General features: G+C 39.5%; 2 protein-coding genes and 1 pseudogene across 14 annotated transcripts; 1 reads left to right on the top strand and 2 right to left on the bottom strand.

The window, feature by feature from the left end:
* The first annotated feature begins 2,053 nt into the window (after nt 1-2,053).
* Nucleotides 2,054-3,796, top strand: LOC148131277 (uncharacterized; annotated as a pseudogene). The gene is made up of 3 exons (XR_015748553.1): nt 2,054-2,060; nt 2,803-2,973; nt 3,189-3,796. The product of XR_015748553.1 is annotated as an uncharacterized LOC148131277 (transcript).
* A 10,328-nt stretch (nt 3,797-14,124) lies between these two features.
* SLC35A3 (solute carrier family 35 member A3) lies at nt 14,125-39,266 on the bottom strand. Of its 9 annotated transcripts, XM_087960725.1 has the most exons (9): nt 39,229-39,266; nt 38,405-38,538; nt 26,516-26,720; nt 25,052-25,206; nt 24,841-24,963; nt 22,935-23,106; nt 19,668-19,786; nt 17,532-17,665; nt 14,125-15,998 (listed from the first exon to the last, which is right to left on the bottom strand). In XM_087960725.1, the coding sequence occupies exons 3-9, from the start codon at nt 26,700-26,702 to the stop codon at nt 15,908-15,910; spliced, it is 981 nt and encodes a 326-aa protein (XP_087816851.1). In that variant the 5' UTR covers nt 26,703-26,720; nt 38,405-38,538; nt 39,229-39,266; the 3' UTR covers nt 14,125-15,907. The 9 variants fall into 9 exon arrangements, with proteins under 9 accessions (XP_087816851.1, XP_026527596.1, XP_026527598.1 ...); XM_026671811.2 differs by having other exon boundaries at nt 38,405-39,266; XM_026671813.2 differs by lacking the exon at nt 38,405-38,538.
* A 5,132-nt stretch (nt 39,267-44,398) lies between these two features.
* LOC148131276 (uncharacterized) lies at nt 44,399-71,259 on the bottom strand. Of its 4 annotated transcripts, XM_087960715.1 has the most exons (18): nt 71,218-71,259; nt 70,089-70,130; nt 68,387-68,422; nt 66,016-66,045; nt 61,838-61,909; nt 60,372-60,407; nt 60,119-60,175; nt 59,308-59,361; nt 57,143-57,184; nt 55,855-55,890; nt 54,688-54,726; nt 54,519-54,557; nt 52,880-52,909; nt 52,072-52,116; nt 51,315-51,974; nt 49,675-49,737; nt 48,260-48,289; nt 44,399-45,280 (listed from the first exon to the last, which is right to left on the bottom strand). In XM_087960715.1, the coding sequence occupies exons 1-18, from the start codon at nt 71,241-71,243 to the stop codon at nt 45,253-45,255; spliced, it is 1,365 nt and encodes a 454-aa protein (XP_087816841.1). In that variant the 5' UTR covers nt 71,244-71,259; the 3' UTR covers nt 44,399-45,252. The 4 variants fall into 4 exon arrangements, with proteins under 4 accessions (XP_087816841.1, XP_087816842.1, XP_087816843.1 ...); XM_087960716.1 differs by lacking the exon at nt 54,519-54,557; XM_087960717.1 differs by lacking the exons at nt 60,372-60,407; nt 61,838-61,909.
* Between the last annotated feature and the right edge of the window lie 830 nt (nt 71,260-72,089).

Raw genomic sequence — 72,089 nt, 5'->3', positions numbered from 1 at the left:
TCCTGAAATCACTAATCAGAGTATGATGCCTTTCTATCCTCCCCTAAGTTAGTAAAATTAACATTCAACATAACAAATACCCAATTTGGTTCTGCTTGGTACATTCTATCCACCAAAAATGTTTAAATACATTGTATCCTCCTTTCCTTCGATATTTTATTACATTTTAAAAATCAATCATTAATAAAAACTTCAACATTTTAATTTCTTATTAAATCTTAAAGCATTCTAATTTACTATTTCAAATATAAATATTACAATACCATCTTCTGTACCTTAGCAGAATCTTTCTTACAGAAAATTATATTTCATCCTTTATCTCTAAAAAAAATCCCTCTTCTCCCATCCAATTTTAAAGCTTTGAGGCTTTTCTCCGCCTTTCCCTTTCTTTCTTCCCCCACCAAATCTTCCTACCCCCCTTCTTCTTCTAACCTCTGCCTTGCTGGGATCCCTTCTCTGTTGCATTCCCTTTTTCTCTTGTTTGTTATCATTATATTTACTTTGCATCATATTTTTCTCTTTCTCAAATGTTTTTTTAGATCTTAAGTCCTTCATTTTCCTTGCTCTCTTCCTTCCTTCTTCCTTAGATAAGTTTTGGGATTCAATGAAGATGGCGTCTTCGTCTCTTCCTTGTTGTTCTTCTTCCGTTTCCATCTGTTCCATTGTCTGTTGGTAATTGACCAGCGCCATTTCTAGAAATAGAAAAGCTTTTTCCATGCCATCTTTGCAGATTACTTTTGTTTGCTCATATTCATCCCTCAGGTCTTCAAAAAGGAAAGCCATTATAAATAAGTCTTTTCTTTTCTTTATTCCTCTTTCTTCTTACACCAACCAAATATTCCGAGAGAAAGGCAAAACAATCCCAAAATCCACAATCCTCAATAAATCCAAGCAAGCCAAAATTCCCCCTTCCTCTTCCAGGGTGGTATCAAACAAATAAAAAAAAAGAATCCAAGTCTATATTTTAAAGCCTTATTAAGATTGTATTTCTGTCCTCAAGTCTTCAAGGCATCTCCTCCAACAAGATCCAAATTTATAAATTTTCTTTATCCTCTCCCTTCCGGCTTAATTCCGTCGGGAGGGAGAGTAAACTTTCCCTTCAGCACCTCAAAACAGCCGCTTTTTTTCTCTTGTGGAAGAAATCATCAGAAAACCATCTTTTCCAGGAATTAAATTAGATAAATCTCAAAGCCCTGGGTCGACCAAGAAGAACTTTTACTTTCAATAACTTTCTCTTCTTCCTCCTGCGCATACTTGCCCGGCTGTCAACTTCTTTGTGGCGGCCATTACGGACCGCCGCTGCACCGTCCTGGTAACAGGGGGTTCTGCCGGCCAGGGAGGGGTCTGCAACACCCCCAAACCCTTCCTCCGGATCCCCTTACCTTCAGCTACCCCTGCAGGGCAGCCTTGCTCCGCACCCGTCCGGGTCGGAGCCCCAAAACGGCGCGCGGCGGGGATCGCGCAGCTTCGCGAATCCCTACCGCTCGCGAAGCCGACAAACCGGAAACTCCACCTCTTGGTGATTCTTAAAGGAGCAACGAACGAGCTGAGCGGCAAAACCCCTGCTGGGGATGGGTTTCTTTTGGAAGAGAGGATATTGTAGGTTTTCCCGATTGCCTCTCTGGAGATCGCCTGACATTATTCACTCGCTTCGTTTTTAAAACAAACCGCCAAGGGTGATATTACAGGTGGTTCTCGACTTACAACTTCGCTTAGTTACAACGGCACTGAGAATAAGTGGCTTACCACCGTTTTTCCCGCTTAATGACTTGCAGCATTTTCCCCATGGTCATGTGATCAAATTCAGAGGCTTGGCATCTGACATATTTACCACCCTTGCTATGTCCTGGGGTCATGTAATCTCCTTTTGCGACCAAGCAATGGCTGGAAGCCAGGTTGGCTTAACAAGCGTGTTGCTAACTTAACCACAGTGATTCACTTAACAACCGTGGCAAGAAAGGTCACAAAATGGGGCAAAACTCATTTAACAACTGTCTCGCTTAGCAACAGGAATTTGGGGCTCAATTGTAAGTTGAGGACTGCTTGTATAAATATGTTCGGTAATTAAGCTAATCCTGTGAAATTACTACCCGTGGACTACATTATCCAACAGAATACAGATTAACATTTTTGTGACACTACAATTGTCAAGGCCTGAGTAACTCATAGGTGTTCATGTTTTTTGAATAGAGAGAACGACCTATAACAAATTTCAATTTCATTTTTGTTCCTTGGTATAAAGCAGGGGTCCCCAAACTTGGCAACTTTAAGATTTGTGGGCGTCCACAAGTCTTTAAAGTTGCCAAGTTTGGAGACCTCTAGCATAAAGTATGTTTTCCTAATCCCTTATGCCTAAAATAAAGAGAAAATAGCTATTGTTCCAGAAAAAACTTTGATTCTCTGATCAGGATGACGATATTTTGAAGCTTATCTGTTTTCAAGAACATTCTTTATTAACATTCAATGCTGAGTACACTTCCAGAATATTCTGGAACTCTCCAGAAGTTTCTAGAATTGGTCGGAATTTTCTAGAATTTCCTGGGACTATCCAATAAATATCCAGTCCGCAACCCCTAGTCCATGGACCAGCCCCAGCCACAGAATGCCAGAAACTTGGTCGCACAAACAAGCAAAGCCCCATCCAGGTAGCAGATGAAATCACGCCCCCTCTGGTCCACAGAAAAACCTTTCCATGGAACAGGTCCCTGGTGTACGCCACTGCCTTAAACCAACATTTTAGTTTGTCTAATTGCTGAATAAGAGAATAACAAATAATAAATAGAAGTTGCTTGCATCCAGCAGGTGTATTTTGCTGTGTGTGGAAAATTGTCAAGTCAAGAGCGAAAAGTACTCTGAAAGTATCAGTTAAGATGTGCGAGGCCTAAAAAACATACTTTGGCATACCTGTCAGTGATCAAGACAAGCCCTGGGTAGTTCATTTCACATGCAAACACTGCACGAAAACTCTTGAAGGTAAGGTTAACAATTGCTGCTCTCTAGATTTATGTTTATTCAGTGATTTATTACAATTTAAAAGAGTGGCAATTAAGAACATTTTCACTATTTTCAATGTTCTAGGAAAAGAGTGCAATATATATTTTATGCCCTATGGTAATATCTTGCACAATATTAGGTAATGCGTGAAATATCTTTTTGTTTTAATTTATATAATTCTACTATTTTTACAGACTGGTGCAGGGAAAAAAGAGCCATGAAGTTTGTTATCCCAAGAATTTGGCAGGAACCAACTGACCACTCGAGCAACTGCTACTTCAGCGTGGTAGACCCTTCCAAACATTGAACTGGGAAGAGCGCCCCTCCTATCATGTATCCAGACATTTCTTCATTCATTGCCCCAGTACCACACTGCCCTGAGCTTCCCATTCCCACCCCTCCAGAAATGGATCAGCCATGTTCAGGAGTGAGAAGCAAGTCAAACCAGCAAGGAAGGTATTGCAGATACAGATTACAATTCCACAGATGTGGCTGAGGAGAAAAAGCCATACTTCTCCAATCAGAAAGACCTCAGCAATCTGATCAGAGACCTTTATCTTACAAAGTCCAAAGCTGAGCTTCTGACATCCAAGCTTAAGGAGTGGAACTTGTTGGATGGAAGTGTGCAAGTCACAGATCAGAGAAAGCATATAATTTAATAATGGATCACACAAGGATCATGTGTATATGGTTCGTTCCTTGTTATCACATCCATAGCATGACATCAATCATCTAAGATTTTTACACTGCTCCTCTTAAGATAAAATCTAATACAGCAATAGGTAATCTGATGCCTGCCCTCCAGGTGCTTAGAGTTCAGTTTACCTTTCCTCCAACTAGTCGTGTTCTCTTGATTAATGACACACCAATACATCACAAAAATGTAAATTGAACTGTGATTCCACATGTTCATATGCACCACCAATCCCTTTCCTTTTTTATTTGACAAAGACCAAAATTAATGCAAGATAAATTAATAATTTGGATAATGAAGTACAGCATGAGCCATGATCAAAAATAAAAGGATTATTTTTCAAAAAAGTTTAAAATATCTCTAAAATATACAGCTACTTTCCACATTACTGGAACTATTAAATTATCAAATACTGGAATGTTTATATTTTAATTCAATGGAGACTAACATTTTAAGTCACTGAAGTGTAATAAGTAGCCATAAATGAATAACTATAATACAAATATCAATTATTGTAACTTAATCTTATGACAGTTGTTTTCAAATTCTCTCCTGAAACTCTAGAATCTAGATAAAACAAAACTACTCTTGACAAATAGCAACAAATTCTGTGATTGAACAGAATTTGACCACTCCCTCAAATTCATTACTGAATTGTCTCAAAAGGGTAGTGGAATATAAGATTGGCAGCTGCTTTGCTATGATTGGTTATTAAGTGTTTATGCAAATTTGAATAAAAGGAGCAGTTAAGAAGGTTGTGTATTACTTTCTTGCAAAGCAGGGGTCCCCAACCACCGGGCCCCAGACCGGGACCGGTCCGTGAAACATTTTCTACCGGGCCACCGGTTTCTGGGCGCCGCCATCTTGTTTTGATGAGAAAATGCTTCCGGTGAGCTTTTCAGGTTGGAAAGCGGCGTTTGGGTCCTGAAGGAATCCTCATGCCTTAGTTTCATCGAAGGGGGGGGGGCGGCTTCGAACAAAACTAAGGCGCGAGAATTCTTTCAGCACAAGGCAAGGCGAGCCGAGCGGCCGTCCCGAAGCCGTCCCGAAGCCCATCGACAAAGGAGGAGTTGAAGGTGGCGGGGAGAAGCGGGGGACGGCTGGCTGGCCGGTCGCTCGGCTCACCTTGCCATGCGTGCTGATGCTGGTACCGGGCCGCGGATCATTTTGTGATGCCGGTACCAGGCCGTGGCACAAAAAAGGTTGGGGGCCACTGTTGCAAAGGATATGGAGTTAGGTGATGTGCTATTGAATCTCCCTCATTAAAGAGTTGAAAGTAAGACCCTGAATCTCACTAATGTAAAGATTCTTTTGTGTGTTGGCTGTAAAACAGTAAGGCATTTAATCACAGGAAACAATCCCCCTGGCATGTCTGAATTACAGGGTTTTTTTTGTACTAAAGCCTTTTGTAAGTCTGGATCAAAAAAAAAAAATGATTTTTTTTCATAGCCAACTGAAACCAGATATTTCATGCAAAGTCTGCAGTCTTAAATTTAAATTAGCCAAGAGGAAACCAGGTTGCTTTGCTGCGTCATAGCAGCAGCTAGACATTAATTGAAAATGAATTTGAACCATTATTTCAGACAGCATAGCTATAATTTCACTCTGACAAGGTTTTGCTTAATTCAACTCTTCATAAAATTCTAGGCATACAAAGTATAAGCCATGGAAAATTGACTGAATCCACATTGAGATAATTGCTGATGTATGCACCATATATACAGGTTACTATCTTAAATTGGAAGATTTTGGTAATGGCCACTATTGCAGGTAGAAAATCAAAGTAAGGCATTTTTCACAAAATCTAATTTGGTGAGTGAAGTCCATAAGCATATTTTGGTTTCTTTATGGGAACCAAACTAAATTTATGGCACTTTACAGAATCTTGTGGTCACATGATTGTGTTCTACAACAGTTCTGCTGAAAACTGACATTTACTTCCAGTTTTCAGCAAAACCAGCCCATTGGTTGACTTAGCAACTACAACATTTTCTTAATGAAAGCTGCAAAAAAGGTAAGATCAAGCTGATCACATGGGTAACCAATTTATGATTGTCGTTAGCATAGTGGATGCTAGCCTTGCTGGTAACTTATGGAACTTTGATTCTCCTGAGAGCCGTTCGGATCATCCAGAGAGTGGGAGGTGCTTCAGTCTACGTCGTTGATGGCTGAGCTCAATCACTGAGGAACGCTCCGCCCTCCATCACGTGGCTCTCTTGCGTTCCCCAGTTTGCGCTCAGCCGTCGTCAAGTTAGGCTGTGCATTTCTCACTCCTTGGCCGATCCAAGAGTTGCTCTCAGGTTTGAATATATTTACAAGAAAAACAATTTATTTTCCTTAGCCTTCTGGCGCAGGACTGGGGATTTAAGGGGCGCGTTTCTTTCGCCCCCAGGGGTTGTAGAACGGGCGGCTTTCGCGCTCGGCGCTAATCCCCCAATTCGATCTCTTGCCTGCCGTTTCTCTCGCCGCGCTACGCAGCGGCTTTACTGATCGCTGATATAGCGCTGCTGGTATTCCCCACCACCGCAACGCCGCTCGCCCTAAGAAGGGGCGAAAACTTACTGCCTGGCTTCCTTGGCCTCTTTTAGGGCCGGAGAAGTAACCTTCGTTGCCCTGAGCAGCCCGGGACTTTAGGAACGTGGGCGATCGCCTCTAGGGCGCCTCCACGTGGCGGGCGCCATCTTGATTGAGGCCTCATAGCGCTGCGAGTAACCGGCCCTAGCACAGGCCTCTCAGCCTGTAGGGCCTTTGGTAATGGTACACTTTAGTAATTGTTGGCTTCCGCAGCAGGCTCAGGGCAAGTGATAGCAGCCTATCCCTCCCGGTTGTTGCCTGGGAGCTCCAGCTGCCAGAGGCCTCTTACCAGCCTCAGGCGTTTAATTCGGAAAATTGGCAATTTTTCATTACTAGAGTAATAATAATAATATTAATACTTACAATAATAATAATAATTAGAATAATATTAATAATAACAATATATTAATAATAATAATCATAATAATATTAGAACAAGAATATTAACAATAGTTCTAATACTAATAGACATTGAATATCTGCCTGTATGCAGGTCTAGATATTTCCTCACATATATGTTTATATTTATACTCACATATAGATAGACCTGGGTGAGTTTATTCCAGTAATTTTTTCTCTTATTGATATTGAACCTTAGCATTCCAAGTCTCATTGGATTGTTATCCTGCTTGTGCAGATAAGTATTAAGAATTATTTCAACATCTATATTACAGAATTTATACATCTAAATTCCAAAAGGGGTGTGGGCCAGCTGAAAGGACACCCGACCTTTGTTGTAGGTCGAACCCTGGCGAGCCAACCGCCTTTAACTGTATTACTGTCCTTTCTTGTACAATGGCAGATGACATTCCCACCAAAGGCCCTTCTTTGAAGGCCAAATCCAAATCCTACCACCTGCGCAAACAGGCTAAGGAAACTCCTACGGAAACTCCTAAGGAAACACCTAAAGAGACTTCTAAGGCTTCTCAGAGAGACGCCCCTACGACGTCATAGGGCTCTCGAGAGGGAATTTGACAGGCGGTCCAGAGAGGCACAACCGGTACTTCCAGCACCCTCCGCTCCTTCTACCTCCAGACCCCTCCCTCCTCCAGATTGTTTTTCCGTCTCCAGGCGCAGCCCTTCCCAGGGACACCAGGTTCCCGCCCATCAACCAGACGGCCTCCTGAAGCTACATTCACGCCCACGGCCGCTGGTCTTCGCCAGGAGGAGGCCCCACATCTGAGATCCCTGTGCACATACAGGCATTGATGGAACGGGCCATTCGCCAGGGGATAGCAGAGGGCCTTCAACAGATGTCCAGGTCTACTCCCCCTCACTGGCGCCCGAACACGACCCACCATCAGTGAGGTCCTCGCCTAGATCGGACCCTACTGTGGTCAGGTACCTTCTCAAGGGGCAGTCCTCTCCCAGAAAGGGACCCGGAGGAGGATATAGAGTATCTAGACCAATTTGGGGGGAAGAGGAAATGGAATGGGGGTCTATGCAACAAGAGGAGCCCCTATCGGAGGTAGATCCCATGGAGGGGGACATGTCCGAGGATGAGGGTCTCACCCGGACCAACCCACTGTTGCGGGCCTGTTCAAGCCCCACATGTTTAAATCCCTGTTATTTAAAGCCAGGAACATCTCTGGGCTGTCTGTGCAAACCTCCTCAGCTCTCCCCTCCCTGGCAGAAGGTCAGGAGGACGCCATCTTTAGTCAACCCGTGGTGGAGGCGGAGGTAATCCCGGCTCCACCCCTATTTCATGACCTGGTCTCAAATCAACTGAATTCTACTAGGGCCCCTCCCGCCCCATCCAGCCTGGACAGGAGGTTCTTTAACCTCGAGTCAAGTTTCTGTGACTTACTCAACACCCCGAGGTGGATGAGCCCATTGTTGGGTTGGCCTCCTCGTCCTCCCCAGTGACCCCCTAGAGGCTCTGAAACCCGAGGACAAGAGGTCCGAGCTCGCCTTACGTAGAGCTCATCAAGCGGACTCCTGGGCCATTAGGTCAGCCACTGCGGCTTCTTTCTTCACCAGATCTTCGATCCGGTGGCTTCGGCAACTGAAGCAACATGTTCCCTCCTCCAACACAAGGGCTCACCAAGACATAGCAAAACTGACGGCCGCGGCGGAATTCTCCGCTGACGCCACCTTCCATGCGGTCAAGTTCTCTGCCCGGGCAATAACGTCCCATGTCACTGCTCGCCGCCTGCTATGGCTTAAACACTGGCAGGCGGACGTTAAAAACAAAGTTAAGCTGGCTACTGCCCCCATAAAAGGGGACAAACTATTTGGCACGGCTCTGGACCCCTTGCTATCTGAAACCCGGAGCAAGAGAAAATTTCTCCCTCCTCTGTTTCGGGAGGTCAGAGTCTAGAGCCCCCAGCCATTTCGGAGAGGCTCCTCCCGCCCTTTCTACCAGTCTCCCTTCCTGCCAAGGTACTCGAGACCCCCTCCTCCCGACCGTTCCAGCCCCAGGATCGACCCGATCCAGCCGATAGGAACAGGAGGGGCAGCGGCCAGGCGCCCTTCAGGGGTTCAGGAGGGAGGCCCTTCCGGCGAGATAGATCCCGTCCCTCCCCACATCGGCGGACGCCTCAAGCACTTTGCCGACCGATGGGACTCTTCCACCTCTGATACCTGGGTCCGTGATACCATCAGACTCGGCCTCACGCTCGAATTCAAGAGCGCCCCCAACTTCTTTCTGGCGTCCCCCTCAAGGGACCCCATCAAACGCAACCTAATGGATTCAGCAATCCATCATCTTCTCCACATACAGGCCATTCAACCCGTCCCACCCTCCCAGCGGGGCAGGGGTTCTACTCCCATCTTTTCGTAGTTCCCAAATCCTCCGGAGGATGGAGGGCCATCTTGGAACTTAAACGCCTTAACCGTTATCTGGTCTATCGCAGGTTCAAGATGCACACCCTGCAGTCCATCCTCCTCAGCATCCGGCAGGGGGACTGGTTATCCTCCATAGACCTCTCCGAGGCCTACCTCCACATTCCAATCCGACCCTCCCATTTCAAATTCCTCAGGTTCTGCTACAACCACCACTTCCAATACGTCGCCCTTCCCTTTGGGTTGGCCTCTGCCCCGAGGACCTTCACTAAGGTCCTCGCGCCCTGGCGGCCCATCTCAGGAATCTCCCGGTCCGCCTCCATTGCTACCTGGATGACATCCTCATCCTCTCTCCCTCCAGACCCCAAGCAGAGAGGGACATCAGGGTTACTATCTCGGCCCTCCAAGACCATGGTTTCTTAGTTAATTGGCAAAAGAGCCAACTATCCCCATCTACTAGTATCTCCCACTTGGGGCTGTCATTGACTCAGTGCAGGGTAAGGTGTTCCTCTCCCCGAGAGATTCCTTAGTATCCAGGAAGCCGTCAAGCATATCAGACGATCCAGGAAGGTTACAATTTTAGAATTGTCCAAATTACTGGGTAAAATGGTTTCTTGTATCTCCATTGTTCCATGGGCCCGTTTACACGCTAGACCCCTACAATGGTTCCTGCTCCCGCTCCAGCGGACCGGCAGAAGCAACTCAAAGGCCACAGTCAAGGTACCTCCAAGAGTCCTTACATCTCTCCTCTGGTGGACCAGTCCCACCATCAACAAGGGTCACTTCATCAAGGAGCCCCACCGCCTCACCCTCACCACAGATGCCAGCCTGTCCGGATGGGGCGCCACATCCTCTCGCTCTCAACTCAGGGCACATGGTCTCAGGTAGAACGGGGTGCAGTATAAACTGGCTGGAGCTCCACGCCATCTTCCTGGCCCTGCGCAGTTTCCTCCCCCAAGTACGCTGGGCGACATGTCCTCATACTCACGGACAACGCCACCGCCAAGGCTCACGTCAACCGTCAGGGGGCACACAGTCCATCCGTTTGATGAGGGAGGCCGAACGCCTCTGCCGTTGGGCAGAGCGCAATCTCCTCTCCTCAGAGCCGAACACATCTCAGGGGACTCAAATACCCAAGCGGATTGGCTAAGCAGGACCACGGTGGACCAGTCCGAATGGCGCATCCACCCGTCACTATTCAGGGAGGCGACCAGAATGTTCGGTCTCCGTTAGTAGACCTCTTCGCCTCCCCACTCAACACGCAATTCCCCAGGTTTTTCTCCAGGTACCCCTCCCACGGGCCGAGAATCACGACGCCCTCCGTTGCCCCTGGCCCACAGGGCTCCTCTATGCCTTCCCCGCCTCTAGCCCTGGTTCCCAGAGTTCTCCAGAAGCTCATCTCCGAGAGGGCAGAGCTGATTCTAGTGGCACCCTTCTGGCCCAGGCGCCCTGGTTTGTGGACCTCCGCAACTTATCGGTGGCCCCTCCCTGGAGAATCCCCGGCCAGGATATCCTCTCTCCCAGGGCCCCTCCAACACCCAGACCCTCAGTGGCTCCAGTTAGCCGCTTGGAGGTTGAGCGGGAACGCTTAAGGAAAGAACGGTTTTCTGACCAAGTTATTGAGACCATTTTAGCCGCCAGGCGGCCTTCAACAACCCGCATATACAACGCCACTTGGAAGGGATTCTGCAAGTGGTGTCATAGTCTCCAGATCAACCCGCTGTCACCTTCCATAGCTCAGGTCTTGGAGTTCCTCCAGGAGGGCCTGAGGAAAGGGCTTTCCCCAACACCCTGAGGCGTTAGGTCGCAGCGCTATCCACAGTCATTGACTGTGATAACCTGGGTTCCTTTCCCACCACCCCGTATTCGGGATTCTCAGGGGGCCACTAACCTGTGTCCCCAACCATACACCGATACCCTACCTGGGACCTTAACAAGGTCCTGGTGTCTCTGACTAAGCAACCCTTTGAGCCTCTCAGGGAAGCCTCTCCAATTCCTAACATTCAAAGTGGTATTCCTGGTAGCTATTACTTTGGCCCGCCGCATATCGGAGTTAGCAGCCTTGTCGGTAAGGAAGGACCTTTGCATATTCCATGCCGATAGGGTGGTCCTCCGACCGGACCCTACCTTCCTGCCCAAGGTTAACTCGACCTTTCACAGGGCTCAGGAACTCATACTCCCGAACTTCTGTCCCAATCCCTCGCAGGAAAGGGAAGCTTTGGCACTCACTGGACGTAAGACGGCCCTACGCATTACATTAAGCGCACCCAACCCTTCCGGAGGTCAGAATCTCTGTTCCTTTCCTTCCAGCCTAAATCCTTAGGCCACAAAGTGTCCCCGTCAACCATCGGTCGCTGGATTAGGGCTACCATTTCCAAGGCTTATTTGTCCCAGGCACTGCCGGTACCCAGGGGGATCACAGCACACTCCACCAGAAGTGCAGCCACCTCGGCGGCTTGGGCCACCCAGGCTCCAATTTCTGATATTTGTCGGGCAGCCACTTGGGCATCCCCTCTCCTTTCATTAGACACTATAAGATTGACACCTTTGCCTCGGCGGAGGCTTCGCTTGGTAGGCGAGTCCTCCAGCGAGTCTTCAGGGAACCTCGGAGATTGCAGGACCAGACGGGGTCCCTCCCGTAGGACAGCCAAGCTTTGGTATGTCCCACTCTCTGATGATCCGAACGGCTCTCAGGAGAATGGGCGTTGGTTCTTACCTGACTCGCCATTTCTCTGGAGCCGTGAGGATCATCCAGCCCCACCCTTTAATTTACCGTCTGGTGGGGCCTTGTTTCGCCAATGACCTCTTTAGCATAGGAAGAGCAGAGCAACGCCCTTCTCTTCACGCAAACTGGGGAACGCAAGAGAGCCACGTGATGGAGGGCGGAGCGTTCCTCAGTGATTGAGCTCAGCCATCAACGACGAGACTGAAGCACCTCCCACTCTCTGGATGATCCTCACGGCTCCAGAGAAATGGCGTGTCAGGTAAGAACCAACGCCCAATTTATAGTAGGCAATGCCCCCATTATAACAAGTGACAAGGCATAATGACTGGTACCTTCAAAAATGAATTCAATAACTTGTTCAGTAAGGAACCATTTCAATTATTAGCCTCAAACTATACATCTCAAGATTTGATATTGATATACATGACAGAACAATAAAATAATTGGCTATTATTTAGTCTTGTTCTCCATATTGACATAATGACCTCATGTTAATTAGAAACCATACCTATATTCATATTGTTAAAAAACTGAATGCACTCTTGATTAATCAGTTGTATACTATAGTTTGCATATCTATTTCCAAGACTGATTTCAGATACAATAACAGTGTTTTATAAATATATGAATTAGCACATTTTATGTGAACCCAAGAAAGGCAACGCCATTTGTTACTAGTGGCTTGTTTTGATCAGTTTTCAAATAATGCCTTGACTGATGGTAGATTTATTGTAGAATTTACAGGATGGATTGAGATTGATCTAATACGGCAGCGATTGTATACTGAGGACATGTGAAATTGGCTGCTATGGGACAGCATCAGACTTTTACATATGAAGGGCATGTATTTAATTATCAGTTATACTCCATACTACCAATATGATGAGTCTGATATTTCTTGGTACCAGGCATCTATACACAAAAAAGTAAAACAACTTAATGATGAAGTTACTTCTTACATAAAGGCTGCATCAATACTGGTATGGAATGCCAAAGGAAATAGCGGTGATGCTCCTATAGAAATGTAATTTTTTAAAATTTATGTTTCTCGTCTTTGTTAATATACAAGGTGATCATACCTAATACTGCTCCCTCTTCCTCCCATTTCCCCAATCCCCCCCCCCAGAGGAGTTGGACTGAGAGTGACTGACCCAAAGTCACCCAGGCTTTCATGCCTGTGGTGGGAGCAGAACTCACTCTCCAGATTTCTTGTCTGGTGTCTATAATTATTGTGGAGACAGAACACAAATAATTTAAACAGCTTACTGATACAAAGTCTACATTATTCTTTAAGACCATTGTCTTCCCACAGCTCATTAGGCATTGATATTTGGAATTTGTTCTTAACTAAGATTTTTTCTTGCAGTTTGAGAAACTCTATTTTTTCAGTTTTCAGGTAACATTAAAAAAAACCCACTAATCATAGATTTAGTTAATCCTAAGAAAAACTGACTTATACATCCCTCAAAATTGCATAATATTTTTCTAGTGTATTATATATAATTGGAGTTTTATCTGCCATTGGAATACATTTTACAATTCTTTGCCATTATAAACATTTCTTTTTTAACAGCTCTGTTTAAATAATAAATTACTTCTACTACTAACAATTACTAGTGGAGCTGTTATAAGAGTATCTCATTTGTAAATTTGTTCATTTGCTTTCAATAGCAATTGTGCTATAAAGTAAACTTTTTCTACATTGAATTAAAAAAATATGCTAGCAGAATGGTACTTTTTACTATCAATCTTTTAGTTGACCTCTGACCTTTGGCTGACCTCAAAATCCACTTTGGAACTTAGAATTTTTTAAGTTCCAAAGGCTTTTAAAAGATGCAACTGGGCCTATGGATAAAGGAAGTGAATCCACCTTCCATTCCATTAGCAGAAATTGCTTCTATTGACACAAGTATAGTGCAGAAGTATAGTGCAGAGTCTACACACACACACACATCAATTAAACTCTCAGAGACAGCATATAGTTCGTATGAGTATCTATACATGTATAAAAATTTATCTTGCTACATACCAGGCTCCTTGCCTCATTTTTTTAAAATTTAAAATACTGGAATCATTTTGTGAAGGAGTAAACCTTTCAGTCTTTCTTCCATTATTGTTACATAAAACAATCATAACATATTGTGAATGCATAATCCCAAATGTAACTAATGCAAAAGGGTTATGAGCCTCTACTTTAATTCATTGTCATTCATTAACTACCCGTCTAGTATAATTAAATTCCAAGAAAAAAATCTAAAATTCCTAGTCTTATATCATGCAACTATGTTTTCTATGAGTTTTATGTTTCAGAAGAACCGTAGTTATTAAAAGATGCATATGGGCCAGAGGGAGATGCAGGGTAGACGTTATTTTATTGTGGTATATTTTATAAGCATTTAGGTCAGACTGGCCTACAATGTGTTAAAAATAAAGAGTTCCACCTAACAATGCAGCTCAGCTGTTCCAGGCGTCTGCATGGAGGATCAGAAAGTGCCAGTATGACTTCCACGATTACAATCATAATTTCTGAGCAGCAATTTCCATGAGGATTTCAATGATGTACTACCATTATTCAAGCAAATGTACACAAACTACTTTCACAGAGCCTATTGCTGTCTTATGTTCTCTGAACATATTTAAATATTTCAACGTTCCAAAATAATCTGGGTATGATCTCTACTGGTGTGACTACAGCCCTTTGAGTTCATAAAGATTTGCCATACAGCCAACAAAGCTCTTCTGCATCAAAAGCAATTACCTGGACCCAAGCATAAAAGTAATTTCAAGTTTTATATTCAATGAAGAGCAGAAAGGGTTCCATTGGGCTTTATGGCCATTTTCGTTTACACACCTGAACAATTCATGCCTAATATTTATTGCACAGTAACGTTCTTCATTTCTTGGTTAATACAATTAGCATGTATTCTAACAATGGAATTTCAAGACTGGACAGAGCCACTTATTTAAATAAGTTTTCCAGATTTTTTTCAAAGCTCTATATTATAGTACATTATATACACATGAATATACTACTGTGGCTCCAAAAGGAAGTATAATACTTTTATAGAGTTTATATGGCTACTTTTAAAAATACATTTTAAAAATATTTTCAAATTAAGATAGTAAGCAATGAAATGTACTGTCCATAAATTGTAAGAATGTTCTTATCAAGTAAAGAAATTGTTCTCTGAAGACACATATTATCGGTTATGGCAATGTACAATGACATTCATCTAGCGTAGAACAAGTACCAGATACTGTAGTTATGCTGCTTCTAGTTGGTGAGGCTCTCTTTTTAAAAACTCAGAATGGTGCAGCAATCTAGTTTGTGGCATTCATACACACAAAGCTTCCAAATGAAAATATTAAATTGTTCCTCTTGGAGAATTCACCATGAAATTGTAAGACATTTACATCAGTACATTTTATAACATCAATTTCAGTGAATTAATTATTTACTATATAAAATATTATAAATCTACAAATGATTCAGTGATACTTCATTGGTTTTGAACAGGAATACTTATCAGAAACATCATCATCAAACCTTCTTCCCAAAACAAAACATATCTTCCCACCAGATATTATACTTTGATTCCATAGTTTTCCAGCCAGCCTGGTGAATTTATTGTTTGGTAGGTTATCGAATCCAAACTCCAACACCCGGAGGACATCAATATGGAAAAGACTACTGTAGGACAAAATGTTGTATCTCTTTGATTTGGTGTGTGTATGTGTGTGTGTGTGTGTGTGTGTGTGTACAGATCTCTGCATTCATATAAAATTAGAAAAGATTAAATAACTTGCAAAAACAGGTATGATTTAACAAATGCTGTCATGTGCTGTTGCAAGAAGAATGCATAGGACATTTCTGCAGCTGTCGAAAATGGTAAATCATTCCGATTTAACCCCAGAGTTCAAGTTGGAAGCACTTCTAGTTCCAGGTTCTAGAAGCAACCCATTCAAGTTTTGCTCTGGGCTTCCCTTCTTTTACAGAAGTTTGTTTTGCAAATTTAACTATTCAACATCATCCTTTTGACACAGTATAAACTCTTTCAGTGCCTGATAATCCTCCAACAGTATTTGGAAGTCCTTTTTCCACAATATTGGCAAAATATTGTGACATGGAAACTCTGTTATGCTTTAGTAGGATTTCCTGTTGGCTTTGGATCGTAACTATATAAGAAAGTAGCAACTATTACCAGAACAGCTCCAAGAAAAAATACACTAAAAAGAAAGAGAATAAATGTTTAGAATATGTATTTTGTACATTCATAACATGGGTATTTTATATAATGACTCTTACATAATGATTCGGGATGACATACACAATAAAAAATGAATGGAATGGAATGAATTAAATGAATGAATTATAAAGATAATAGTCAACCATCATGTAACCATCTAGCTAACACATTCAGCGTAGAATGGGACGTTTAGGCATGGACCCTTGGTCGCGCCTCCTTCACCCCAGCCACCCGCTTCACCCATTTACAACCAGCTTTCCTCCTCCACTGGCATTCCCTTGGCCATTCTCCGCCGCCAATGGGTCCCTGGCCCCTTTGCCTCTGGCCCTTCATCCCTGCCCATTTGCCCAGACACCAGGCCACTGGCAGCACAGGACAAATAATCCCCAGCCCAGGGGCATCAAACTCACGTCGTCACTGCAGCATTATGTGATGTATCGGGACATTTTTCCCCTTCGCTAAATCAGGTGTGGGCATGGCCAACATGTGATGAATCGGGCCAGGAGTTGGCAATGGGCCAATCCCAGAGGCTATGGGGGGCAGTGTTTAATGCAAGATTTTTTTAAAAAAAACAAAAACAGGCGAGTGTGTTGGGTGGCACCAGGAAGGGTAGAATGGCCGTCTCTAGGGAGCTTCACAAAGGTGGCTTGCCTCGCAACTCAGTCAGCTCCAACAAAAGTGGGGAGGAGAGGAGCAAGGCCGACACAGCTTCTAGCATTGTGGGGAGCGGGGGTGAGATGGCAAACAGATTCTGGCGTTGGCGGGGTTAGGGGGTGCGGCACGCAAATGGAAGTGGCACGTGGTGGAGGGGAAACAGAATTGCCTATTAGGCGTCACACCCGAGTGGCAACGGCAGGGTGTGCTGTAACTTACTTTGAACAGTCATTAAGTGGTTGGTCGTAAGTTGAAAACTATAGTCTTATAGTCTTGGAGGAAAACATTATATTTTTCCGTTTGAGTGCAAATCCACCTAGATGTTTTACTTACTTGTTTGCTTGTTTATATATTATTTTAGGCAGTGATAGAAATATAACACTAATAGAATCAAAATATCCAGATTAATTTATATTCAGCCACGCTTATCTAAAAAAAGTTGCCTTATTCTGAAACAATTGATTTAGGCTAATATTTTGTAGACAAAAATAGGACAACCCATACATTGCATTTTTTTCTTTCAAGACGTTTTCCAGATAACTATCTTGGCCCCATGCTATACCATCAAAATCTGGCAGCAAAATGCAGCTACTAAAGTTTGTGGATGAAAGAAAAACATGCATATTAAAAGCTCCTTCCTTACCATTGAATAAATCCACCCCATGGAGCTGAACTGGTTTATGTTTGAGTTGACATGTGCAATATTGCTCCACAAAAGATAGTTCCTTTATTATAGTGCAAAATATTTAGTTTATAAACTCACATATAAACATTTAAATTCAGTTTAAATTATACTTTATTTATATTTGTCCAAGGCATTTGCTGTGTTTTTAAAGGCAAAGTTAAAAATACAACTTACCTTGTAGGGACAAAATCTTGAAGCCAGAAGTATGAAATTAATGTTGACAATATAATAGATAATGATGTTGCAAATCCTTTTAAAATATTGTCTGCATATTTTATAACAGCTGCTATAACAAGGCCGCCAAGTGCCTGACAAAACATTGAAAATGTAATAGTCATTTTATTAACCTTAATGGTTAATCAGATAAAGCTTACTATTCATATTTAGCAAAGAAATCCTAAAAGAAAAGTTATTACTTTATTTTTATGTTACATTATTCTACCGCCTTAATCCTGAAAGCCATGATTTTTATATGTACTTTATTGAAGTTAGTCCTCGCTTAATGACCCTAATTGAGATTGGAATCTCCATCATTCAGTAAAGCAGTTACTCATTGGGGAAATCAAGTCACTACAGCTGTGTTCTTCAGCTGGGACAAGATTACCTTTTGTTTGCCTTGTAACACTGCCTCATCCTTTGCATAGGATCCTTTGCATGATAGAGTGCCTGATTACTGTCTTGTACACTCTGACAGCAATACAATCATGCCATAACTTGGGGGTGGGAGCCCAGAGTGTACTATGCAAACAACTTACTCTCTGGAAATCCTTTTATCTCCAATCTCTCTACAGGGGGGCAGAAGCAAGCAATTTCTGCAGACAGTCTCCTTTGCTTGACCCTTTCCAATTGCCAGCACAATCACACCACTCTCAAAATGTGTGATTAGCAAATAGCATACTTTCTTGAAACCCTTTGTGGGGTTGGGGAAGGCAAAGGACAGAAATAGATTGCTTTTTTTTTTTTTTTTGCCTTCCACACCCCCCAGAGCAGAGAGATTTCAAAAGAGTAAGCTCTTTTACACATCAGAAGCAATGCAATTGTGCTGGCAGTCTGAAAATACAGTCTTAAATGAGTCTTAAATACAATTGTAAATGGGCCACGAGCTTATTATTTTAGCACTATCATAACTTTAAATGGTTGCTGAACAAATAGTACATTAAATGCAGACCCCTTAAAATGTTTAATCTGAAAAAGAATCTCCCAATTTCAATATTTTAAATTAATTTAATATAATTGATTCTGGATGATTTATGCTAAAACATTTGACTAAATATATATTATATAACATATAAATATATAATATTAAACTGCATAGTATTGTATCATAAAAATTCAATTTTGCAAGTTTTAAAGTCTCCATTAGATCTAGTTTTTATACTCTCTTCTGCTTTTGGTTTAAAGTTGTTTCCATACTGTGCATTTTATTATGTCTTAATAAACACCCAAAGTGTTAAACTGTTCTTATTCTTAACCTTACCCTCTAACTAAATGAGGCAAAGTTAACCATTTCCTATCACTTCTATTTCTGTTTATCAAGAAACAGAAGTTCATTTTTCAAATAATTGGTATTCATAATTAGTGATGAGGGACAGAAGACTTACCTTGGAAGCATTTATAATAAAACAATTCAATAAAAATTAATGTGTCTGATTAACTGGGACATTTTTTTTTAATTCTTTCCACGCCAGTGGAATATTGGAACTCTGTCCTTTAAGATAAGCTTCCAAAAACTGAACAGAACAAGTTCAATTTTGGTATGGTGGGAGAAACTAGCAGCAAAAAAAAAAAAAAAAAAGGACTGGGTGTAAAAATGGAGGAAAACATTTCAGAAAAAAAAATATCTCAGGTATTTTAGGAGAGGCAGAATGCTGTTGACAGCTCTATTGTAAGGCCTGCCTCTGGTCACATGATTTAGAATGGAACACATGCAGCTTGCTTTATGCTTCCCAATGCATATATACATACATATTAACACATGGAGACAATCATGAGAGTAAGACAATACAGTCACACAATATATTACTTCATTGTACTAACTAAACAGACAGAACCTATAGCCAGTTCTGGTAAAGGAGCTGTAGAGTATTCTAGAAGCCAGACTGTGCAAGGTCCCTTATTTAAGACTTACTGTATCTCATCATGTGACCTGGAAATTGTGATTAAGAGGTTAAAAAAAATCCCAAAGCCATGCTTTCCCTTGCCTGGTTAAATAGAACATTTTTTTAAAGTATTAGTTGAACAAATCAATGGTAATTTCAGTACTGGTACAACACAAGCCTAATTGATAAAATGTAATGTTGGATGTATTACCTGCAGAACTACAACTATCCAGGTAAGCTTGTTATAACCTTGAAAAAATCCATTCTTTGATACAAGTTCTCCATCATAAATGTATACGCCCATCAATCCAAATATACTACCAAAAAATCCTGAAAGTCAAGACAAATATTGAGCCATGGTGAGTTGGACAGAAAAGAAATTCTGATTGTTCTTTTATGCTACCCAGTAACAATTTGGATTATGTACTTCAATAATTCAGGTGCAAGTAGAAACCTCTCTTAGTATCTTTAAATATTAGTTATTATTTTGTGCTGTATATAAGAAAATATCAAAGAATGGTGATGACACCCTAACTTTTGATCCTAAAAGCTGATATCAATGCAGCACCTCACAAATGCTATTTGCTCACTACAGTGAGTCTGTTGAAAGTCTCTATTACACATGTAAAGGACCTAAGCAGCTTCTATCAAGCATATGTGAGAAAGAGATACACTTAGGTTTTGAAAACTTATTTATTCAGACATGCCAATGATTATCTGCTAGATTTAGAACCTGCTTCTTTAACAAGTGTTACGGTTTTAAAACTAGATTTTCTATTTTCCTGAAATGGTTTCCATTTTAAATGGTTATCTTAATTACTTTGGAAGCAGTTTTATGTACAGCTTATCACAGCAAAAATATGCATAAAACCACTATTAATTGCAGTTGCATCTGTTAACCACTGTGGGGCAGAAAAGGGCTTATAGTTTCTAAATAGTGTAGAATAGTGTAGTAATATTAACCTCCTCATTTTTAAGGTCTACTGGAGAACTCTTTGATTTCGCATCTACATGAAATGAAATTTTATAGAAACCAAGTTAACCCATCCCAAGTAAGTAAGGCTTTTTTTCTGGAAGTTCTATCAGCCTATCTTATTATTACAGGTAGTCCTCAGTTAATGACCACTTGTCCTGCGACCACTGAAGTGACAACCAGTCTTTGTAGACCAGCTGTCCCAGGACCCCTGCAATCGTGTGATCGCAATATAGGCACCTGGCAACTGGCTTGCACTTCCACTGGTTGCACAGTCCTTGCAGTCACTTTGATTGTGATTTACAACCTTCCCTGCCATACCTCCTCAAGCAAAATCAAGGAGGAACCTAGCAAAGAAGGTCACAAATCATTCAGGGAATCTCTCCCACCCTTGCACCTTCCTCCAGCCCCTTTTAACGATTGTGCTGTACCTTTTCTACCACTGAAACACCTTTCATGCACTCCCCCCAAACCTGCCTGAGGTTGCATTATGCTTCCCTGCCACTAGTACACCTTGCACACTCTCCCCCAGCTGCACTCGAGCCATGACTTCCTCACCATCGCACACTCTTCCTGAGCCTTGCTGTGCTGGCACTGCACCTCCACCCACGGACCATCCCTGAGCCTCACTGAGTTCATGCCATGCCTCATCAGTGCACCCCCTTATTCCCTTTTCTATCCAGCAGCAGCCATTTACCTGCCTGCAGCCTGTTTGTGAGCCACCTGGCACTTTCAACTTCCTGCCGGCTTCCCCACTGACTTTGGTTGCTGGAACCCAGGGGAAAGTTGTGAAAAGGGGCTTACTTAATGTCAATAAGGATTAAAAGGATTGCATCCCTAAGCAATGTGGTCAGATTTTAGGACCACATCACTTAGCGATGGGAATTCTGATCCCAATTGCTGTAGTCACTTGAGGACTACCTGTATAATATATCAAAAACATGAGGACTGCCTATATATTACAAACAATAGAGGCAGCCCTCAACTTATGATCATTTAATGATAGTTTAAAGATATAATGGCTTCAGAAAAAAGTGACGTACAGTTGAGGTCACATTGGGGAAACTGGCAACTGACTCACTTTTATAATGGTTGCAGAACCTTGCAGTCACTTCTTAGTAGGCTTCTGACAAGCAGAGTTAATTGGGGAGCCTGGATTTGCTTAATAAATGTGTGTGTGGTTCACCTAATGATCACATGATTCATCTAACTATCACAGTAAAATTGGTAGTATAATTAGGTTTGGTCACGTGATGACTCGCTTAATGACCACATCATTTAGCAACCAAAATTCCGGTTCCAATTGTATTTGTCAGTCAAGGACTACCTGTATTACTGTTTTGAATTTTTTAAATTGCATCACTTCTGTTATTACATTTTATTGTTGCTGTTTGTGGTGGGCCATATTCTAGAACTTTGAATTATGTCTTAAGGTAGCACTACATTATATAGTTTAACAGACAGGCAATTTAATAAAAATGGGCACAGTTAATTTAAGACTTTCAACCACAGTTTAAAGACATTCAACTGCAACTTTGAATTACTTTATGAGGAGTTATGAGAGTACTTTTTTTTAATAGGCACTTTGGATTACACTACTTTTTATATAGGCATACAGTATATAAAATGCAGGTGCAATGATAATACTTATGTCGTTTCTCTTTAAAAACAGCTGTCTATATTCCTAAATCCACCTAGTGGGAGAAAATATTCATTTGTTTTCATCTTTAGTTAAAAATACTGCTATGATTTTTTTTTATTCCTAGATGTCTATTCAAACAGAAAAATGTCTTTAAATAAAAGCATTCTTCAATAAACATTTGTAGATACAAATATTTCCCTTTTTTGTCTTAAAAAGAAGGGTGCCACTGGGGTGAGCAGGTGACAAAACATGCATCATGACACAAAAACTGACTTACATACTTGCATCAGATGACAGGACACAAGTACGTAAGGGTGGATTATGCATCATGACATCACCACATGCATGTAATTTTGATGTGATCTTGGTTTGTTCAGATGCCTGTGATAATGGCTATAGAAAGATGGCAACATTTAGTTTAATTTAATTGGTTCTCATGTTAACACATTAGCTATTTGAAGTGAGACATACAATACTTCTTCTCTGACAGCAAAACCCCCACCATACCAAATTCATAAAAATACATTCGAAGTTTCAAAGGGGAGTTGTCATATAGCAAGAATGAGACAACTTTTTTATTTAAAAAAAATACATTCTTTGTATCACGGTAATAATTGCACTACAATTTGGATACTAGCCATTGCCTTTATCATCCATTGAATATTAGCAGAAATCAAACAGAAACTGACTCCAGTAATAAATATTCGTAACAGGATATAAATAATAGAGTTCCTTTTAGAAAAGTTAATATCAAACAGAGTGTAGCCTTTGTAACTCTAAACTTAACAGGTTGAACTACTCTTAATAATAAATGGATGCAAATCTAAATCTCTCCTTTAGATTTTTTTTTTTTAAAGACTTACCAAGCTGAATATTTCTAATCCATACTGATTGTTTTGTTTCTTTCAAAATTTTTTCAAAATATACTCCAGCAAATCCACTAGAAAAGCAGGCTATGAGTACTGCTAGCAAGCCCATAAGCTGTGATCCAGCTGAAAGTTCTTTAGCTGTTGTTGTCTGCAAATCTGATGGCCACTAAAGGAAATACAGTAATATATTAAAATATATTTAAATTAATGAATAAAATTAACAAGAAAGAAGTGGGGGGAAATGCAGTAACACACCGGTAACATTTCATATAATGGTCTCCTTTACAGCCAGTTCACGTACAAATTTCACAGATTCAGTCAAATCAGATTCATCAGTTGACGGCTATTCATTCAAGCATGTGATTAATCTATGCAAGCCACTAGTCACCACATACTGAAAGAAACTGTACTGACAAAAGGAATCCATTGAGTTTTGAATATAAAACCAAGCTGAAGCAAGTACTATTCAAAATAATATGCAATAGGATTTTAAGAACTACCAATCTGCTTTCTAATCTTACTCTGCCTAGTGGTTACAATAAATTTTTATGTCATTCACAGATTTACTAAATAAACATTTTATTACTAGATCTAAGGTTAATACTAGGTATAGAGGAAGTAATTCTCTTCACACAAGTATAGGCGGTAGAACATTAACATACAAACTTAAAGTGTAAAGTCCTACATTTTGGGAGAAAAAAATTAAAGGCACAAGAACAGGATTGGGAAAACTGGCTTGGCAGAGGTATAGGTGAACAAGATCCGGGTATTCAAGCTGAACATGAGCCAATAGTATGATTCAACTGCTAAAAAGCAAATACTATTTAGGAGGTTTACAAACATAAAATTGAGTCTAGATCATGGAAAACAACTATTTCATTTTACATTTACAATACTATGTTCAGTTCTGCATATCTCAGCCTAAAAAGGACAATGACAAACTAGAGTCACTTCAGAAGAAGGCTACCATATACAGGTAGCTGACATGACCACAATTGAGCCCAAAATCTATGTTGCTAAGTGAGACATTTGTTAAGAGAATTTTGCCCCATTTTACGACTTTTCTTGCCACATTTGTTAAATGAATCACTGCAGCTGTTAAATTTGTAAGATGGTTAAGTGAATCTGTCTATCCCATTGACTTTGCCTATCGTAAAGTCGCAAAAAGGGTCCCATGAACCTGGGACGCTAAATATGAGTCAGTTGCTACTTGTCAGAATTTTGATCATGTGACCATGGAGATGTACAATGCTTATAAGTATAAAAAATGGTCACAAGTCACTTTTTTTCGAATGGTCACTAAGCAAATACTACCTATAATGCAGAGATCAGAAACCTACCATCTGTAAGTTAAGCCTGCACAAGAAATACAGTTGAAGGAAGATGGGATAGCAGTCTTCAGATAAACTAACTTTGTGAAAATACCTCTTTTTCATAGTTCAGAGGTGGTATTCAGCAGGTTCTGACCAGTTCTGGAGAACTGGTAGCGGAAATTTTGAGTAGTTCGGAGAACCGGTAGCAGAAATGTTGAGTAGTTTGGAATACCACCTCTGATTGGCCCCGCTCCATCTATTCTCTGCTTCCCAAGTCCCAGCTGAGCACTGGGTCTTCTTTTGTTGCCCTGCACAGGAGAACAGAGCTGGAAAGCAGGTTAATGGGGTGGGGAGAGAATGGAGATTTTGCAGTATCCCTCCCTTGCCACGCCCACCAAGCCACACCCACAGAACTGGTAGTAAAAATGTTTGCATCCCACCACTGTTATAGCTGGTATGCTAGAGGGCAGCCAAATCCTATTTAAATGCAGTATAGGAGTGATGAGGCATCAACCAAGTTTCTATTACCAAAACAAATTAAGATTGTCCCTGCCAGCATTAAGACACATATTCATAACAGTATTTACCTGTACAAATGCAACACCAGCCATCAGGATCACTAATGAAAGCCACTGATATACACCTAATTTCTTACTGAGCATTGACACGGAAAATAATGCAGTTGTGAGGATTTTCAGCTGATATGTGACCTAAAAAGGTAAAAGAAAAAAATAAAATAAAATAGCCCATGGTTTGATTTCTGAGTTTTAACGATAAGACACTATCAAAATAAAGTACCTGGTAAGTGGCTGCATCTAGATTTGACAGAGCAACATAAAGCAGGTTATTCTGCAGAGTGTAAATCCCAGAGGGAATAGCAAGTTTAAGGGTCTCCATTGGTTTGTTAAGAATTTCATCATGTAACACTCTGTTCAGAGTTCGCAAGCTGCACTCTATGCAAAGAGAAAATGCAGTATATATTATTAGTTAGAAGGAAGCCGATCCATTTTAATCACTTTGTAGCTAAACATTTTAATGCTTTTAATGTGAAACATGCCATTTCTAAGGGACTGGAATATTCTGAAATTTGTGAAGGACCTAGATTCCCCTCCTTCTTTGTCATCATTTTTATTTCCTTAAATAATGAATATGGGCAGACAACAGCTAGACCAAAATCTAGTAAGTGAACGTGTTCCTATGGCTAAGTTCTACCTTCACAGTATATCTTTCAGAGTATACAGGTAGTCCTCAACTTATGACTGGAACAACTGGAATGGAATTTTGGTCATAACTCATTACGGTCCTAAGTCGAGTCACCACGTGACTGGAATCTGATTTTTCAACCGTTTTTACTGCAGTCATATGTTGAGTCGCCGTAATTGTGAGTCATGTGTTTTAAGTGCAAATCCACTTTCCCCAATGGAGTTTTTTTTTACCAGAAACCATCAGAAATTGAGGCCGTTTTCGCCCTCCCAGGAGCTCAAGGGGAGCCTCTGAAGCCTTTGAAGGCCGAAAAATGGGTTAGAATTAGGGTTAGGCTCTCCTCGAGCCCCTGGGAGGGCGAAAATGGCCTCCTCTGGGCTCCAGAAGCCCTCCAGAGGCTGAAAACGGGCACTTCCGGTATTTCCAGAAGGCCCATTTTTCAGCCTCCTAAAGTTGCAGAGGCTTACCTCGAGCCTCAGGGAGGCTGAAAACTGCCTCAAACGGGCCAAAAATCAGCTGGAAGGCGCGCGCATGCACAGTTCAGGTAAGTTTGGCTGGGGCTCGTGTGCCCACCCACACAAACAGCTGATTATATCATTCAAGGCACTGATCAGTGGTGGGATTCAAATTTTTTTTACTACCGGTTCTGTGGGCATGGCTTGGTGGATGTGGCAAGGGAAGGATACTGTAAAATCTCCAGTCAGAAATGGTATTTGCCAGTTCTCCGAACTACTCAAAATTTCCACTACCAGTTCTCCAGAACTGATCAGAACCTTCTGAATACTACCTCTGGCACTGACGAATCAAATTTGAATTTCCTTTCCTCGTAATTACTCTCCATGCCCCCATGTACCCCTTCTGTAAGTATTTTCAAGTTTACGTAGCTTAAGTTTATGTTAGCTACCGGTATCTGAACCTTTAAAAAGCAAACTACGATTTCCAAGTCTCTACGATTTCTTTAATAAATATACTTATTTGGCCAATGTATTTGATTTACTCCTGGGAAGGAGTCTTATTAACTTCTTATATAATATCTGAAGATAATACTGAGATACTTACTGCTGTCTTTGTAAACCAACAAAATGCAAGCAGTAATTTTCAAAAGTTCAGCAATGACCACCGCAGTTGAAGACAAATAACGAGGTCTTTCTTCTTTCAGTGTCCGAGAATATCGCATAGTCAACACCAAACTAGTTGTCTGGAAGACTAATATGCTCAAAGAAAGGTATTTTAAGTTGGTAGACATAGTTTGATTATCACCTTCCTGAAAAAGAAAGTCAGAAGAGGATGGGAGAGAAAGAATTAATTATACAGATTATTTTGTCATGTGATATATTCCCTGTTGAGAGCAGGGCCAGCATATAAAATGGGAAGGCTGAAGAGCCACATTAGGAAAGAAGGTGATGTGGCCTTCTTACAATTTTATTAATTAATTTATTTGCTTTATATTAATTTATTTGAATTATACTATTCTTTATATTTAACAAGAATCAGTCTGGAATGTCTTGAATGCTGAGTAGGTTTCCTTTAATATCAACCAGTTGGCAGATTTCTTGGCAGATCTGTAGAATCAAGTGCTTTAAGAAACCAAATTCTAAAAGGAAGTTTCTTGTCTAACAAAACCGATAGCCAATCTAGACCAATGCTCTTGGATATAATACATATAATTCTCAATATAACTTTTAGCTGAACCCACCATTTGTATCATTTCTCAAAGGTAAAAAGGAGTTTTGCCTTTTTGAAAATTTAGTCAAAATATGAATATTGCTCATAAGAAAAATACTGTGTTAATAAAGTAGACCAACATTTTGTACAACATAAAAAAACCTTAACAAAATCTGTCACAAGTTGTGATGATGTTACAGACTGAAATCAAAGTGCTGTTGTTATTTTAGAATAGAGGATTCTGCATTCCTTTATGTGTGTGATAGTTTGTGTGTGCGCGCGCGCATGCAGTTACTGAGATATTCAGGATGGAATGGTTTGAGTTATGCCGTTCCTTACAGATTAATTTATTATTGAGTACTTCCTCTTTCCCTTAAATTTCAGATCGCTGAAATGTGTGCTCGTCTACTCCTAAGTGGCAGTTTTCTTAAGGCAGACCCCATGGATATACCAAACTTCAGGCTACTTTTCCTCTTTCACAGGCTCATTTTTTTCAGAATATTCAAAGTCTTCATGTTTTTACTATGTTTCTGTTGGCCGTGATAAAAGAATTGCCTGTCTGTGGCTTTGGATAGCATGACTTTGGATTAAGTCACAGAAGAGTACTGAAACATGTTCCATGTTGAAGTTAGGACTAAATTATATTATATACATATTATTTATTTGTTTGTTTATTGGCGAGGATAACTTACTAAAACATGATCAGTTGGGAAAAGGCCTCTGTTACTAGTTTCCTTGAGAAATTACTCTTTCTGTAATTTAGCCCTAAAACATTGACAATACAGCTAACTTTACAGTATTACAAACTATTGTTGTAATGAAATGATCAAAATACCATTCTGCTCCTGAGACTACCTCACAAACTAGGAGAGACATGCAGTAAAAAGATTTTCTAAAAATTACTATTAAAATACTTCATTTGGAACAATTGACAGAAACTTTTAATAGATAGTAACAAATCCTAAGTTCTTAACTGTTTTTCCATTATTCTGTCAAAATTTCCTCCTCAGAAACCTTTTGACTTGACAATATTTGGATTCATGTGCCATGTTAAATGGTTTAACTATGGTGTATGGAACTGTATTGAAGCCTAAATCAAATAAGTAGCCTATCACTAAATATGTTGAACATTTACTTTCGTGTTAATTATTGGTTATCTTTCTTGATATGTCTATGCAATGCCTTAACATATTGCTGATTTATTATCTTTAAAGAAAAATGAAGGAGATAATTCACACCTATGGGAAGATTAACTAATCTCTATTCATAAAGATTTTTTCTATACTGTAGAATGAACCTCTTGCGTATAGTTTTAAGAATCATAGCTTTTTCCAACATGTGCTTCATTTTTAATACATAATTAAAGAGCTGTTGCTTATGTCTCGGGGTAGAAATTGCAGCAACTATTTGAAGAGAATGCCAACTCGACCCCTATTGTTTGCTCCTAAACTTCAAGACCCCAAATATACTATTTAATTTTTGCCAGAGCAAAGTCCTTCCACTCCTAAAGAAAATGAAAACAACTTGCTCTGAAGGAGTTAGGACGCTACTAGTCCTCTCATACTATTTGCTCAGTAAAAGAAATTAAAACCTATAATGCTTACCTAAGATATTTCTCTTTCCTGTTAAGTTGGAAATGCAAGCAGGAAAAAAACTTCTGGTAACAATGCGGAGATTTAATAAAAAAAAAGGAAAAATTCACCCTTTGAAGAAATTATCAACAAAATCATCTGTGCTATCTGGACATTTGTTTCTCTTGTTAAATATATCTGGTGGCTGCTAAGTAGCAAAAAATCTAAACTAACCAATTTCACTTCAGGAAAGAAAGAACAAATTTTTAAAGGTGGCTCTGGGAAACTATTCATGATTAAGATTTTATTTATTTAGGCATATATTAAATTTGTATAACCACCCATCTATCAAGAAGATACATATATTTGTTTTGCCCATCCCTTGTAGCCACCAGAGTAAGTATTTTGATTTCTAGTTCAGATCAGGCTCCAAAAACTAAGATCCAAATGGATACTCCATATATATAAAGCCAAAGGTAGTTAGTCACACAGGCTCAGAATAAATAGGACAAAAACATGGCAAAACAGAATCACATCCGCTCCTGTATGCCTCCCTAATTCAAACGGACATTTTCCTGAACCAATGTGTGAGCCCTGTGAAAGCTGTGGCTTCTTTGAACAGCAGTCAACAGAGAGGTACCAATGCAGATCTTAAAATATCACACCCATGTTGGTTCTATATACTGCATACATACAATGCTGGTAGACTAACTGTTCAAGTCTAAGCCAGTGACATCTCCCACCTTGTTCCAAATCCCTGCATGACACTGCTGGAATGAAATTTTGAGCCTACTGCATCTAACTCCAAGGAAGTAGATTCAGCAGGACTGCTGCCTATCTTCAGTAATGGGCTTGTTGAAAGGAAACAAACTAAGCCAAAAGTATTGTTGATCAGTCAGAAGGTCTAGGCCAGGGGTCTCAAACACAATTTACCTGGGGGCCGCTGGAGGCAGAGTCTGGGTGAGGCTGGGCCGCATAATATTATACTTTATATTTATATTATACACTAATATTATACTTTCATATCACGATGGGGGCCACAGGATATCGTCCTGAGGGCCGCAATTGGCCCGCGGGCCGCGAGAATGAGACCTCTGGTCTAGGCATTTTGGATGGGGACTACATTTCCTGAAAGAGAAAGTTCACAGTGCTTCCTGATCTCTATATCTTTATGCAGAGGTCTCCAAACTTGGCAACTTTTAAGACTTGTGGACTTCAACTCCCAGAATTCTCCAGCCAGCATAGAGAATTCTGGGAGTTGAAGTCTACAAGTCTTAAAGTTGCCAAGTTTGGGGACCCATGTCTTTATGGATTTCCAGATTAGTGACAGAAGCAAGGTAGGCACTTGCTCCATCATGTTAATGCGTCTATTGCAACTCTTCTCAAACCAGCAAGAGTTGCATGGTTACAGGGCAACAGCTATGGTGAGCCCCATGAAAGGCAAATTTTAGAATTCTGTATTCAGGCTGCTAATGGATTCATGCTATTAGGACCAGGGATGGGATTCGACCGGTATAACTACCGGTTCTGTTGCTCTGCGCCGTGTGCGCATGCGCGAGTCACGTGAGTGCAATTTACGACCTGCTGAGCTGCCCAGAGAGCTGAGCAGTGCTGCGTGCAGGTGCACAGTGGTTGGAAAAGCCCTTTTTTCCTGCTTTTTCAACCACAGATGTGTCACTCAAAGCAGCTGAGGTTGAAAAAGCAGGAAATAAAGGACAGGTAAGAGCCCGGGCAGGCGGGTGGGCTAAAACAGCAGCAGACATAAAACTGGTTCTATGTCTGCTGCTCTTCAGAGCACCTGGTTCTACAGAGGTGGACAGAACCAGTAGAATCCTACCCCTGATTAGGACCAGACTGTGCCCATATTGATGAACCTGAAGGCAGCCAACTTTTTTCTGAAGCACAATTTAAGGTGTTGCTCTAATTTTTAAAATCCAAAATTGCTGGGGCCTAACATCATTTTTTTTAACTGTCCAAAAAGAACAGCAGGAGACACTCTCTTAAAGATATAAGCACTATCCAAACATTATTTATTAGACATATGAGAAAAGGCCCTTTCTTTTGCTCGCCCCAAGCTATGCTCCTTATGAATTTTAATAAGGTTTTTTCCTTTTTCTGTTTTCAGAAAAAGAAAACGATACTTTCTTCTTTAGCCAAGATATTTTAGTCTCAGAGGAAATAAAGACATCAAGAGTGACTCTGTTTTTATCAGATGTTAATTGTTTGTTCTATTTTTATTGTAGCTTTAAACAATTTAACTGGGGCAGAAAGGTAATAAATAAACCGAAGTTCTTTTAAAACAATTCAAAAGGATACTTTTACTCCATAAAAGTACTTTTACTTGTCTTGAATCAAGAGTCAAATAATTCAATTTTAAATTTGGCAAAGGAATTATTGAATACATAGATATCTCAATGTCATTTCAAAAAATAGGTCTAATTGTAACATTCTGAAAATCAGTATTTGGATTGGGCAGATGGAGAGCTATATTATAAATTGCTATCAGTTGAGGGAAGGATACAACTATATAGCTTTCAATTGTATCTGGGTCTAAAGTCATAGTTTTTGTACCCAGCAATAATTAGAATCTACTATCATTTTATACTTTGTTTGTATATGCATATTTTAAATTAACAAGGTACTAAAAAGAATACCAAACTTATTTTTAGGATTAAAATATGGTAAAATACAGGAATTATAAAAATTATCTTTTAAAATATTGTGAATTTGGGGCATAAGGCAAGCAGAACATGTTTTGGAAACTTTGCCATTATCTCCACTGAGGGATTCTTGGTTTTTTTGCCTAAATGTGTATGCAGGTAATGTATAAATACATACACTTACTGTATGTCTATATTGTTACAATCCTTCTGTATGATGTTCATATATCCAGGGTATTTTAGTTTAATTTGGAGATTAGTACAAACATTAAAATACAATCCAGTAAAAATTAAATATTTAAGTTAATTAATCAAGTGTTATGTAGGATTGACTCTAACATAGTCAACCTATCTATTTTAACAAGATGAATGGTTGTTTACCCTGGATACAAGTTTTACTACTTTTGTCAGGAGGTATCAAATAACTATTTTCTGTTCATTAAAAATCAACATTAAGAAATCTACTCACAAATTCTAAACCAAAACATTTTTACATAGATTTAGGTTCTGAACCTAAATCTATTTAATTACTGTATATTCAAAGCAACATAACTGATCCTACAGAAAGTAGACATACAATGAACAAATTCAATATAATGGCAATTTACAATGATCAAAGTATTCATGGTTTCATGCTGTTTTTCCTGCCTGATTTTACCACATGTGGGCTATCAACTCTATCCTAACGAACAGAAGACAACATTGTGAAATTTATTGAATATCCATTGCTAATATTGTTAACACACCTACTTCCTCTTCAAATGCAGTTTTTAAAACTGATATTTCTAAAAGCAGCATATAACACAGCACTGAGATCAATGAAAAATGCAAAAAAAGTGCTTGACAAATTTCAAACTCTTTTGGCATACTAAACAGCACATCTCTGGATCCCAATCATTTTACATTTTACCAGTATTCAGTGTAACTATCAAAATCTTCTTAATATTGCTTTCCTAATAAATAATACATACTAGAAAATGTTTTAAAAATGCATATAGATATACCAACTTCAAGAACAAGCTTCTTCTGAATTTCCATGGTTCCCAAACAAAAATGAGAGCAGTATTCAGTCAGTCTTGTGGTTAAGGTACATAAAGTATATCAACCAGTATCTGCTGCTGTACAAGTTCAAAACAAAATGATAACCTCAAAAATTGGGTAGTCACAACTTGCCAAATCCATTTTTTCATTCTCATATTCTTCTTCAGTAAACATCAAACTTGAAGTTTAGGAAAAATGTTCCTTTTTCAGTAGAAATAGTAGCTCCATAGTTTAATAACTCCAAATGACAGTTTTTGCACAGCTCGTATGAACAGAAAGTAATGTAGAAAGGAAATTTCTTTCAGTGCAGTGTAGTCTCTAGTAATGTACTAAAGCCAAATGAGGTGTCAGCACTTATGCAACAATAATTTACATTTTATGCAAGGGCAATAAATCACCCATTATGCTACCTCATACGTAACAGGCTTCTGATTGTTTCCTCTAGCTTAGCAACGTAAGATTTATAATCTTCAGCACGCTATCTCATTTCACAAAGCACCTAATATTAAATATTAAATACAGAACCAGTGTCATTTCAGTAGCCTCCAGTAGTTGTTGGAGTCTTGGTGTTCTACATAAATGACCGTGGCTCTAGCAATCATCATTTTGCAACAAATATAATATTTGACATTGTTTTAGAAATATATTAAACATATTTTGCTCCAAACTCTCTATGTGTCAGGCTCCAAAAAAACATGCAGAGAAACCTCTAAGCAGTTTTCTTTATTATTCCTCACCTACAGACAGAATCTTGGCAAATTAAAGCAGACTATTTGCATCATTAAAGATATATATTGAGAACCTCTAAAGAGGAGCTCTCTTGACCATTTTTGTCCCAACCAAACTACTTCAACTGTTCTCTCTCTTGCTCCTTTAGAATGCAGTCCCTCCCTCCTGGGAACCTAAATTATATTCCACCACATTTTTGGTGGAAGAGCAGCATAGGAATAAAAATAATCTTGTTAAAAAAAAAAAAGGTTAACCTGAATATAAATGTATGCAATTGTGCTATAAATATTTTGACAGATTCACCAGCAGAGTTAATATAAATAATCCCCCAAATTTTACTTTGTTGGGATAATGATTATATGCTGCTGCTTCCTTGGTTATTGTGCTTGTTCCAAAGATGACACATGAGTTACAGCATAGTACCTTTATGAGTATGAGAAGATAAATTGTCGTAGCACACACTGGTAGTCCTCAATTACAACAGTTCATTTAATGACCATTCAAAGTTATAACAGCACTGAAAAAAGTGATGTATGTCCATTTTTCACATTTACAACCTTTGTAACATCTTCATGATCATGTGACCATAATTCAGATGCTTGGCAACTGGTTCATACTTATGACTGTTGCTGTGTCCCAAGATCATTGTGAGCCCCTTTTGCGACCTTTTGACAAGCAAAGTCAACGAGGAAGCCAGATTCACTTAACAACCAAGTTACTAGCTTATCAACTGCAGTGATTCACTTAACAATTGTGGCAAGAAAGATCATATAATGGGGCAAAACTCACTTAACAACAGAAATTTTGGGCTCAATTATGGTAGTAAGTCAAGGACTACCTGTAATGTCCAGAATCATAATTTATTTCATAGAGATAGTTACCGTATTTGCCGGCGTATAAGACGACCCGGCGTATAAGACGACCCCCCACCACCACCGGAAACGCCTCCAGAAATCCCCGGGGCTGCAGCGGCAGGGCGGAGTGCCAGGGGCCGTGGGAAGAGCAGGAAGGCTGCAGCCTCGGGCGGAGCGAGGCGAGCGGGATGAAGCGGAAGCGACGCAGGGGATCCAGGAAGCCAGAGGCGCCTTCGCTGCGTCCAACAAGCATCCGAAAGCCGGCAGTGGATATACCGGCGTATAAGACGACCCCCCACTTGGAGGCATGTTTTTCGGGCAAAAAGTCGTCTTATACGCCGGCAAATACGGTATATCCCAAAATGGTGTATAGTATCACACTGGGATTGTGTTTCATTGTTCCTTTAGTTCTACTTATTTAAATTCCTATGTTGCAATACTTTGAATGATATTTTCTAACTTCAAAAGCTTCCTAGAGAAATATAATGCAAAAGTTACTAAAAGTGTAAGAAAGCTATGAAATATAAATATAATTACTGGATTCTTCTAGCTCTTTTCCAGATTGACAGATTGTAAGTGACAAATTAGAGGTTCTTCTTAAAAACACTCCCATAATTCGATAAGAGGTTCAATTCTACTTGTTTGCCACAACCTAGATTTTATTAAAACAATATTTGGTAAACAGGAATATTCCTATTGTTCTTTGAGACTAGTGGAGGTTTGCTTCTTCCTGTTTGGCAACCTCAAAAAGGTCTCCATAATAATGACAACCATGTTATAAAATTATTGCCTTGGGAATTTTCCTTCAGTATATTTCTTTCCTACTTCCTGGTTCAGTACCTTCCTGGTCTTATCTAAATTCAGAAGCAAAACAGAATTAGATCTATTGAATATTAATCAGAGATTACCAGACCTACACACCAGAGAAGGTCCTCAATCTATTACCACATTTGGGACTTAGCAATTTCCATTGCTAAGTAATGCAGTTGTAAAATGTGACATCGTGTGATTGCACTGCTTAGCATCAGCCATTCCAGCACTCCCCATTGCCATCATTAACTGAATTCTACTAATGGTTAGCTGAGGATTTATCCCAATCCAAACTATTCTGGGTTTAGTCCCTCTCATCTGGTTTTCAGTAAGATAAGACATTGCCTTCAACTTCCCCCGTTGGTCAGCTTACACCATGTCTTGGGAGGCAGCAAATAACTGCACAGCTCTGGGGCTGCTTGCTATATAGGGTCCTCAATTTATGAACACAAATGAGCCCAAAATGTATGTGGCTGAGAAATTCGTTAAGTGAGTTTTGCCCCATTTTACAGCGTTTCTCACCACATTTGCTAAATGAATCACAGAGGTTCTTACGTTAATGGTTGTTAAGTGAATTTGGCTTCCCCATTGGCTTTGCTTGTCAGAAGGTCACAAAAGAGGATCATATGACCCCAGGACACTGCAACCGTCATAAATATGAGTCAGTTGCCAAGGGCCTGAATTTTGATCACATGACCATGGGGATGCCACAACGGTCCTAAGTATGAAGAATGATCTTAAGTCACTTTTTTCAGTGCCATTGTAACTTTGGTCACTAAATGAACTGTTGTAAGTTGAGAACTACCTGTACTGTGTCTCAGGGGCTTCTTGGTGCACCACAGCTCTGGGGCTGCAAAAGCCATAACCACCACAGCCCAGTCTATCAGGTTGGACCACAGGGACCTCTTGGCACTCTGCAGCTTTGGGACTACAAGAAGAATCTGAGTTGCAGCATAGTGCAAGGTCCAGGCCAACTGGGCCCAGCACAAACCCTTAGCTGTCTGGGGAAACCCAAACCGCCCCAGCTTGATGAAGCATGTCCAGTCTGACATGAGGCCATCTTCCCTAGGTTTCACGAGGAAACCTCCATGTACAATCTGGGGAAGAATGCCTCATACAGCAGGCAGCTGCCTCGGAAGCGCCAACTATGGCAAACAGGTTGTAAAACGGGACGCAACTCACTTAACTGTCTTCCTTAGCAACATAAATGTTGGGTTTAGTTGTGGTCATAAGTTGAGGACTACCTTGTCAGCTGCCTTGGGCACTTTGCAAACATGAATGAATGAGGAAATAAGCTCACCTTTCCTGTACTGCTTGTTTCCAATGCACTTTAGCTTACTCCATTACATTTATATTATCTAAACTTGCCTTTTCCATTTGATTTTTCTATGATGCCACACTTAATAGTCTGAGACTAGTAATGTCTAAAGAAACTATTTAAATAAGAACATATAGAAACCTACAATGTAGAGATAGAACATAATTCCAGAGAAATAGATTCTAACTTTTCTAACCAGAAGCTCTTGTGCAGTTCTTTTGTCCTTATATCCTTCAACTACCCTTTGTGGCAAAGAAAAGATAGAAAAGTGGCAAAATATTAAATATTTGCAAATGGAAGATGACAGCATCTGGAACTCACTTATCTGAAATCAGATGTGGTGCGACTTGATTCATAGTTGTTACTTTAAAGATACAGGAAAAGTACGTGTGGTTTTCAAATACAGCAATCAGCAGACACACTGTCATTTCTATGCAGTTTCTAGTTCAACTTTTGATAATCCATCTAAATTCCAGGATATTAACGTACTGTATCACCTTCTGTTTATTTTGTCTATCTGCCAACATTGACCTTTGTTATTCTTTTACTTAAAAAAAAAACTTATTTGCAATTAGAAAAAATAAGCTAGGAACAAGTTCTGCTACTGAAAGACTTTCTTTCAATGGTTCAACAAAGAAAGGTGATATCTGAGTAGTGTTTTACCTTTTAAAATATTTGTATGAAAGACTAAAGCATTCCAACGAGGGCAACTCTGCCAGTTAACCAGGTTCAGCATAAAGAGTAGTGATATTGTTCAAAGATTTTCCAGCTGAAGCATATAAATTGTAATTAAATTATTTTCGTAGTCTTTTCTGATTGAAAGGATAGCAAATAGGACAATATTAATATGTTGTACTACTGACTCCAGATCCTTTAAATACAGTATATAAAATATTCAGTTTTCTATTGGTTTCCTATAAAAGTAAGTTCCTGTTTTATCTATGTAATTATGCCACCACGAATTTCTTATCTGACAAGTTCACATTTTTCTCTCATATTTTTTCAGTTAGAGGTAGGGAAAGTTCCCATTTAAAAATGTAGTTTTTCCTGAATATTTTTTTAACAGTAAATATACCAAAAAATCTTTTAAATGGAAAAAAAAAACAATTTTGTAAGGCTAGTATGTAAAAAATATAGTAAAAGTAATATCAGAATACTTTTTAAAATAATTGTATATTTTAAATATATACTAGTGCTATTAATCAAAGGGAACTATTCCATCTTTTTCACTGAAATGGTTGTTTTTCTAATAAAGAGAGAAATGTAGATGATGTGGAGAAAAGTGACAGAATTACAAATGCAAAGTTATGTCCTCTAAACTCCAAAGCTTTTAGAAGAATAATTATACAATGAATGACATGTCTGTTAGCTTCCATCATAAGATGACTACCATAACAGTATGATATATAATGGAAGGATAAAGGGATAATAATCCAGCAATTATGGAAATTCTGGGATGCACTGAGTTTTGTGTTACTAGTTCTTAGATGATTAATAGTTATTAAGTACACACAGGATGTAACCTTTCTTGTTCTCTATTATAACAATATAAAAACTGTTAGTGATGTTTAAACAAATACAGCTGGGCATGTAGCACTTATTAATACATCAATATTGCATGTATGCTACTCTCCCTGTTGGCAGAAAGTTTCCTAGCAGGTAACTGAGATAGGTGGGATATGAATTTAAAAAACAAATAATCAAATAAAAATAAACCTATAAGCTTGGTTCAAAATAGGAATTAATTCAAAGTACATACAGGAACTGTCAGCAGCCATATATAATTTTAAAATATAAATATGTCTCTATACAATATATTTGAATAAAAATAGTGTAACTTTGCCCTTTGTGTGTATGTTTAATACAACTTTACTGGTAGGACAATCTTTCTTTGCATTATATTACTGTCCCTTGCTTCAAATTGATTAATAATCACTTCTTACGTTGTGCTTTGAATGTGCCATAATGAATGATCAACATTCATTTATACAGGAAAGTCACAGGATTTTTTATTTGATAATGTTAGCCAACCTTTCCATTTTTCTGTTCCTTTGCCAATACATTGAAAATCTTACCATTTTATTCCCATTTTATTCCTAAGCAATAGTCCATACTATAAACACTTGCTTACATACAACATTTGCTTGTATGTAAGCAAGCAAATGACTGGATCTGGATGGCTGCAGTGGACACATGTGTACATTTGGTTAGATGGTCCTTGTTTCTGGTATCGTTGTTCTATACTGCCTTATATTTTTACGTTCATTGATTTTTACCACGCCCACTGCATTGTAACTCACCTTTCGGAATAGTCGCGCATCCTGCTTCTTGTCCCCAAAGCTATTGTTTCTTAATCCCTTTGCTCCTGCCTGAGCCACTTCCTGCCATTGATATATGTTGCTCCTCTAGTTTTACAAGTTTTCGCGTTTAATTTCTACAGTTAGGGATTAGGATTTTTTTTTTTTAAAAAAAAAATCTTTGTGAAGCTTCGCGCTTTAAGGATTAACGCACAACCCGCTCCTCTTAGCCAACCGAGGCAATAAGCACTCTGTGCATGCTCCGGGAACAGGCGATTTCATTCATTCCTCGACCACAGAATCCCTCGCCAGCAACCCTTGGCTACCATAACTGAGTTCGAGACGGAGCAGAGAGCTCTCCTCCAACCAGCAAATCCCATCCCATCCCAGTCCCAAAGAGAGAGGCGACCCAGCTGCCTTAACTTGGAAAGGAATGGCACTCCGCATAGCCTCAGGGACGCGCTCTCCAAAGAAGGTTTCAGACGCAGATGTTACCAGCCTCGGGATGAAGAAGCCGCTTTAAAGGCGCTGACCAAGCGAGGGCGAGCGCAAGTGCAATCCGATCCTGCCATCTCTCCACTTTTGCCCGCCGTGGGGAGCGTTACCCTGCATCCCATCCCTCGCTCCCCGCTTCCAGGTTCTGCCTCGCTTCAGTTCAACCTAAGCTGCACCCATCCATCCATCCATCCGACCAGATCCTCCCAGCCGCCTCCTTCCTGTCCGCTCGCGCCTAGTTAGGAGTTCCCAGCTTGCGGGTTTGCCCTCCCTGCTTAGCAATCCCCCTGTTTCCGCTTTAGCCCTCCCGGGTCTCTTCTCCCGACTCTCACCTGCCGCGCTGGGAGCCTGGCACGCTTCCCTTCCGGGTGCTTCTTTTTTCCCCGGTGCCGCCCCGTCACTACTCCGGCTGCAGCCGCGGCTCCGCCCGCTCGGTTCCCAGGCCCGCGGCTCTTTTTTTCCCCCCGCGTTGCCAGTCTTCGAGGAAGGGTTGGGAAAGACGCTCCGTGGCGGGAGAGGCAGCAGTCGGAACGTCCTGGAAGAGAAGAGGCCGCCGGGGCTGGCAGAAAAGGGAACGGCAACATCCGAAAAGACTGGCTCTATGATGGATGCAATCTCTCTCTCTCTGTCTCTCTCTCTCTCTCTGCCACCCTCCTTTTTTCTTTCTTTCTTGCTATCTCCATTTGCCAATTGTTAAAATACATCCCAGTCTATGGGAACCTGTACTGTATTTCACTAATTGTTCCTTAATCCTGTTCCTGCAGGGCCATTGTCAACTTAGCTATGCATTTTGCAGCTTTTCACAGAAGGGCGAATGAATTCATATAAAAGAAAGAAGTCTTAGCTGTGGCCTTGCTTTTGTTTTTGTTGCCTTAGGGAAAACTTTGAAACCTGGAGTGAGAATTTGTGAATGGCAAATCTCTTTTATCTAAAGCTTATCTCTTGTCACTTAGAAACATTAGTAGGTTGTCAACTTAACACATTGCTCTTTCTTACTGCACATGGTCAGTTGGATTGCAGCTAGTGGCACAATCTTATAGGAATTAATCAGGAAATAATTTTCTAAAGCTGCAATTGTTGGTAACCTGAATTAGTCATTGGTGCCATCTTTCAGGTCATTCAACCTTCCCTTGACCTATTTTGAAGGAAGTTCTGCCTGCCTTTTCTTACTCCACTTCAAATTGTCAGTTTTTCAGTTTCTGCAGGGACAAGTTCCATCAAATAATATATCTGCTATTCTGAGGTACATTGAAGTGCAGGATTTTTTCTGTTGCTGTTGGACTCCAGAGGATACTGCAAGCATGCCCTTCTTTTAGCCCCGCCCACCTCTGATAATCAGGGCTATTTGCTTTTTAACAATAGAAGTGTCAGGTCTCTGCCATTGTGCCAAATGTCATTTCTCTTGTCAACCCCTGGATGGCAGGAGAACTAGGAAGATAAAAGGTGTTTTTTCTTGCCAGTTCTTATGGCATCAAAGAGATCCATTTCTTACCACAAAGTGATTGATGACTTTATTTATTTTTATTTTATTTATTTATTTAGGGGAGGGAATAGTTAGTGTCTTAGCAAAAAAAAAAAGTATTTCAAAACAATCTTGATGGGTTGTAAAACATGGTGCTGAAAGTAATGGAATGAGATTTATTTAACAGAGAAATACAAAGTTCTTCACTTTGGAAGCACACATTGGATCCGAAGTTTTTGAAATGTGGGATACTCGGAGTGCCCATGGAATGTGAAAAATATATTGGAATAAGAGGTGATTGCAAACTGAACATGAGACATCATGTGCTCTGATTGCAGAAAATAGAATGCAGTTTAAGCTGCATCAACAAAAGTGTAATTTCCAAGTCATGGGAATTGATCTTTCTACCAAAGAGTAATCACTTCCCATGCTCCCAACCCCAAGGAATGAATCAATTTCTGAGTATCACACCTTTAAAGGGATTTCAAAAAATTGAAGCAGATTGGAAGGGGGAAGGATATGTTTCATAGTTTCTTCTTTCTCTAAGAAACTCAATTTTTTAGTTTCATAGACTTAAGACCTGTAAAAAAATATTGAAGGAGCTGGGTATATTTAGCCTTGAAAGAAGACGGATGAGGAGAATATGACAGCCCTCTTCAAATACCCGAAAGACTAAAGAAGATCAACTCCTGTTCTCATTCTGAAGAAATAATAATGCAAGTTACAGGAAAACAAATGGTGTTTCAAAGTTAGGGGAAAAGCCCTTCTGACAAGAGTTTGCCAGGGGAATCAATTACCCAGGCACAATGAATTCCCCTCTGCTGGATTGTGTTAAATAGCCATTTCTCTGGGATGCTTTAATTTGTACTGAGTTGAGGGCCCAGTGCAGTAGCCTGAATTGTCCTTTCCAACTTAAGACTCTGGCATTATATTTTACACGAGTATCATGTTACTTATGTTACTCTGATGATTTGTGAAGGTATGAGGCCATTACTAAACGTGTTTAACCCCAAAACACATTTTGAAACATTTACATCTAAGTAGCTAAGGGAAATTTCAGAATTGCTATTGATATGAAATTCTCTGTGTTATGTAAACTCTGGTTTATTGTGGGTTTCCCTTGGTAGCATGTCAGTTTAAATGTTTTCTACAAGAAAATAGTTTTAAGATGCCGCCTTTGTTGCAGAAAGAAAAAATAGATTGCATTTAAAAACGCTGCAATCCAGGAAAAAGAGAAAAATGTCCTACCCTATGTCTTATGCAATTATTTGAAATGGTGAACAAGAAAAACTAGTTTGACTAGTTTAACATAGTATGAGACTATGTTGAATAAACTGGTTTTCAAACTATTTGTTTTTTAAGTAAAACATTAGGTAATAATCTACACAAGTACTATTGACATCTTTTATTATTTCAAATGCCCAGAACATATTCACAATCATGCAGTGGCAGTATTTATATATGTAGACTTGCTTTGCACAAACTTTGACCCTTTAATGCCCATATATAAATAGGAGGCAGAAGGGGTTGGCATGTTATAAAGGTGGAATGAAGAAAAGGAGGAGGAGAAGGACATTCCTGCATGCCAATTCTTTCTAAATACTGTTAGGATTTGAATGCTAAACATCCACTGAGCTTTTATGTCATTTTGTGGACTGAACCTTCAAAATTATACTTTTAAAATGCCATGATAATTCCTATTTATACAGAATTGTATGAATCGTTTAGCAATTTACTGTTTTGACTCTGGGTCTGTGTGGTGTGAGTAACACTGACACTATAAAATACTCTATTCTGGTTTTATAGTCTAACAGTCAATGCTTAAAGTGGGGGGAGGATTTTTTTAAAGATGGCTAGCTGAAACTTAATTATGGCTATCTATCTGAACAAAAATAGCACGACAAATCTGCTTGGAAATGAGGGATTGCATCACATCCGTTCTCATCTCACCACACTTAGAGCATTCACAAATTATTATCGCTATAAAATATGTTTCATGGTTCATCCCTATAAAATATCCTTATGCAAATACAAGGCTACTGAACTATTGCAGAAAACTATATTATTGGGTTTATGTAAAACACAAGTGATTTAATTTAGATGATTATTATTGCATTTGACATCTGTACATTATTTCTCTTTGGAAATATATTTTACAAAGCCTATGCAAGTAGGCTATATATTGTTCTTAAACTGCTATTAATATGTATTGTTATACTTGCATCTTCCAACTCAATAATTCTGATAACAAAAGGTACAGGATAGTGGAAAGAGTGGTATTACTTTTTTAAAAAGTATTTTTTTTAAAAAAAATTTAAGAATTGGATTTCCCGTTTCCTTACTTGAAGACCTCTTAAAGAATATATCTTGTGTTCATTTATTTATTTATTAAAGTCTTTATATTGTTGACCAGGGGTGGTATTCTATTTTTTTAACCAGTTCTGTGGGCGTGGCTTAGTTGGTGGGCATAGCTTGGTGGTCATGTGACTAGGTGGACATGGCTTGGTGGTCATGTTATTGGCTGAGCGTGGCCAATTCAATATCATTCACATCAAGGCATGCATCTCCTCGCCTGGCCTCTCATGACTGTGGGGATGCTGCAGCAGTCATAAGTGTGAAAAATGGTCAGAAGTAACTTTTTTCAGTGCCATTGTAATTTTGAATGATCACTCCACACAAGCAAAGTACCAGCAAAGGAGGGAAAAATAACTCCAGAGAAGTTCCTGAGACAGGAAGACTTGTCCTGCCGAGAATGTAATAAGGGTTAATGGAAAGGGACTTTCTGTAAGCAACACCAGAATGTTTCCTTCCTGCCTTCCTTACAGGATTAGGCCAGTAATTTCTTCTAGCAACCGGTTCTCCGAACTGCTTACAATGTTAACAAACAGTTCTAGCAAATAGGTGCGAACTGGTAGAATTCCACCCCTGTTGTTGACTACCAAGATCTCTTGGCAGCTTACAAAAGAACACAAACATCAAAGACTGAGATATTTAAAATAATTTAAAATAATTTTATCTAAAAATCATGCTTGTAGGGCCTTTGAAAATCCCAGCAAAAACCTTAGACCTGCCATTTTAGCAGGGAGGGGTTCCAACAGGACTGGAGTTATCTACAAAGTAGTTTGGCTCTGGGCCATCAGGAGATGAACCCATGACAAATTTAGCAAATGTTCTCAGATGACCCCAAGGAGCATGTGAGCGGGTGAATAATAGATTAAAAGCATTTTTTTTCAAATTATCTGAACCCAAGATCTTTAGAATATGAGATCCCAAACAGCCTCTTGAAGTAGGGTATTACATTAGGAACTCACTTTTACATTACTCAAAGAGTTCTTCCATGATGTTGCAACAAATCAGATGTGATCTTTATTATTTTTGTTTGCTTTCAAAGGGTTGATTGGGCAAGAAAGATCCAAATAAACGGGGGGGGGGGGACCAAGATAATGGCTATGACTCACAAAATTGAAACCATAATCTGATTTAACATCCATCGCAATTGTATGATTGCACCAGCCATCTTGATTTTTGGGGACCGTATTATAACAAATCAGCCTTTGACCCGTTGTGTTATCATTTCAGAGATATTTCTGTACCAAATTCCTTGATGCCTTCAATAGTGCCACTACTTCTAGTGTACTGCCTTCACTAGAAAAGTTTTAAAAATTCAAGGAGTTATTCAGAGTTGTATCTGCACAGCACAGTCAACCATCAGCAGCTCACCGCAGGAAATATTTTATGACAATTTGTATTGTATCATAAAATGTATGATAATTTTATGTCATAAAATGTTTTATAACTTTTGTCAAATTTCATTTCCACAGGAGTGGTGAGTTCCAGATTTTGGATGGATTTGGCAAGTTAGTCCATTTGAGATACTATTTGAGGTTCAAAATGTTTTGCCCTAAAATGGTGCAGCATTTTGTCTGGCTAAAGGTTACAAACATGAGTGTTTTAATAGTATATAGATGTTATTGTTGCCTTGAATTTATATTGAGTAATGTGATTGAAGCAAAGAAAAGAGTTGCAGAAGATCCCTGCTATTTAGGTTTACGTATTTATTAAAAGTAGAAAATAGTTGATTTTTACAGTATTTCTTCAAAATTATTATAAATTTTCCCATAATTCTCTTTATGATGAAGAAACTTCTAGATAATGTTGCAAGAGTATATCTTTCAAAATCTTAGAATTTGGCTGTAATCTAGTTACTCATGAATGTCAGAATAATTATTTCTGATACCTTAATCAGTATCGTATAATTAAAATGTACACTATTGCCAAAATTTGAGTCAGTATTATATTATACAATGGTAGGGAGTAATGAACTACATAATTTTCAGTGTAGTTATTTTCAAATATATCAACAGTCTTAAGTAAACTGCAGGTTTTTGATCAAAGTCAGTTGATCCATTAATTAATTTAATAACCAAAATGTCATTTTTGCAATAAAATATAATATAGAACATTTAAAAAAACAAAGATAAAAGCATAATATACAGGTAATCCTTGTTTAGAAACTGTCTCATTTAGCAACCATTTACAGTTATGGCAGTTTTGTAAAACAAAGAAAAGCTGAAGTAAGACCATAGCAGAGTCAGGGTTTCACTTAGAAACTGCTTTGCTTAATGACTAAGTTGCCAGTCCTAATTATGGTCACTAAATGAGGAGTGCATATATATAAAAAGGAGATAAAGTTAGTAATTTGCAACAAGGCATATTGTTAACAGTACTTGTGTATGTAGAGGTCAGGGATTACAGGAATATATGATTTATCCGTCTAAAGAAAACCTGACCCCAATGTGTTCTCTTGATAAAATTTCAAAAGTTCATATAATCCATTTAGATCCGGTTGACGAAGAGACAGCAAAGGCACTCAGAATGCTGAAAAGCACCAGACTCAAGATGGGCTGCTTCCCAATAGCACTCTATAGAGGGGAAAAAAGTGAAATCACATTCTAGGACTGAAACAAAATGCAACACTTTACTACTTTTTATTAAACTTGTTATTTCTTATATTCTTCTCCACAGCCTCAACCTACAACCTCACAACCCAGCTCTCAAAGAAAAATCTCTAGGCTAGACATTGGAGATAAATTGCTGGAAAAAAAAGTCACGAAACTTCATTTTTGTATATGACAACTGCAGCAAGATTATGCTTAAAATTGGAATGATTTGGCATTACCCACAACAGAGGAAAACACGGCGAAGATGATGGAGTTTGCATAGCTGGCTAAATGAACATCTTTGATTAGCGAAAAGACAACATCTACATTTATTGCTTATAGATTTTTCGCATAAAACAGAAAAAAATGAACTTTTGAATTGTGGTTTTGAGGATTAGAAAATATTGGACAATAAAAAACAGCTTTTTTTGTAACTGTAGAGTAAGACATAATTGCATAATCCTACTTGTATTTGCTGCAAAGGAAATTAGAAGCTTCTGTTTTCCATTTTTCTATTTCTTTTTATCTTTGTCCACAGCCTAAACCCAGTCATCATTAATTAGAAAAGGTTTCCTGTATCCATAAATATAGAATTTGGAATAATTCACATATATTGGCGTACTGAGAATATTACAGCTGTACCTGTTTCAAAAATGATATATATTTTGTAAAATGTGGAAGCCAAGTAGAACACCCTTTTCAATAGATACATCTTATTTCAGGCTTCTGTGTGAACCTTAAAATTGATATGGCTGCTTTAGAAATTGCCTAAAAAATGTGGTTGCTTTAATGAGTTGACTGCAATATGGGAATGTAGCAATGGACAAAAAGAGTGGTGAAGGATTGAGGAGGCTGGATTTCTCTTTCCTGTACCCTTATCTGTAATTGTACTTCCTCTGTTCTGATACTATACATGAAGGCTCACCAGACTCATCAAAAATTATTCATTCACTGTCTTCAAACACATTCATTCAAAGTGCGGTTAGATATGGGAAAATGCCTTTACACCAAACACACGTACATTCTAATCTACACAACTAGGCTACAGATAATCATTGATTTATGACCATGTTTAAGACAGGACCATGTTTAAGACAGGAATTTCCATTGTTCCATTTTATGACTTTTTTTTTTGCCATACTCATAAATCAAATGTGTTTTCTGCCATTGATTTTGCATATTGGAAATGCCTTAGGAAGGTTGCAAATAGTGATTGTGTAGCCCTGGGATGCTGTGGCTGTTGTAAATAAATACCACTTGCCCAACACCTGAAGTTTGATCATGTGACTACGGGGATTCTGCCACAATCCTAAGTGCAAAGACCAGCTATTTTTCAGGGCCATCATAACTTTGAATGGCTGTTAAATGAATGATCATAAGTCAAGCTTTACCTGTAATCCAAACTGAGGTACAAAATTTTCGTAGAATTTAAAGTGTGACGTAAGAGAAATGGTTTTAGTCATTTAGACCTCATTCATATAACCTCCACACTCTGGCTCTGAGATGACTCACAAATGATAAAGACATGTATCCCCAATACAGCTTCCATCTCAGCACCATTCCAGAGGTGCCATCCCATCCCAGTGCCATCCTAATCCAAAAGCTGGATCAAGCTGATCTATTTGGAAAGTGGTGCTTTCTTTGGAAAAACAGAAGAAAGCCTCTTAGGCAAGCATTCTGTGTCAAATGAGGAATGAGGAAGCTTGAAAAGGTAAGCAACCTGCTGGGTTCCACTTTGCCCACTGCAGGATTCCCCTTTTATTCCAGTCACAGGGCTCTGTGCCTCCATGACTATTCCTTCTTTGGCTCCTGAAGGGAACAAAAATTTATCTGGCAATTATTGATGGGGATTGATTGATGCAATCAGGGATTATTGGCCTCCCAGAAGGTTTTATACCGTGTTTCTCACATAATAAGGCCGGGCTCTTCGCGCTCTGCCTGGGGCGCCCAGCGCAGCTGACAGGCGGGCCCTCCTGCCTGGCGGCAGAGCTCTCACCAAGGCAGCGAGCGCCTCCCCTCTGGGCCCTCCGCTCATCCCGCCAGGGCCGCACCAGAGCCGTGCGGGCTGGGCAGAGCCAGGAAACACCCGCGGCTCGCTTTCCCGGCTCTGCCCAGCCCGCATGGCTCTGGCACGGCCCTGGTGGGATGAGCAGAGGTTTTTAAAATAATTCGCTTTACCTTCGAAGGCAAAGGGAAGGCGGCGACAGGAGCTCCTGAAGCCAAGTGTCTCCTCAGGGCTCTGGTTGCAGGGAAGAGCCCTGACTGGCCGCACGTGGCTGCACCAAATGCTGCGGCGTTGCTGTAATGCCACGGCAGCAAGGGAGAAAGAAAAGCAACGGTGTGAAGTGCCCCACCAACGCAGGCAGCACCATATCCGGGCATGCAACAAAGTACTTCCTAACGGCAAGCCCCCCCCCCGCCATTCCCCTCCCCCATTTCGCATGTTTAATATGGGCCTTAATTTGGGGGGAGGGGCTTAATTTGATTTTATGCCAATAAATCATGCTGGGGCTTCCTATTGGTGGAGGCCATATTGTTGGAGAAACACGGTATGACTTTACATGAGATCAATATCCCCACTAGAGAGTTGCTGAGAGCAGATGGAAGCAGAATCTACAAGAGGCCAAATGAAAGAGAGTTGATTTAGCGTCTCATTCCCTGCTGTAATTAGGAAGCAATGCCTAATTAGTGTTCAATTAGAAAGGTCGCATGAGTTGTGGTAGAGCAGGGAAAGGAAGCAGCAGCAGTCGTAGTGATTCAGGCTTTAAGAATATGCACTCTTCAGGACTCCCATGTCTGGTCTCTATGCCTCCCCGCAGTTCCTTCCTCTCTTCCTCCCTTCTTTTGAAGAGCACTACTGATGTTCTTCAATGGGGCAGCAGTTGTGATAGATCATTCCTTCACTGAAGATAGGGCCTTAGTAAATAGAAGTAGGAAACACTTTGGGAGTAGAATACTTACAGAGTTATGAGACTGATGGCTCTGAAAACCCTGTGGATAAAACAGATATTAATTATGTCAGCAGCTCAGTATTGGTGCACTCATGGCAAGGTCTTATTTAGCCTTGAGAATCTTCCTGTAGGAAGATCTGGCATTATTAGCAGACAAAGACCAGAGCTCTTGGTGTTCAGTATTTCTATATTCTTTCTCAGAATTCTAAAATGTGACTTAGTTTCTTTGGAGAAAGAATGTGCCAGCATTTCTATATTAATGATAGGACATCTAGTTAGGTTATACCAAACTCCAACAATCCCATTTATTTAATGTCATTGAAGTAAAACATAAGGTATGAAGATTTGTACTGCAATCAATTACAGCAGGGGTGTCAAACTTGATTTCATTAAGGGCTGGATCAGGGTTGTGTTTGACCTTGGGGGGCCAGGGTGGGCATGCCCAGCTTGACATCACTTGGGTCAGGGGCGCCATGGCGGCCTGAGCACTCTGCCAGCGAAAATGGGCTCCCAAGCTCCATTTTCAGCTGCAACGCCTCCTGCAACCCTCTGCCAGCAAAAACAGAACTCGGGAGGGAGGTGGGCGGCCCTCCCAAGCTCCGTTTTCACTGGCTGAGGCATCGCGGGCTGGTCCTTTGCTGTTTCCAGGGCAGCCCACGGGCCAGATCTAAGCACCCTGTGGGCCAGATCAGGCCCCCAGGCCTTGAGTTTGACACCCCTGGATTACAGTATATTGGACAATAGCCTCTCAGCAGCCCCAGTGAAACCAGCTCCCGTAATCACCAATCCTAAGTATACTTAACTGGGAAAGAAATCCTACTGAATTCAGTAGAACTTATAATTGTCAATGCACTTTAACCTAAGATTATACAGTACATTGGCTTTACAACAAATAATTCAATGCAAGAGCTCTATGGTTGGTAATAATAGATACTAATATTTAGAAGTTATGATGCTTTCAGTTTGAATTGGGTTCACTGGCTCATAAATATTTTCATACTCTTTTTATACTATTAATGTCTATGCCAATACAAAAATGAATCATTAATTGAGAAAGCTGAGTTATCATCTGCCTTCTGGATAAAAGAGACCCTACAGAAATAAGCAACCTAATCTTTATATTCCAAAACACTTGGGGGAAAGATACTGAATAGTCATTTTGAATGTATGTGATCAACATACATTATTACAGTACAAAACTATATTGGACTCCTCAAAAGTTCAGTTGAAAATACCAAAACAGGATTGTAAATTTGAATATACTCAAGATAAGTGTGCACATTCTTCCTAAGTATAACAAATACAATAGTATTACAGCAACCTATTTTCTTTCTTAACTGTAAGGATATTACAGGCTACACATTTCTAAATGGAGGAAATAATTAACTGGTGCAGCCCAAATACATTTATTTGAGAAGTCCTTACTTGTCCACTCTGTTGCTTGCCTGTTCCATTAACAGCAAACTCATTACTTCCATGCTGGGAACCCTGTGCAGGCAAAAAAGGCAATTAGAAAAAGAGAATAATTTCAACATAAGTTCCAACATTTCTATAAATCTGTGCTAATGCTTGAGAGAAAAAAATTACCTTTATGTTGAATACTTCCATGTGACTTATAACTTGACTGGAAAATATTGTGATCTACTTCTATGTAAAGGGAAATTGAGGCCCAGCAAAACATGTTATTGAAGAGAAGCTCTTGCTGTTGTTTACTTTTTTCTAAAAAGATTAATGTCCCTCATTTGTTCTGAACTGAGACTAGAACACTGGAGAAGGGAGTTAATCTTATGAGCCCACATCTATTCTTCACTGTAGGTTTTTCTCTCTTCTTGCAGCCATAATATAATATTCCCTGATCCATACCAAGGAAAAAATGTCATCATATCTATAGATAGTCCTCAATTTATGACCTGTCATTTAAAATTATGATGGCTCAGAAAAGGTGGTTTATACAGTCTATAAAGCACTTCTGATCATCATAAAACATCATGCCAGGCAATTCCCAGAATGTAGTCTTTCTTATTTAATGCACGTTTGTATATAATGAATACTGACTGCCTCCTTCCAAGTAGTCATTTAAAGTAAGACTTCATTGTTTTGGCAGTGATACCCTCTAAGTAGGAAATGCATTTTTTAAAACAATGGCCAATTCACAAAAGAGAATAATTGCCATTATTTATTTAACGGATTCATATCACACCTTTAAATCACCTTAAACCTGTCAATATCACACTTCCATTATTTCCCACAGCAACGCATTTCAGAGGTTTGCCTAAAAGTGTGTAATTGGCAGAAAGTCACCCAATGAATTTCCGTAGCTAAGGGTAGACTTGAATTTGGGTCTTCCTGGCTCTAATTCTTAGTTATTATACCACACTGACTTTCACTGATGTTGGCCCCATACTTAGTGAATCTCTTATGTTGTGTTGCCTAAACACATCCAGTTAAGTTTAACAACCCACCACACCTTTCTAGAATGCTCCAAATTAATGTGTTCTATTACTGTATTCCTCTTACTGTTAGGAACTTTATTTAATCAAATCTTGATTCTGTAACTGAAATCCATTATTCTGCACTCAGAACAATGAAACCAGGTACAGAGCTTTGTCAAGAATTTGAAGTGTCCTCTCATATCCTCCCTCAGCCTTCTTTTCTCAAATCTAAGCATTCTCAATTCCATCTCTCTTTGCAGGACTTACTTATATTTATTATCTTTCTTAATTTTATTCTGTGACCAAAGGCTGACATTGCCGTAAAATATAAAATCCTCCTAAAAATATTCTCCTTACTTATCCACTATATTTGCTTCCTCGTGCACCACCATATTGGATGCTCGCTCCATATTGACTTCCTTCTCCACCACCATATAGACTTCCTTGTCCACCATCATACTGGTTTCCTTGTCCACTACCATATTGGCTTCCTTGCCATCAAATTGGCTGGTGCTGCTATATGAGATTCCCTTGCCCACCACCATATTGGCTTCCTTGTTGGCTACTGCCACCATATGAGCTTTCTTATCGACTACTATATTGACTACCTTCTCCACCACCATATAGACTTACTTGTCCACCATCATACTGGCTTCCTTGTCCACTACCATATTGGCTTCCTTGTCCATCATATTGGCTGGTGCTGCTATTTGAGCTTCCTTGTCCACCACCATGTTGGCTTCCTTGTCCACCACCATATTGACTGCTGCTGCCATATGAGTTTCCTTGTCCACCACCATATTGGCTTCCTTGTCCACCACCATATTGACTGCTGCTGCCATATGAGCTTCCTTGTCCACCACCATATTGGCTTCCTTGTCCACCACCATATTGACTGCTGCTGCCATATGAGCTTCCTTGTCCACCACTATATTGGCTTCCTTGTCCGCCACCATATTGACTTCCTTGTCCGCCACCATATTGGCTTCCTTGTCCACCACCATATTGACTGTTGCTGCCATATGAGCTTCCTTGTCCACCACTATATTGGCTTCCTTGTCCGCTACCATATTGGCTTCCTTGTCCACCACCATATTGGCTTCCTTGTCCACCACCATATTGACTGCTGCTGCCATATGAGCTTCCTTGTCCACCACTATATTGGCTATGGCCCCCATGCTGGCTTCCTTGTCCATCATATTGACTATTGCCACCATGTTCAACATGTTGGTTGGTGTCCCCATACAAGCTTCCTTTTCCATGACCATATTGGCCACTAGCTGATTGGGAACCCTGTAACAATAGAAGTCAGGGTTTTTTTTCCATGCTCATTCTTATTGGCAAGTCAATTCATGTCAAATCATCATTTCTATAGAAAAATATTCCTTACTTGTACATCACCATATTGGCTGCTTTGTCCATGATAAGAGGAATCCTATTAAAGAAAAATCCATCTGTATTTTTAAATCCGCTCAAAAAGAAAAATCCCTAGGAAAGTCACATTTACTAATATATCTTCATGAACATCTTATATATTTGAATAGAAACATCTCTTGTTCATAAGTTACTATGCTATAAAAAACCAAAGATAGTAATAGGCATCTTGTGTGCAATCCCAAAACATCTGGAGCACCACTTGAACACTACCAGAATTGACAAAATCATCACACAATTGCAAAAAGCAATTTTACTGAAGCAGCTTGCATCCTGCAATGTTACTGTAACACCATCAAACAACAATGTGTGCCTATCCCAGATCCTTGGGAAGAATTTGATAAGTGGATAAAATGTCAAATCCACTCTAAACATCTGGTTGACTATGCAACAAGTCATGAAAATAGAAACAACTCTAGACTTCTCTTCCTTGTGGCTCTATCCAACTCTGAGTAACTACTAGCTGCTTCATCTTCAGAATTAAAATTTGCATGGAGCTCCACAGAATCTTAAATATTAATTGACCCTAACTGATCTTCCATCATTTATCAACTATCTATGGACCCCCAAACATTTATTGGCTTCTAGGATTGTCTAATCGACTCCTGATGTTGATCACTTCAGGCAATCTTACATTAAAACAAAACCCTGCTTTAGAACCTGGATTGTCTGGATGCTAAACTATGATGCTAAACTAAACTCAAAGAAATCCATTTGTGCTTCAGTGCAATCAAAACACAAATTAGTGCAGAATAAGTACTTACCAAAAGCCCATCTGTACAATAACATTCAATCTGTTAAGAAAACAGAACAGAAATTCAGTAATTCTTTAATAAAAAAATATTCTGACAATTTGTAAAATATCACTTTTAGTCAATAATTTGTTTGGCCGAAAATGAATCAATGCTTCTTTATGGATTAAAAGTGATGAAATATAGTCCTGGCACAATACTTAAAAATATAGTTCTTATTTTTTCCAGAGATGATGTTGTTAACTTTGCTAAGGTTTCAGGATCATATTTTTTAAATTCAATGTTTAATTCTTTTTTATGTTTATATGCAATTGCAACATGCTCAACTGGATATGGTCCAGGTATGATCTGTGTAGTACCATATTATTATTGCTAATTATCAATTTATTATCAGTGTTATCAATTTTGTGGAAAGAATAGCTTGAGCCTGAATATATAGAATTAAGTACTGGATAACTACATTATTTATAAAAAATGACCAAATAAAGTATCGTAAGGAGCTCAGGGAAACTGCTACTCTGTCATCATCTTGGCTTTGTCTTAAAGAAAAAACAGATTAATAGGTTTGTGATACAGGAGTACATTTTTAATCAGCTTCAAAAGACATACTGTCTTAACTTGCAAATCTCAGAAAAACTAATATATATATATATATATATATATATATATATATATATACACACACAGCCTACTTATTACACAATATATTTAATTGCGAAGAAAACTATTGATTGAGTCTGCTGCAGTACAATGTAGCACTCACCAAAAATTGACACTAAGCTGCTCATTTCTCTTCCAAATTACTGAGCTGTGCCATCAGTCATGGAGTTATTGCCCTTGGGATATGTCGTGAATTCAATTCCCGGATTCCAAAGGCTGGCAATTTGGGGAATTGTTAACTGCATCTTTGGAGTTTGGGTATTAAGACAGGCAAGATGGCTGTCATGGGAGCCCAATCAAAAAGCCTTGTCTGTATGTATATGTGTTCAATGCTGACACAGGTGCAAAAAGGACAGGGCATGGATCATGTTCCTACAACCACCATCTTGTCTGTCTTGACTTCCCCTTGAAGATACCACTGGGTATTATTGTCCCAACCCATCTAGAGGGCACCTGATTGGACAAGATTGCAAATGGTTTTGCAGCAATTTTTGCAGTGGGAGCATGACACCCTCTCTCCTGAAACCAAGAAAACATGGTACCTTGTCACCACTGTTGTTTGTTAACTACAACTGGACTAGCAATTTCACCACTCTCTCTGTCGTGTCCGTCGCAGGAAGGAAGCTCGGAGTCAGTGACTGGTTTCAGCTCTTTATTGTGCTCCGTAAACAGCTTAAGCTTGGAGGGAAAAACTGCGGCTTTTTATTCCCAAGCCGCGGCGGCCGCGGCCAATGGCACCGCTTCGAATCTCCCGCGATTAGTTTCCACCAATCGCGGGGGATTCGCAACGGGCCAATCAGTGCGGCTCGCTCGACCAATCCGGTTGCTGCGCGCTTTAGCCAATCGCAACGCGGCGCTTACAAGTATGTAAATGACTGTACAGAACACTCTCCATATGGTTAGTGGTGGGGCCCCCTCCCCCCGCACTGTGAAAACAAACACAATGATGGGAATGAAAGGTCAAGAGACTGCCTGGACATTATTTTCTTACTTGTCCACCAGTTTGGATGCCTCCTGAAGAAGCTGAGTTCTACAAAGGAAAATAAATTATTTCTGATGCAGATGCTTTTTTACCAAGCAATATTTTTATATGTTATGATTTTGCTTTTAAAAATAACAAGAAAGTTACACCTCAACCTAACCAAGAGAGAATCTCTTACCTGACCTCCTGGCTGACTGGCTCCAGAAGAGGAAGGGTTCTGTAAAATATGAGGAATCCAATATCTTTCTGATACTTTATTATATGACTCTTAGTTGGAGACAAGAAAATGCCTCTATCCTGACCTGGCTATGGGACATATGGAGGAGTAACTTTTTGTTTTTCAAGACCAGTGTTTCCCAATCTTGGAAACTTTAAGATGTGTGGACTTCAATTCCCAGAATTCTTCAGACATTTGCGAGTTGAAGTCCACATATCTTAATGCTCCCAAGTTTGAGAAACATTGCTTTAGATAGAAGGGGATGTTTTCAATAGTCCTGACAAGATAAATTCATATCCTCAAAGTCTTGGCAACAGGCACAGGCTATGTCCTACTCTGGAAATTGAAATTGGGAAGTGGTAAAACGAGGCATGGCAGGGATTGAGTAGAAAACATGCCAAGAAGATCCACAAGAACCAAATATTTCTCAGTATTCTCATACAATAGTCTCTTATTTTTAGTGTAGTTTAATATGCAGGTTACCTTGATCAGATTTCAGGAAATGGCATCTAATTTTAATCATATCCAAATTGTTGCTAATTTGTGTGATCAACAATGTGTAGTAAATGTTTATTTGTCTCTAGATATATTAATATTAATTACATTTTTCCATGGATTTTAGCTCTGTAATGCTTTTATATATTATTAATGTTATTTTTATTACTTGAATTAATAATAAACATTTGCCTTATTCAAATTGCATAATGCCTTATTATATTAATTTGTATGCCCCAAATTCTTAAATGGATATTTTAGCTCTCTTGCTATGTAGTTCGTTTTATTGTAGTTAATTTATGTGCTGTATAAACTGCATTGATTTTCAGCAAGTAAAATGTGACTCTTTTTTTTCCAAAGGTCTATTTTGCTGGTCAATGACCAAAATAAAATTACTGACTGAATGTTATATAATCAAAACTAAAAAATCAAAGGAAGTACAGATTTTCAAGATCAGTAGCAGACTTCTGTACTCTGGTTTGAACTTAGATTTATTGTTGCAATAATTTCAAGGACTAAGGAAGAAAAAAGAAAGGAAAGGCTGAGTTTTGACTGCAAATATGCTGTTGATAGAGAGTCCAGCATTCCAAACGATGCTTCCCTTTACAGGTAAAACTATTCCAGGAATTTTACCTTTCCATATTGGCTGCTGCTATTGTAAGATTCACCCTGTTTGAAAAAAACCCAGTTATTACAAAAACAGTTATTACAAATGATAGTTCACTGAGGAAATCTCATATTTGTTTTTTAATACATTAGCGTGGAAACAGACATCTTGAACTGCTGGGTGAATGGGCTATGTTTGCCAGGATGAGAGGAAGGCAAAGTAACCGGTCCTTATTAAGAAAAATTTTGCTGACAGCTGGGGTGCCCTGAGTGGGTGTCAAATAGTAAAAAATGATGGACACAACAGCATGGATGAAACCCTGTTCTTTTTAACCAGTTGTGCCTGCTATCCTCACTTTTAATAAGTTTATTCTGAATGAGGAAGACCATATAATGGTGATAGCAGTCATAAGCGCAGCCAACTTACCCCTATTGGGTGGTAATGCATGCAAGTGTGTGTATACACCAATTTCTGGCTGGGAAAGAGGTCAGATGATGTGACCATGTGCTTTGTCCCCTTAAAGAAAGATCTACAAGGATGTGAGTAGAAAGTAATCCCTCCTGTTGTGTCTCTTAAAAGTGGCAAACATAAGAAGCAAAACTTCATTAATTAAAATAGAGTCTAAATTTCTGATATCAAAGTGATGAGAAATGGTTATCCCATTTCAAATTTGGCTTTATAATCTTGTCTGATATTTTAGACATGAGGCTAGATGAGGCTTTTACCAATGTGAATCGCCATAGTTAATGTCCCTTCCATTTTCTTTCACATAATTATAGAATTAAAATTTTGTCATCCAGAGAAATGGTTGTCTAGCCCCCACTGGAACACATGCAGGGAAGGAAAACACAGGGGTGTCAACAACAAAGCAATTTGCTTTATCAGTAATTCATCAAGTTTAATCCTTCAAAAAGAGAAATATAAAAGTGGATAATTAGGACATACCAATATGCCTTAAAAAGGCAGTTCTACTCCAATAATGAATCAACAAGGCCAATAAGACAAGGCCAGATATCAAATGGGATAGCCATTTCTCATCACTTCGATATCCCAAAGTTAGAATCTATTTTAATTAATGAACTTTTACTGTTTATCTTTTTAATTAAGATTTCAGTATAATCTGTATTTTGTATCTAGGAGCAAAACTCACTTTTTAACATTTTCTTCGATAGATAGATAGATAGATAGATAGATAGATAGATAGATAGATAGATATAGTGTGAGTGTGTGTGTGTGTGTGTGTGTGTGTGTGTGTGTGTGTGTGTAATATCTCTATTAAATGTTACATATGTACTATAAATAATGATAAATTACCTGGCCTCCATATTGGTTGCTATTGCCATCATATGATGCTCCCTGTATAGAACACACTGATTAATTATAAAACATTTACCTTAATAAAGCACAAAGATACTTTCTTTACTAAGGAATACACATAAGATGAACTGTGTAATGTTATTTTATTTTCAGTGTCCTAAATTGTAATTCCAGAGAGCCACTGGCAAATATTACATACACATGTAGACAAGGGTGCAGATAAAACCACTGCAAAAAAAGTTTTTACCTAGCTGTTGTACAAGTACTCCTCAACTTATAACCCAATTGAGCCCAAAATTTCTGTTGTTAAGTGAGACATTTGTTAAGTAAGTTTTGCCCCATTGTACAACCTTACTTGCTACAGTTTTAAGTGAATCACTGCAGGTGATAAGTAGTAACCCAGTTGTTAAGAGAATCTGGCTTCCCCATTGACTTTGCTTGTGAGAAGGTCACAAGATGAAATCTCATGGCCTTAGGACACAACAATGGCCATATATATGAACTACTTGTCAAGCATCTGAATTTTGATCACATAAACACAGGGATGCTGCAATGGTTATAAGTGTGAAAACAGCAATAAGTCACTTTTTTCAGTGCCGTTGTAACTTTGAATGGTCACTAAATGAAGTTATAAGTCAAGGGCTACCTGTATTGGCTGTTGCCACCATATTTTTTAATTATAAAATAATTACCTGAATAAAGCGCAAAGCTGCTTACTATGCTGTATTCAGGAATAGAAATAATGTCCATGGCAAACATTTTAGATATTTATGTTTTGCCTGTATCTTTAGATTAAAAAAAGTTACAAAAATAGATATACTGTGTTTCTCCAACAATACGGCCTCCCCCAATAGGAAGTCCAAGCATGTTTTATAGGCATAAAATGAAATTAAGCCCCTCCCCCCCAAATTAATGCCTATATTGAACATGCGAAATGGGGGGGAATGGCGGGGGGGCTTTCCGTTAGGAAGTACTTCTGTTGCTAATCTGGATATGGTGCTGCCTGCATTGACCTTGGCGTTGGTGGGGCACTTCGTATCAGGAGTCCTTCTGCCACCGCCTTGCCTCCCTGTCCATGGATGGGTGGGCGCTATCACTGCCTCAGGTGGCCTCTCCCGGTGGCCCCTTCGGGGTTGGGCTGGAGGGACTTGGGAAGGAAGCCAAGCTCGGGTCCGCCTGGCTCTTTCGCTTGGCAGGCGGGCGTGCACCCACGGCTCGCTTTCCCAGCTCTGCCCAGCATGCCCGGCTCCAGCATGGCCCTGGCAGGATTAGCGGAGGGCCCGGCGGGGAGGCGCTTGCTGCCTTGGTGAGAGCTCTGCCTCCGGGCAGGAGGGCCCGCCTGTCAGCTGTGCTGGGCGCCCCAGGAGAAGCTCTTTGCGCTCTGCCCGGCGCCAGGCAGGGATGGCAGCTGGGCGCTTTTCCTGGGGTGGGCCGATCCTGCTCTGCAGCCCCGGGAGATTTGCCTCCCCACATAGGGTTGGGCTGCCCTCTCGGGCAGGGGAAGCTTTGTCGTAGTAGGGCGTTGTTTTTAAAAGAATGGGCTTTGCCTTCAAACAATGCCCGGGAAGGCAGCGACAGGAACGCCTGAAGCCGAGTGTCTCCGCTGGGCTCCGGTTGCAGGGAGGAGCCCTGGCTGGCCCTGCGTGGCTGCGCCAAATGCCCCGTGGCTGTGCCAAACGCCGTGGCGTTGCTCTAATCGCCACGGCAGCACGGGGAGAAGGGAAAGCAACGGTGGCAGAAGGTCTCCCGATACAAAGTGTCCCACCAATGCCGAGGTCAACATCCAAGCCGTCGCTGCCCGCCCGCCCAAGGATGCAAGTGGGGGGAAATTAAGTCACCCCCGAAAAGACGGCCTAGCCATTTTTTTCGGGGGTCAAAAAAAAATAAGGCCCGGCCTTATTTTGTGAGAAACACGGTAGTATATATCTACATCAGTGGTGGGATTCAAATTTTTTTACTACCAGTTCTTTGGGCGTGGCTTGGTGGGCGTGGCAGGGGAAGGATACTGTAAAATCTCCAGTCAGAGGTAGTATTTGCCAGTTTTTTCAACTACTCAAAATTTCCGCTACCGGTTCTCCAGAATACCACCTCTGATCTACATATGTAAATGTAGATCTATATTATGTCATTATAAACACACAATGTTATAAAGTAATTTTTACCTGATTGTCATAATGGCTGCTGCTGCTACTGCTACTGCTGCTATATGATCCTCCCTGTAAGAAAATGCTTATTAATTATAAAATTATCATTTTAATAAAGCACAACACTGCTTTTTTACATTCAGGAGTAGAAGTAAAATAAGCAAAATATATTTTATTTTATTTACTCTAAGTGTGTTAAGGTTACAATGATCCCATTTTCTTGGAAAAAGTAAAGGGCAAAAAGGAGCAAATAAAATAAATTTCTTCTCTGCAAAGAAATCCTTATTAATTATAAAATAATTGCTTTAATAAAGCACAAAGCTCTGCTATATTCAGAAGCAGAAGTAAGGCAGATTTGTTTTCATACGTTTTTTATATATATATATATATATATATATATATATATGTATATGTATATGTATATGTATGTGTGTGTGTGTGTGTGTGTGTGTGTGTGTATATATATATATATATATATAGATATATATATATATAGATATAGATATAGATATAGATATGGTATTCAGCTTTGTTGGGGTATTTTCCCATGTCATTATAGTTGTGCTTTTAAAGTCGTAGCAACGTTTCGGCAGAATCTCATCTGCCATCCTCAGGCTTCTGTATTGTGTTCGTCTGTGAGTCAGACTTTCACAGCCGTTTCAGTTTTAAATTTGGGGCTAGCCTACTGCTGTGCCAGAATGGTTTTTTATATATATAGTAGATATCCATGGCAAATATTTTATATGCTTATCTCTATGTATAGATCAATAAAAATATCACAAATATCCTATCTGAATCACTATTAAAACATTACAGTATTTATTTTTACCTGGCTGCCATAATGATTGCTGCTGCTGTTGCTGCTGCTGTTGCTATGTGATCCTCCCTGTAAGAAGATACTTATTATAAAATAATTCAGTTAATGAAGCCCAAATTACTGTATATATTCGGGGGCCAAAAATCTTTATTTACATTCCAAAATGTATTTGAATATACATTATATTTGGAATACAAGTATATTCTAAAATATATAGAATGTGCAATATATATAACCATGGCAAATATTAGAATCTAATTTTTACCTGGCCGTTATATTGGTTGACACCATATGGCCTGCCCTGTAAGCAAATACTTATTATTACAAAATAACTACTTTAATAATATGCAAAGCAACCTTCTATCTTTAGGAGGAAAGATAGGTTGAATAAAAAACAACTGATTTTATGTTATTACAGATTATGTATATAATATTTGTCATGGTAATCTTTTACCATGGTTACCATATTTTACATGGTTGTTCTATTGACTGTTGCCACCATCATAGGATTCTTTCTCTTTAGAAAACACAGTATTTGTAATTTATGTTTATTTATATCCCACATTTATTATAACATATTCATCTTAATAAAGCACACTGTTCCTTGCTATATTCAGAAGCAGAACAAAACTTCCCCCCAGATTTTATTTCCTATAAGCTAAATATACATTCATATAGTATATTTAATAGTATATTTTCTATATAGTATACAAAAATAACATGTTTATTGTAGATATACTACATACAATACAGAGGTGGTATTCAGCAGGTTCTGCCCAGTTCTGAAGAACCGGTAGCGGAAATTTTGAGAAGTTCAGAGAACCAGAAAATACCCCCTCTGACTGGAGATTTCACAGTATTCTTCCTCTGCCATGCCCACCAAGCCACGCCCACAGAACCGGTAGTAAAAAAATGTGAATCCCACCACTGATACAATATATACATATACATGTACACACATGCACACACATGTAGTCCTCACTTACCAACAGCACAAGTAGTGCTGTTTAAAATTTAGTGAATGTTTAAAGTTATAGTTGGAAAATACAGCTTTGTGACCAATCCTCGCCTTTACAGCCCTCATAGTGTCAATGGAATCGCCATTCAGGCACTTTGCAACCCGTGCACATTTACAACTGTGGCAGAGTCCTGTGGTCATGTGATCACCATTTCCGAGCTTCACAACTACGTTCCAACAAGCAGAAGTAATGGAGAACATAGAAGTGAAATTGCAAGTCACAATCATGTGATGTCACACTTAGCCACCTTGTGATTCATGTCATAATGGAAGCAGGTCATTTATCGTGATGTTTCGCGATATGATATTTCGCGATACGATATTTCATGATATGACATCGCCACATGATATTTCACTTAGCGTTTGTGGTGCTTTGCAACAGGGTTGCCGGTACTAATGATGATCGGTAAGCAAGGACTACCTACAAATGTATGTATGTACATGTGTGTCTGTAAATACATTGTAGGATGTATCTATAGCTATATCAGAGGTGGAATTCAGCAGGTTCTGACCAGTTCTGGAGAACCGGTAGCGGAAATTTTGAGTAGTTCGGAGAACCAGCAAATACCACCTCTGACTGGAGATTTTACAGCATCCTTCCCCTGCCACGCCCACCAAGCCACGCCCACAGAACCAGTAGTAAAAAAATTTGAATCCTACCACTGAGCTATATGTATCATTATAAACAAATAAAGTTATAAAGTTGTTTTTACCTGGCTCCCATAAGAACTGCTGCTGCTACTGCTGCTACTACTGCTGCTGCTACTGCTGCTTTGTGATCCTCCCTTTAAGAAAATATTTATTAATTATAACATTATCACCTTAACAAAGCACAAAACTGCTGCCTATATTCATTTTTGCCTCAGGAGCCACGTCCTTTATTTTATTTTATATGTGGTAAACATATCATAAATGTTATAGTATACATACACTAGTAGAGTTTTTGTATGGATGCTACATTGGCGGCCGCTGTCACAACCACCATATGATTCTCCTTGTAAATAAATGACAAAATACACAGAATCCTTGAGGTACAAATGGCTGCTTAATGACTGTTTGAAGTTATGAATGCACCTCAAAATTGTGACCAACAAGAGGCCCTCTGCAATCATGTGACCTGGATTCAGTCACTCCTGAAGCAGTGGCCACAGCCAGGTGGCCTTGACTGCCCTTTGTCACCAGCACAGGTAATTTCTGAGGTCCATATGGTTGATACATTTCTTTTCTCTGGGTCACTTGACCAGAGGTGGTATTCAGCAGGTTCTGACCAGTTCTGGTGAACCGGTAGTGGCAAATACCACCTCTGACTGGCCCCGCCCCCATTTATTCTCTGCCTCCCAAGTCTTCTTTTGTTGCCCTGCACAGGAGAACAGAGCTGGAAAGCAGGTTAGTGGGGTGGGGAGGGAATGGGATTTTGCAGTAATCTTTCCCTGCCACGCCTTACCGGTAGTAAAAATTTTGAATCTGCACACTCTGATCAACTAAGATCGAGGATTTTGCATCCAGTGTGCTTCCCCCCGACCTCCACTGCTGCCAAATAGAGGACTAGAGAAGTGTGAATCTCTTGTTGCTACTCCAGTTGCTTCTCTCGTTCTTGTCTCAAGAACTAGAGTATTCCTGTTAGCTTTGTAAGTACTTTACTGTTTTCTTTTTCATTATAACACTGTACTTGTTTGTAAGTACTTTGCAGACTATTGTGCTTGTTTGTAAGTATTACATGATTTTTTTTTGTATTTAGAAGGTGTTTTTTTTAGCATTGCCTTAGAATTGCTTGCAGAACTACTAGCTCGTGTCTCAGAAAGCAGATTTGGCATTGTAAAATTCCTTTGCATTCTACTATACAGGTAGTCTTCGATTTATGGCCACAATTGAGCTCAACATTTCTGTTGTTAAGTGAGACATTTGTTAAGTGAACTTTGCCCCATTTTATGACCTTTCTTGCCCCAGTTGTTAAGTGAATCACTGCAGTTATTAAGTCAGCGACACGGTTGTGAAGTGAATCTGGCTTCCCCATTGACTTTGCTTGTCACAAGGTGGCAAAAGGGGACCCCCAGGCACTGCAATGGTCATAAATGTGAGTCAGTTGCCAAGGACCTGAATTTTGATCACATGACCATGGGGATACTGTAACGGTTGTAAGTGTGAAAAATGGCCAGAAGTCACTTTTTTCAGTGATGTTGTAACTTTGAACAGTCACTAAACGAAGGTTTGTAAGTCAAGGACTACCTGTACTGTTGGTTTGCAGGTATTTTGAGATTGCTTGCAGAATGGTCCTTTGTATTCTGCTGTACTGTGTGTTTGTTTGCTTTTGCATATGAGTGTCATGCCTTTGTTGGAGTCTGATTCTGAAGGGGAGATTGAGAAGCTGACAGGGAGTGGGAATGTGGCTCCGGTGGCTGTGGAAGAAACGGGGAAAGAGCACAGTCTGGCTGGGCATTCAGAGGAAGACTCAGGGCCACCCCCTCTTCATCCTAGGGCATGCAGGGAGGAATGGAGAAGGGAGCAACACGGCTTATGGAACAGGAAAAAGCCCTGATCCTTTTCATTAGATGCAGCTGGGAGAACAGGATATAAATGGGGCATTTTAAATAGCTCTTTGCTTGAAGCAAACCGTGCATTATCTTGGTTTTGGCACCTTCCCAACTGTGGTTGTTGCATTATCTTGTGGAAGTCTGCAATTTATCATCCTGGCCTGCTGTGTTAATGACTCCAGTGTGGTTTGTGTTGGGTTTTTTAAATTTCTAATTATCTTTACTTTTGGTTCGGACTGCATTTACTCTCTTCGTAGACTGTTTTTGGAAGAGTTTGATATCAAGCCAAGGATAATTGGTCATTGGGGCCCAAGTTGGAGGCATTAAAGGGAATTTATTCTACTTTTGTGACTGTTATTTTTGTGTCACGCTCCAGTTCATCACAACGAGGATGAGTGAGTATGGCTGTAGATTGCTGGTAGAATAGGTGATGAGCAGCTGGCAGCAGTTCCCTTTAGAGCAGGGGTGTCAAACTGGTGACCCATGGGCCATATGTGTCACATGTAGGCCATGCCCACTCCAGCTCCATGAAGGGGAAAAACATCACGAAACATCACATGATGACAATGTGACTTGGCGAGTTTGACATTCGTGCTCTAATTCCACATGGATTCCTGCAAATTTATCCTCCCACCTCAATTTCTGCCTGGAGTCACTGTGCTTCTCACCTTGCCAGAACAGCTGATGTTTCCTCAGAGGCCCCACCTGGGAGTCCTGTAGATTCTGAAGCCTCTTGGTTCATTGAATGATGGCAGAGATCGTTTAAAGAACCAAAGCAAGGCCAAGCTTCATTCTTTTAATGACCCGATTGATTCACTTAATGAATGTGGTAAAAAAACATTGTAAAAATGAATCCAATTCATTTTATGATCCTAATAGGCAAAGTCCATTAGGGTCATATCTTGGGGACTACCTGCAGCCACCTTAATACAGCACAATATTCAGAACCTGAAGTAAATTGAAAAACTTTGTGTTCTATATCAGGGGTCCCCAACCACGGTCCGCGGACCAGTACCGGTCCGCGGAACAAGTCCTACTGGGCCGCTGGTTGCTGGGCGCCGCCATCTTTTTGATGAAAAAGTGCTTCCGGTGAGCTTTTCCGGGTAGAAAGCTCACCGGAACTTTTTTCATCAAAAAGATGGCGGCGTAGCGCCCGGTGAGCTTTTCTGGGTAGAAAGCCATTTCTACCCGGAAAAGCTCACGAGCGCTGGCGCCGCCATCTTTTTGATGAAAAAGTGCTTCCGGTGAGGTCACCGAAGCACTTTTTCATCAAAAAGATGGCGGCGCCAGCTGATGCCGGTACCGGGCCGCGGCATAAAAAGGTTGGGGATCACTGTTCTATATGACAACCAGGGGTGGGATTCTACCAGTTCGCACCTATTCGCTAGAACTGGTTGTTAACATTCTAAGCAGTTCGGAGAACCGGTTGTTAGAAGAAATTACCGGCCTAATCCTGTAAGGAAGGCAGGAAGGAAACATTCTGGTGTTGCTTACAGAAACTGCCTCTCCGTTAACCCTTATTACATTCTTGGCAGGACTAGACTTCCTGTCTCAGGAACTTCTCCGGAGTTTGTTCCCCCTCCTTTGCTGGCACTTTGCTTGTGTGGAGTGACCATTCAAAGTTACAATGGCACTGAAAAAGGTGCCTTCTGACCATTTTTCACACTTATGACTGTTGCAGCATACCCACTGTCATGAGAGGCCAGGCAAGGAGATGCGTGCCTCGATGTGAGTGATATTGAGTTGGCCACACCCAGCCAATAACATGACCACCAAGCCATGTCCACCCAGTCACATGACCACCAAGCCACGCCCACCACCTAAGCCACGCCCACAGAACCGGTTGTTAAAAATGTTGAATCCTACCCCTGATGACAACTGTACTATGGATAACCCCAGTAAATATTATATACCTATACTATATTATACAATAGTTCGTAGAGGTCATATTGGTTGCTCCTAGCACCTTTTGATCTTCTTGGTAAAAATATTATTGATTACCAAATAATTATTTTAATTAAGCATATAGCTCCTTGCTATATTCTGTAGTAGAAATAAGCTGAAAATGTTTACTTTCTTTTCCATATGATAATTTAACAGTTATCTATTAATTAAGGAGTTAGATATTATAAAATTGCTATGGTTATTTATCATATATTTATAAAAATGAAATAAAATGTATAAATAGCTTAGTTCTGCTACTACACCATTTTTGCTACAATTATCTACATAAAATATTATGTAGAATTTTCAGGAGCAGAACTAAACTATTTATTCATTTTATTTCATTTCTACAAGTCTATGATAAATAAACATAGCAAATATTATACACATGCACTACATCACACAGCCATTTTTACCTGGCTGCTACTGCCACTATATGATCCTCCCTGTAAGAAAATGAGAATTAATTAGAAATACCGTAATAATCTTGAGAACTTAAAACAATATTTGCTGCATTCAGAAGCCGAAATAATATTTCATTTAATTTTGTCTACCTCTCAAATACAGGTTGTCCGTTACATATGACTTTAATTGAGCCCATCGTTAAATGAATGAAATGGTCGTTAAACAAATCTATTACACAAATTGGGTTGTTTTGCTGGAAACCAGAAGTAAATGGCAGAAACTGGCAAAAAAACAAAGAATATCATGGTCATGTGATCCAGTGGTGGGATTCAAATATTGTTGCCACTGGTTCGGTGGGCGTGGCTTGGTGGGTACGCTTTGTGCACATGCACACACTTTGCGTGCACGCACATGCCAAATGCACACTTTGCACAGGCACAGAGGCGTTCTAACTTGCCTTCTGCAAGCCTGCACCATCCCGGTCACGTCAGCAGCTGCCACGCGGCACTATTCTGTGCTGCGCAAAGCAGCTGCGCTTCAAATTCAGCAGATAAAAATGAATATGGGAGCCCGGGCGGGTGGGCACAACAGCCGAGCGGCAGAGAGAATCGGTTCGATCTCCGCTGCTCATCGCTCCTACCAGCTCACTGGAACTGGGCCGACCCGGTCGAATACCACCACTGATGTGATCATGGGACACAGCAAACAATCAGAAATGCAAGCTGGTTTCCAAACTGTGGGATGGAGGAGATTGCAGCTGTTGGAAATTGGGTCATAGATGTCTTTTTTGGGGGGGGGTCTGTCGTAATTTTGAATGGTCACTAAGCAACCAGTAATTAAGTGAGGATTACCTGTATACTGTTTAACAATGATAAGTTTTACAGCTACATTATAAACAGTTGTTGCTTGGCTCCAATTGGCTGCTACTGTTATTTTTAAACACTCCATTCTTTACAGAAAAGTTTTCTCATTAATGAGGAGAAAACTGTTTTCTATATTTCTGAATATAAACCTGCCCAGTTATTAATGTTTATATCTCCATGTTTATTAATGCATACTATATATACTCAACTAAGAATTTTAGATGCAAAAATACTGAGTTTAAACTGGGCTTATCTTATTCACTGATGGATACTCATTATTCATGAGCATATTACAAGTAATCCTTGTACTTATAACCAGAGTAGAGGCCAATTTTCTTGTTGCTAAGTGAGCTTTGCCTCATTTTATGACCTTCCTTGCCACAGTTGTGAATCACGGCACTTGTAAAGTTAGTAACATGGCTGTTAAGGGAATCTGGCTTCTCTATTGGCTTTGCTTGTCAGAAGGTCACAAAAAGTGATCACATGACCCCGGGACACTGTAATTGTCATAAAAACATGCCAGCTGCCAAACATCCGAATTCTGACCATTTGGCCATGGGGATAATGCAACGGTTGTAAGTTTAAAACAATCCCAAGAAGAGGTGGTATTCAGCGGGTTCTCACCAGTTCTGGAGTACCGGTAGCGGAAATTTTGAGTAGTTCAGAGAACCGGCAAATACCACCTCTGACTGGCCCCTCCCCCATCTATTCTCTGCCTTCTCAGCTGACCGACTGGGTCTTCTTTTGTTGCCCTCCACAGGAGAACGGAGCTGGAAAGCAGATTGGTGGAGTAGGGAGGGAATAAGATGTTGCAGTAACCTTCTCCTGCCACACCCACCACACCACATATCATACCCACCACACCACACCCACCAAGCCACACCATGCCCACCAAGCCACGCCCACAGAACTGGTAGTAAAAGTTTTTGAATTGCACCACTGGTCCTAAGTCACTTTTCAATGATGTTGTAACAGTCACTAAACAAATAGGTGCAAGTCGAAGGCTGCCTATACTGCAATACTTTTTTAAAAGTACCCGGTATTTTGATTAAAAATCAGGGGTTGATTTATCTGTGTATGAATGTATCCATAAGTATATATGGTATATTTTCTACATCATACACCTGTCCATTTGGATCATTACCACAATATCTATTTTAAAAATCAATATGAACCACTGCTGGCACAGTGGTTAGAATGCAGTATTTCAGGCTAACTCTGTCCACAGCCTGAAGTTTGATCTTCACCGGCTCAAGGTTAACTCAGCCTTCCATCCCTCTGAGGTCAGTAAAATGAGGACCCAAATTGTTGGCGGCAATGTGCTGATTCTGCAACCCATTTAGAGAGGGCTGTAAAGCACTATGAAGCAGTATATAAGCCTAAGGGCTATTGCTATTTATATGTATGTCAAGATTTCGTAATATATTTTAAAGTTATACAATGGATAGATATTTGTGTGTATATCTTTTGAAGCAGACACAATATATTTCAGAGCAGAAATAAGCAGAATGAGTTTTACCTGTCCAAACTGGTGGCTGCCCACATATTGTGCATTCTAAACAGGAAACAGTAATAAATCATTATTGTTAAAATTCACTACTTCCTTACTATATCTGCATTAAGACATTCTTTATGCTTAGGATCAGAAATAAGGATTGAGTTTATTTTTTATTATATATTATTTTTGATATATTTAAGCAATTTTAAAAGATTTTTACATAGGTTTTTAAATGTTCTCTTGACCTACCCATATGCTATCTACTCTACTTGTGATAATGATGATGACAATGACAATGATGACATCCGTTCAGTTGCATCTGATTCTTGGCAACATTTTCCATACTTATAGATCTTCTTTCACTGGTTTTATGCTCTCGTTGGTCTCAGCTTTGATGGTGTCTGGCCACATGTAGTCCATTTGAAAGTGATTTTTGAAGTCTCATTTCCTCTTATCATCTACCACTCCAAAGCATAACTGCCTTTTCCAGTAGATTTTATATTGCGTGATGTGGCTGAAATAACTAAAGTGGAATTTTAAGATTTTGACTTCCAGTGATATGTTTGGTTTTCTACAGTCCAGGATTCACTCTCATTTATTTATTTATATCCTACCCTCATTTATTTATTTATATCCTATCAATAATTCAGGGCAATGAATTTACTGAATACTCCTTTCCTCCTGTTTTCCTTACAGCAGTCCTATGAGGTAAGTTGAACTGAGAGAGTGTGACTGGTCCAAAGACACCCAGCCAGCTTTCATGACTAAGGCAGAACTAGAACTCACAGTCTCCTGGTTTCTAGTCTGGTGGCTTAATTAGACAAAAGTGTCTCTCTCTGCCTTCTTGTTTGTTACTTTTGCTGTCCAAGGAACATGCAGGGGGCTTCTCCAACACCACAGCAAAAACAAAGCAACGGATATTCCTAATACTCCTTCCTCCTATTTTCCCCACCACAGTCCTGTGAGGTAAGTTGAACTGAGAGAGAGAGAGGTCAATTTTCCTCCAGTCTAATTTTTTCACAGTCCAACTTTTGCCACTGTATGTAGCTATGGGAAACATAATAGTGAGGACTAATTTGCATTTATTTGCAAGGTTGTTGTCTTTTCTTTCTCATATCCTATTCATGCTTGTCATTGCTTTGAGACCCAATGTGATTCAACACTATATCTGGACAGCACTGATGAATCTGTAATTCGAGGAAAGTAGATTCTTATGCACATTTGATCTTTTTACCACCAAGTGTTATTTTGACATTTCTGTTCCTCTCAGTGGTTGTGATCTCAGTGTTTTTGATGTTCAGAAGAGGCCAAATTTCTCACTGTCTGTTTTAATCCTTTTGATCAGATGTTTCAAGCCTTCTTTGGTTTTGGAGAAAAGAGTTGTAACAAACCTCTATTTATTTCCAAAAGGGGTAAAGCTTGCAGCACAATACTGCAGAGTAGTAGAATCCTATGGTTGTCTTTTAAACTTTTAAATTAAAGTAGTTTAGGGAGGTTTTTTTATTTTACTTACTTATTTATTTATTTATTATAAATATTTTTGTATTTATTCTTTCAGTTGTTATTTATCTGGAAAGACATACAACAGACAAAATAAAAACTTTGAAGCAAATATTTTATTTATTAAATAAATTCATGTAGCTGAATTAAAGCAACTGAATAAGTCTAACACTTATTTTATTTTTACTATCTACAACCATAGAAGATACAAGTTATATTTTACCTGTCCATATTGGTTGCCATCATATGATTCACCATATCCACCCTGTGGAAGAAAACCCAGTTATTATTTTAAAATGTCTCATTGCTGAAATATTATATTTGCCTAACAAACTTTTATAGATTTCTCATGTCAGCTTTCTTAGACCAGAAAGAAACTTAAAATGGAGTTTTGTATTTTTATTTAAATTATAAATAAAAATAAAATCTGTAGGATGTGGTGAGAGATAGAAAATTGTTGGTTTTTAAGGACATCTTATCATTTATATTGAAAATGAAGAAAATTAGGCCTGCAGGTTATAAACTTTGCCTTTATTAGAGCTACTCTACCTTGGCTAAATAAAACCATTGGTCCACTAGATGGAAACAGAGTTTCTATATCACTTTGCTGCCACCTAGAGGTTGTCAAGATTGTTACTCTTCAGAAACTGATCTGCTAGCAATATGACAAATCATACAAGTTTAAAATAGGCAGGTACCTTGAGCCCTTTTGTAATAAACTACAGAAAGATAATTTCTGGAGGCTACAAAAGAAAGAGAAAATTTCTGGAGGCTACAAAGTAAGTGATATTATTTTAGGCTGATTTTGACATCTCTATATTACCATGATATATATCACATAGTATCAGGCTCAGGCCCAAAGACGACAGAGCAAAATCCAGTTGAGTCCAATTCTTTATTTGCCTACACCAAAAGGACAGAATCTTGCTAAATTAAAGCTATAACTCTTTATCCTAATAGATACCTATATCTGGAGGGCTTCTAGAGTGTGGCCACCCTGAGCCTCTTCCAGCTTGGGACTTGGCAAATTTTTTAATTAGTTTTTTTTCCCCTCTTCTGTCTTCCACTACCAATACATCCAGACACCAGGGATCCAAGTTGGCAAAATCAGCATTATGAAATTGGATAAAATGGATTTTTCTTAACAACCAGTATGTTCACTCAATGACCATAGTGAGTAGAATAGAATAGAATTCTTTATTGGCCAAGTATGGTTGGACACACAAGGAATTTGTCTTGGTGATCACTGCAGAAAATGTCATAAAATAGGGTCCAGTCACTTGGTGACCCACTTAACAACCGCAATGACTTATAAGTCATAAGTCGAGGATTACCTATATGTAATATTTTACCTGTTCAGATTGATTGCTGCCTCCATCTGATCCAACTTGTTCATTCTGAAGAAAATAATAATTCCTTCAGAAAGTTGTTAAAATAATATGCCGTCTTAAAACATTTTAGATATCTTTAACATTTGTTCCATAAGAATCTCTATTTTAAACTATTTTCGCTATGTTTTTTTTAAACCTAAGAACAGAAATGATTATGAAGTTCTTTCTATACAATCTATAGAACATTAACATATAATATATGCTTACTCTCTTAGTAGGGCTTATTTGCTTCTCCAAGTCTCAAAACATTCTATATACATATACCTCATATATACTAATTCTGTTTGCACACAAACTTGAATTCTCCTGCTGCATAGATTTTAAAGCAATAGTAGGAAGTGGTTTCAAACAAACAAAGGTTTCCCACAGCACTGAATAAAGGCAACAACCCATAACTACTGCCTTCTATAGGGTGCCATTGATACTGGTAGTTTCTATTTAGCAAAGAAAAGTCTAGTTTCATTACTTCCTATTCAGTAGAGAGTTCATGATTAATTGCTCCTTAATTCATCATCTGTCTCCTTTCCTTTCTTTTATTGCCAAAAGAGTGCTACTTTGGTGTAAAAGAGGGGAGAAATGGGAATTATCTAGTACATTAACCTCTATCCATCTGGAATATATGCTTGACTAATTCAGATATATTCACCAAAAAGGTCACCTTAACATCACTACAAACATGCATAAAAATTATAACCGATCTCCTAGTTAGTTATTGGATATGTAGATAGGTTCTACAAAGAATCAGGATTTAGGTATCAATCTTTTATTTTAATAGCAGACTCTACACCATTTCTGACAGATGGCAGTCTAATCTCTTCTTGAAAGCCTCCAGT

Source organism: Notechis scutatus, chromosome 3 (genome assembly GCF_049901735.1).
Source record: "Notechis scutatus isolate UNSWTSFEM ecotype Mainland chromosome 3, rNotScu1.2, whole genome shotgun sequence".
Lineage (NCBI taxonomy): Eukaryota > Metazoa > Chordata > Lepidosauria > Squamata > Elapidae > Notechis > Notechis scutatus.
This window is presented reverse-complemented; position numbering and strand designations above follow the sequence as displayed.

Bases quoted from the DNA above. Each gene is read 5' to 3' on its own strand.
- LOC148131276 (XM_087960715.1), bottom strand. From the start codon at position 71,243: ATGGAGGCAGCAATCAATCTGAACAG. The intron at 60,408-61,837 runs GTAAAAACAACT...ATTTGCTTACAG, and splicing joins GCAGTTCTTATGGGAGCCAG to GGCAGGCCATATGGTGTCAA. The intron at 57,185-59,307 runs GTAAAAATTACT...TGTTCTATACAG, and splicing joins GCAGCCATTATGACAATCAG to GGAGCATCATATGATGGCAA.
- SLC35A3 (XM_026671810.2), bottom strand. From the start codon at position 32,390: ATGGAAATTCAGAAGAAGCTTGTTCTTGAA. The intron at 17,666-19,667 runs GTAATACATCCA...ATGTTTTGTCAG, and splicing joins GGATAGTTGTAGTTCTGCAG to GCACTTGGCGGCCTTGTTAT. The intron at 15,999-17,531 runs GTAAGTTGTATT...CTTTCTTTTTAG, and splicing joins CAAGATTTTGTCCCTACAAG to TGTATTTTTTCTTGGAGCTG.